Source organism: Gracilinanus agilis, chromosome 1 (assembly GCF_016433145.1).
Source record: "Gracilinanus agilis isolate LMUSP501 chromosome 1, AgileGrace, whole genome shotgun sequence".
NCBI classification, from domain to species: Eukaryota; Metazoa; Chordata; class Mammalia; order Didelphimorphia; family Didelphidae; genus Gracilinanus; species Gracilinanus agilis.
This window is the reverse complement of record NC_058130.1, coordinates 479,097,922-479,170,010: the sequence shown is the minus strand read 5'-3', so window position 1 is coordinate 479,170,010 and position 72,089 is coordinate 479,097,922. Positions and strand designations below refer to the sequence as shown.

The following is a 72,089-nucleotide window of genomic DNA, read 5'->3' as shown; positions in this document are numbered from 1 at the left end:
ATGTCAGTTGTTACAAAAATAGTTAATTTAATAGCTGCTTGCCCCCTTTATAAGTGAGAATTTTCTGCAGTTGATTCCACCCATAGTGGACTGCTGATGTACAATAATGTAAGATGGTTGAGCTGAGTTAAAGTTCTTGAGCGCTTTGTGGAGTGCTTTGAAGAAATTAAGGTATTTCTTGAAGATAAGGATCTGGGAAACTTTCCTCAGCTCAGTGATGATAAGTGGGTTAACACCCTGATGTTTTTTACAGATCTCTCGGTTCATATTAATTAACTGAATTTAAAGTTACAAGGTTTTGGCAAAAGTACTGATGTTATGTTTTGATACTTAAAAACCTTTGAAAATAAACTTAAAATTTTCAAGCAAGATGTAGAAACTAAAACTTATAAGTATTTTCCTTGAGTAACAAAGTATTTTGAGAAGGCCAGCACAACTGTACAAAATGAAATGGAACCCTTACATATAAAGTACCAGCATGTTTTAGACTCATTACTTGACCAGTTCAGTAATAGATTAATCAACTTAGAAGCCTAGAACAGACCATGAAAATAATTAAATATCCTACATTAGTTTGGAATTAAATGGTTTCCAATGGATGTAAATTGATGATTTGGAGATGCAACTTGCAGAATTTCAAGACAGCATCTGGGCTCAGGTATTTGTTTGACTTGAGGTCAAAGTTTGAGAATCTGGAAAGGTGCCAATTGGAGAATCAAGAGGACTGCCATTATGAACAGGAAATTTGGAGTGCCTAGAACAGATTACCAGACCAGATTACCAGACCCTTTTAGTACCCTGAAAAATATAGCAATGGCTTTACTCACAATTTTTCCCTCTATGTACTTTTGTGAGACCTTATTCTCAGCATTAAATCATATCAAAACAAAAAAAGAAACAGATTAACAGATGAAGTTAGTAGTGCTTGCTTGGGCTTGAAGTGTACAAAATACCTTTGTTTAATTGAAGATTAATTGAATTTAAATTTGAATTTTAACCTTTAATTGAAGATAAAGTAGCTAAATGAATTTTCATTAGCCAATGAAACTCAGCAACAAAAAAAGTCACTAATTGGCAGGTTAGTTAAAGAATTACCCCTCCCCCTCATTTATCTTAGTTCATAGCACCTAACACAATTTAAATAATATCAAGACCAACAAAAGAAACTGAGTGACAGATAAACGAAGAAGTCACTAAGCAGGTAAGTTAAATAATTAGTTTTTGGTTTATTAAATATAGTTATATATTACAATTATACATTTTTGTTATTTAAACTATAAATATCACAAAATTATGTGTTTTTTTTTCTTGAAGTGACACACCACCTGAGTTATGCTCAGTTTTTTGGTGAATTTTGGCACAGCAAATTCAAAAGGTTGCCCATCACTGCACTAGGTATTTAATATGTATATCCATGTATGTATGTATGCTGCATACAGTATATATATATATGCATATATATATATGCTTACTTACATTCATAAAACATAGATGGAACTTGTAGTACCAGAATAAAAAACAGTAAAAAAGTTCTTTCCATATATTATAGGAAAAGTCATAGCCAAAAAAGTGAAATATCTCATTTCTCACCTGGCTGGACTAGTTTGAGATTTCTCTAACTTTTCCATCATGCCACCACATTTGCTATCTCCTCCTCCACTCATTCACTTTTATGTTTTGTCCTTCCCTATTCAACTGAAAGCTCCTCATAAGCCAAGACTGTCTCTTTTCCCCCATTTGTATCCCCAGTGTTTAGCGCAGTGCCTGATAGATAGGCATTTAATAAATAAATTATATACTCATTATGAAATGAATTATGATAGTTATAACTTGTATGCATGACATACTTCCTTTCACTTCCTTTCACCTAGTATTCATGGTAATATACTATACAATTCTAAGCACCAAATAAAAACTGTAATAAATTAATTTTAAAAAATAAAATTATGGATCTCATTTTTTAAAAGCTTATTTTCTATATCAATCTCCAAGGATGATAGGTTCATATTGTAGGAAATAAGTTCAAAAAAGTGGTGAGAAGTATTTTTACAAGTTCTAGGTTACAACTATGAAGCTAATTCAGTCCAAGAGAATGTTCTCCTGCTGGGCCAAGTATTAGCAACATATGGATTAAAGACAAAGTATTCAATATCCAAAGGAGGAAATAACAAATATTCAAACAACGAAAAAGAACATTCAATAGAAACAAGTTATTTTATTTATATCAACCACAAATTTGTTTATCAAGTCTTTCTTCTGACCTAAATTGAAAAATCTCTGCTACATCTGAAAAGGCTTAGATTACCTCTATCTGGAATGTCATCACAACTTTCAGGGGTGTTAATGAAACTTATGTAAGTGTATGAGAAGAAAATAGACACTGAATTATTTATAAAGGTGAATAGTGAAGAAGTGTAAAGAAACAGGATGAATTGGAAGATGGTGCTGAAATATGGAGCTCTTGTCTAGGATTCCTAATCAGCCAGTTGATTAATAAGTCACCATAATCATCCAATGATGTCTGTTCCCTCACCAGGATGGATACATAATTTGGAGGTCTGCATGCCTAATTTGTTTTACCGTGTATGGAAATAGCTTTATTTGTCACATTTATGACTTTCTTAAGAAATAAGCATGCATGGAAAATTGAAGCAGATATATGTTATAAATCATCATGGTAGGAAAGAACAAATATATGTCCTAAAAAGAACCAAGCTTTATGTCATCTCTAAGCTATTGAATGCTTAAACAGAATTTCACAACTCATCCTTATAAACAAGGTGATGTGACAGAAGAAAAGGAGCCACAGGTTGGGGATCCTCAGGCAACTTAGATCCGTGCATATGGTACATCATTACCAGCCTGATTTTAATGGAGTTTTAGAGCCTTAAATTTCACATCACAGTTGGTGCAGATATGCATTTTACTGTTATTGCCTTGCCTTTGCCAAGTAAAGATAATTGATGGTCTTAGTGGATTTACAGACTTTAGAGCAATATCTATTTTTAACACCGTCTCCTATTTTTGTGAATTGTCCCACATACCTTTTGCCATAAACTTTGTTATCTCCTGCAGCATCTATGATTTGTCAAGCATTTACATTGAAATAATAAGAGAATCCATTCTTTACATTTAAAATCAAAGTGGTGTTTAATTTATAATTGCTTTTAAGGTTGGACTGGCCAATCTGTCATGTATTAGTGAAACTCCTTCAAATAATGCATGATTTCAGCAATGTACAAAATGACACTGTGCAGAGAGTGCTGAGTTTGGAGTCAGAGGACATGGATTTAAATACTAACAGTAGGATTAAACCACTTTTGACCTCAATTTCTTCATATGTAAAAATAAGGGGTTATATTAGATAACCTAGGCTTCCTTCCAGTTCTAAGTTAGTATATATATATATATATATGTGTGTGTGTGTGTGTGTGTGTGTGTGTGTGTGTGTGTGTGTGTGAGAGAGAGAGAGAGAGAGAGAGAGAGAGAGAGAGATACAGTACTGTTGACCACACATTCACATGAGCTTTTGTGATAAAAAATATTAATCATTCACTGGCCAGCTCTCAGGTGATGTCTCTAAATTTAGCTGAGCTGCTGTTTGAATAACAGATAATATTTTGTGAGGCTTGTATCCAAAACCTTTCCAGCTTGGCTGAGAGCTCTTTATAAATTTGAATTATTTTTATTATCTCACTGTCACCTGTATAGAAGTTCATCACACTTGAGGACAGCTTTAATTGTTAACAAGTTTTTTTTTTCATTTACTGAGTCAAAAGCTGCTGCCCTTTAACTTTGAAACACCCATCTCTCTTAATTTTACTTCCTGGAGACCAAGAAGAGGAAGTCTGCTTCATAATATAGCCCCTGATAAGTGTATTCTTTAACATTTCAAATCAGCTCAAATTTAATGAACACAAAATAACTACCTTCAAGGGCAGAGAGGTAAGGTTTCCATGGTTTAGATGGCACAGACCTAGTCGAGTTTATAACATAAAGAATTGGTTTCAGTGCCAAGAAGATCTGTATCAAATCTCACATCTAATACTTACAGTCTGTATGACCCTGGAAAAGTCACTTAACCCTCTTGGTGTTCTAGGTCAGTGGTGTCAAACACAAATAGCAGAAAGCCCATTGACTTAGAAAACCACAAATTATATACTTGAATTATATTTTTATTTTTAAATATTTCTCAGTGAAATTTCAGCTAATTTGGGTAGTATCAAGAATGTTTCGCATCCCTTCCTGACCACCTATGTTCTAGGTGTTTTTCTAAGACTATTAGAGAGAACATAGCAACTTGCATTAGTTGAGGTAGTGTCCTTACCCAAATATTCCCTACACCAGTGAAATTTGAGTCCTAATTCCTTTCCCCTAGGACCAGTCACAGCCTCTAGAATTCAAATGCTAATATTCAAGATGTTTACATATTGTCTTTTTCATTACTAGTACATATTTATCAATAGATACTCAGATGTATGCAGACATAGTTTGTTAAATTTCCTCTTATGTGATTTCAGAACAAATTTGCCTTCATAAGTCTTTTTCAGTTTGTTTTAATAATCATAAGAAAATGTGATTCCTATTTTCTTAACATGAGAGCCTCAAGAGTTCTTCAGAGAATTCCTTTCTCTCTTGACTTCTAAACCTAAGAATTTTTTGCCTATAGCGTGAGCAGTAATGAGGAAGAACAAAAGATTCATTCCCACCAAAAATATTTTTTCACCCAAAATTGTAATATGTCTAAATTATTCCTATGGCACTTAGTATAATGTTGAGTATATAGAAGAACAGAGAGGAATGTGTGTTGTGAACTGATTCATTCACTCTGGAGAGCAATTTGGACCTATTTCCAAAAAGCTATAAATCGGTCCTTACCCTTAGACTCAGCAATACCATTGTTAAGCTTGTATCCTTAAAAGATAAAAAAGAAAAAGAAGGACCTATATGTATAAAAAATATTTAAAGCAGCTCCTTTTGTAGAGGCAAAGAATTTGAAAGTGAGAAGAAACCCATCAATTGGGAAATGGCTGAGTAATTTATAGGACATAATTTTAATGGAACACTATTATGCTCTAAGAAATGATGAGCAGAAGAAGCTCAGAAAAATATGGAAAGACTCACATAAACTGAAAGCAAGCAAAATAAGCAGAACCAGAAAAACACTGTGTACAGAGTCAAGAATACCCTACAATGAACAATGGTGAATAATTTATTTGTTCTCAGCAATACAGTGAACATAATCCCAAAGGAGTCATGATTTTAAAAACTGCCATCTGCTTCCAGAGAAAGAACTGATGGAGCCTGAATTCAGAACAACACAAACTTATTTCACTTTCACTCTTTATTTTGTTTTGTTCTAGTTTTCTTGTACAAAAAGATTAACATGGAAAAATGTTTTACATTGTTTTACATGTCAAATCTATATGAGATTACTTATGATCTCAGCAATGTAGTGGTGCGGGGTTGGGGTAGAAGGAGAGAATTTGAGTCAAAAATTATTTGAAAAATGTTGAAAACTGTTTTTACATGTATTTGGGGGGATTAAATAAAATAAGACTATCTTTCACTATTTCCTCCATGAATTTTTCTCTAGTGTTAGCAATTGATGTGTTGTTTCACAGTGTGACAAACATGAAAATATACATTATATGATAATATATGAGCAACCTGTATCATATTTACTGCCTTCCTAGGCAGCTGGAGGGGCAAAAGGGATGGAAAGAATATGGTTTGCAAATATCAAAAAATGAATAATAAAATTGTATCAACATGTAATCTGGAAAAAAATTGAAAAGAAAATGGCATATATAGTAGTTTCTCTAAGCCCACACAATCCTATGGGAATCACATAACACTGAAGTGTGCAATATAAAAATGCTTGACTGAAATACTCATATGCAAGAGTTCATGATGAAAAAAATACTAAAGAGACAAGCAAAATGGAAAAGGAGGCATGTTTCTGACAGATTTCAGCAAGTTTATACACATGTACATTTGAAGGAGGGGTGTAGTGCAGATTTAAATGAATTATTAGATACACCAAAAGACTCAACTGAGAACCAGCCAAGTAATAAATAAAATGCTGTCATGCATGGATGGGCATAGGAAGCAATAAAAGTTTAGTAGGTCTAGCATGCCAAGGATCAATAGCAATATAATTTTTATCAGTCAATGTGAGAAATAAGATCAAGTATTAAAAGACTTAGTAAGCCAATAGGTTAATATAACCAATCGTACATTTTTATGCATATAGACCAAGTTCTCAAATGTACATTTTAAGCATTAGAATCTCAAATAATGGGATTTTTACCATTTTTCATTCTCTCCAAATGCATGCTAGAAATAAAACTTGAACTTAAACTTTTGTGGTATTTAAGGCTTCCTTCTTCTATGTACCTACTCTTCAGGAAAGCATCCCAAATTCTAGGAATTTTGTAAGACAAAATGCTCTTTAAATTATAAGCTAAAACTTCTACTGCTATATTATTTTTATTAGTCAAAAAGAAAACAATTTAAATTAAAGACATTTAGTTAAATGTCACAGTGAAAAAACAACAATAGAACATTCCTCTCACAAACCTTGAGCTATCTCTTCCACAAGAACTTATGTCTTTAAGGAGAGAAGTAGAAACTCATAGGAATCACATAGGAGATTACACATAGAGAAAGCAGATGAGCTCAGAGAATTAACATGGGTCATTACATGCATAGGAAATACATATGGCAAGAGTGCAAATGTAGAAGGGTTATTCACACTTCTAGTGCAGCAATACAATTTGTTATATTCTTGAGATATCACTATGTATTAATCTTTTGGGTCTCTAATGGTTGCTTTCCAATACTTCTCCCAAAGTTCCTCAATTCATTTGGTCCCTGCCCAGTATCATATCATTTCTCCTCAGTTGATTTTCACTTCTACTATCTTAATTAACTAATGACCTGTATGTCATTCACCAGATGTTAGGCTTCTCCTGTAGAAGAGGGCTACAACATGTCATCTTTTTCAATGACCTCCACCATCTACTCAGATTTGTTATAGATAATATTCCTCTCCTCTAAAGATAAGAATTATTAGTTATTTCAGTCTCTCATGGTGACTCAGCTAATGTGCTCTATTCAGGGACTTCAACTATCCTCCTTCACTTAGATTCCTATAATTCCAATCTCCTTTGCATTTTCAAATATTGGCTATGAATTATTTCCCCTTGAATAACTACCATAGACAAAGTAGCAAACTAACACCCAAACTACAATGATCTTTCTCCTTTGAATTCTTCTTTTGAATTATTCTTCCATTTGCTGGAACTTTACTGACTCTTGGTTCAATTTTCATATGACTTTTCACTAGAAATTTATTTTAGTTATAAGTTCTTACCCATACCAGCTCTACTTCTAGAAGTAGAAGCCCAGCTTCCAATTATTGCTTCATTCTGACAGTGGTAATTTTATTTTTTCTTTCCTTTTTTAAATCAAATTAACTAATTATCTATTTTATTTGGTATTTCCCCATTAAACCAACTACTAATCAACGGTTTTCTTACATTTGATTTTATTAATTTCTCCTGTGAGTTTCAGAATTTCCAATTTGATCTTTAATTTGGGATTTCAAATTTATTCTTTTTCTGTTTTTTTTTTAATTTCATGCCCAATTCAATGATCTGTTTTCCCTCTATTTTATTGGTGTAAGCATTAGCAATATAAATTTTACCTAAATACGGCTTTGGCTGCATCCTAAAGATTTTTATATGTTGTCTCATTGTTGTCATTCTTTTTAATGAAGTTGATTGTTTCTATGATTTCTTCTTTGATTCACTCCTTTTTAGAATTAGATTAGTTTTCAATTAATTTTTAATTTGTCTTTATTTGGTCCTTACTGATTGTAATTTTTATTATAATATGATCTTAGAAGGATACATTTATTATTTCTGCTTTTCTGCATTTGATTGTGATGCTTTATACATAAATAAACATGATTTGCTTGTGTGTACATGCTATTCAATGCCAAGGAAAAAAAGGTATATTCCTTTCTATTCCCATTTTATTTTTTCCAGAGATCTATTAAATCTAACTTTTCTAAAATTCCATTCACCACCTTAACTTCTTTCTTTTTTATTTTTCATTTAAATTTATCTAGTTCTGAGAAGGGAAAGTTTAGGTCCCCCACTAGTATAGTTTTGCTGTCTATTTCATCCTATATCTAATTTAATTTCTCCTTTAAAAATTTGGAGGCTATATCATTTAGTGCATACATGTTTAGTATTGATATTTCTTCATCATTTATACTACCTCTTATTAAGATGCAATTTGTTTCCTTATCTCTTTTAATTAGATCCATTTTTGCTTTATCTTTATCTGAGATTGATTGCTACATCTGCTTTTATTCCTCTTCAACTGAAATATAGCAAAATCTATTCCAACCCTGTATCATTACTCTGTGTGTCTCCCTGCTTGAAATGTGTTTCTTATAAACAATATAGCATAGCTTTCTTGTTTTTAATCCATTCTGCTATCTATTTCCATTTTATAGGTGAAGTTTTATAAGTTCACATCCATAATTATGGTTACCAACTGTATATTCCTTCCATCTTATTTTCTCCTTTTAATCCTATTCTTTTTTTCACCTTTTAATCTCTCCCTCCTCACAGCTATTTTGCTTTGTTACTACTGCTTCCCCCACTTCAAACTCCTTTTCTATTAATGTCTCCCCCTTTATTCTTCCCCTCCTACTTCTCTATAGGATAAGAAAATATGGTTGTTATTCTTTCTATTACTCAATCCTAGTCTAAACTTTAATTCTTTAGACACTCTGCTGTATTCCAAGATTTGTATCTATATCATGCTACTGGAAAAATTTTACTTTTAAAAAATTAGGCACTTATTTGAGGATAAGGTAGAGACATTTATGGGAGCAACAGACAATAAAAAGGCCAGATTCTAAGAAAGCTGAATGAAGACAAGAATAAATTTTTCTCAACCAGTCTTACTGGGAGAAAACCAGACTTTTAACAACCTTAAATAACACTATTGGCAATCAGTCAATAAGCATTTATTAAGCTCTTATTATGCACCAGGCAATATGGCAAGAGCAAGGAATAAAACAAATGCAAATAACATTTTCCTTGTCTTCAAGCATTTGCATTCTAAGGGGGAAATCAAAACACAAACACACACACATATATATATACACATATATATATGTATATATAATATAAATGGAAGATAATCTCAGAGAGAAGACAGTAGCAGTAAAGAGAACTAGAAAAAGATTTCTCCTGAAGGTATGATAAAAACTGAGTCTTAAAGGAAACCCTGAAATCTATGAGGGGGACATGAGGAAGGAAGATATGCCACATATTTGGGACAGCCACTAAAAAGTAGAATTGAGAGAGGAGGGATTGTGAAAGCTTGACCTGATATTCCAATTATGTGTGTCTGAACTGACCTTTCAGGAAAAGTCCAAAGAACTAACACCACCTACTCTATCATCACTCTCCCTTAATCCACATTTCTGTTCAGTGATTGATAACCAAATCAATATTACTGTTGCTATTCTAAAATGCATAAAAGACTATTATCTCTGATGAATTATAGTAGTAAGCATTTTAGCTCTTTGATATTACTTCATGTAGCTTTTACTTTTTGAAGTATTGTTCTACTTATAATTTTGATTCTTTCATTATTATTGATTTGTCATATATTACCTTCTTTTGAGGTTCTTAGTTTGTTGAAATTCTACTATAAAAAAACAGTCTGAAGCAGTAGATTGAGAGCTAGGCCTAGAGATAGGAGTTTCTGAGTACAAATCTGGCCTCAGATATTTCCTAGCTTTGTGACCCTGGGTAAGTCTCTTAATTCTAAGTGCCTAGCCCTTCCCAGTCCCCTCTCTTGGAATCATATTCAGTATCAATTCTAAAGCAGAGGGTAATGTTTTCAAGTATGTATGTATACACACATATATACATACATATGTACAGATATACATTTATATGTATATATAAGTCAAAATCTTAACAGTCTTGTGTTTTCCAGACAAAATATTTTGGGATGAGTGATGGAATGATTATTTAATTGATTACAAACATGTCTAAGAACTCAAGATCATGTCATATAATGATCAATTTAAACAAATTAGTTCATTTATTATGTTTTATAGGGCTCTTTGTGTAGAGATGATAGCAGTCTTCAAGTGTTTACAGGGATATCAAATAGAAAATGAATTGCTTTGTTCTTCATATCCCCAGAGGGAAGAATTAGAAATAGTGATTAGAGAAGTTGGAAAGAAAGAGGTTACAGTTTGGTGTTGGGAAAATTTTCTGAAAAAATATAACTAGGTCAAAATGGAAGAGGCCATTATTGAATGTAGTGTATTCCATCTCATTAAAAGTCTTTAATTAATGACTTGGTAACTATTTGTTCCAGGCTTCCTCTGGATTTGAGGGTTTAATTCAATTTAATTTAACAAATTTTATTAATTACCTACTGTGTAAAATAGAATTTGATAAGTTTTGAAGATAAAAAACTTAATGAGAAACAATTGTTCCCTTCAATGAACAATTAATGTAATAGAAGGAACACAAATCATTACATATATATGTTATAAAATAGTTTATTCTCAAGTGTCAAATATAATGTTATAAAGATATTTTAAACAGTTCATAAATTGCTGAGTGAATGGTCATGTTTAAGGTGATCACCTCAAAATAGTAACAAATGTGCCAATCGAAACAAAAAATTGTGGGAACAGAAAGGAAAAGATCTTCATAGAGAAAAATGTAAATTGTAAAATATAAAATTTTAAAAAATTGAATACATATAAAGAGATCCTATTACAATGAAGAAATGTGATGACAATGAAAAGAAAAGATGAAAAATGTACAGATTGACTACATTATATATACACATATATATTCATAGACACATTATTATGCTACAGATATGCAAATATATACATTTATGTGTATATATGCATGTATATATCTACATATATACACAAGACATGTATATAACAGAAATATACATATATATAAAACTGAGAAAAAGAATTCCTAGGAAAAAAAGACTTACCAATGTTGTTATTAAAAGCAAAAAATTTCAACAAATGATATTAAAAAGATCAGGAATCTATCAAAATTGATATATGTTCATTGAAAAACACAAAAGCATATTCATACAATTATATATTCTAATATGTAGTAGAAATTGTTATTATAATAATGGATTCTCAGAAGACTAGAATCACCTACCTGTAGAACAAAAATGGAAATAAATTAATACTAATAACAAAAACAAACCAAGGAGGGCAGCTGGGTAGCTCAGTGGATTGAGAGTCAGGCCTAGAGACAGGAGGTCTTAGGTTCAAATCTGACCTCAAACACTTCCCAGCTGCGTGACCCTGGGCAAGTCACTTGACCCCCATTGCCTACCCTTACCACTCTTTTGCCTTGGAGCCAATACACAGTATTGACTCCAAGACAGAAGGTAAGGGTTTAAAAACAAAAAAACAAAAAAACCACAATTGGAAAATTCATTAAAGACTCTACAAATCAAAGCTATGAAATTACATGATCGGGCCTGATGAGACAAACTAAGAGTTCTTGATTTCTCATAAAAATAATAATAAGCAAAGATCCTAAATATCATATTCAAATAAATCCTCTAAGATATGTGATTGTAAGTGTTAAAAAGTGTTAAAAATGAAGAACTCTTCTAGTACTATAGTTACCAAATTGTAGTAAAGCAAAATTCTTAGATGGTTCTGAGTTGCTGAGACTCCAAATTAAAGAAACTCTGGAAAACTTTCCCCAAATCATAGACTTTTAAGGATTTCCTAGAGCAACAGAAACTTCTTGGCATAGGCAATTTGCTAGCAACCAAGAGAATTCTGTTTATTTTTAAAGACCCAGAAATTAAAGAAGGAATATTCCTCTGATGTTGCTACCATCTTGGTTCAGATCTTCACCTCCTTATGCCTTGACTATTTCAATAGTCTGCTAATCTGGTTGCATCCAGTTTCTCTCTACTTTAATCCATCCTCTACTCAGTCACCCCAGTGCACAGGTTCAACCATACCAACCCCCTTTAATAAAATAAAATCTAATGATTTCTTATTGACTTTAGGTTCAAATATAAAATCATCTATTTGTCATTCAAAACCCTTTATAACCTACTCTCACCTACTACATACACGTACAAATTTCTAATTCTTTATGCCTTAAATTCCTCCACCTACACTTTGATCCTTTGACAATCACCTCCTTACTCTTCAAGATATTCAATCTCCCAACTCCAGACATTTTCACTACCTGTCACTTAAGCCTGGAATGTTCTTTTTCCTCATCTCTGTTTTGTGGCATCCACGGTTTTCTTCATGTCTCCATGAACTTTTCTCTACTGTAAGTGATGTGTATTCTTTCACAAAATGAAAAACATGGGAATATGTATTGTATATAACACACATACCACATTTATCATATTACTTGTCATCCTGGGGAATTGGTGGAGGAGTAGAAGAGAGAGAAGATAGATAACAAAATGTTAGAAAGTAGTTGTTGAAAACTACATAAACATGTAATCTAGAAAAAATAAAGTTAAAAAATAAATTTTAATTAAAAAAATTTTCACAATTTCTTTTCATTGTAGTGCCTTCCTTCAACTGATTATTCTCTACTTTTTCTGTATATAACTTATTTGTACATAGTTGTTTGTGTGTTGTCTCCTCTATTATATTGTGACTTTCTTGAAAGTAGGGACTGTTTTTTCCAGTGCTTTGAATTCCCATCACTTCACATCAACTCTCCATCACCCCAGCACAGTATTTTACGTATAGTAGTTTACTGATAAATTAACTGATCAATAAACCCATATTTAAGGACTTCAGATACAGGAGGATGAGAGAAAGAACAAAATATATGCTGAGGATATCACATACTGGGGAGCAAGAAGAAACTCTGAAAGTGATATTTTATAGAGTCTTGATGGTGAATCTATGACATGCATGCCACAGGCAGCATGCAGAGGCCCCTCTGTGGGCATGCCTATAGTCACCACAGCACAGAGTTCACCAGTGTTCATTACTAGAGGGACAAAAGGCCCAATTGCTCCCTTCCCCCTCTGCATGAGCCTGAGGACATTCCTCATTTTCCCTGCCCTTCTGCTGAGCAGCCCAATGGGAATAGTTCCTCTCTCCTCTGCCTGGGTTAAGGGAATGGCACTTGGTTTGGGCACTGAGTCTCCAAAAGGTTCACCATCACTGTTATAGAGCTTAAATGAGGCTACACAGGCAGTTGTGATAATTACTCAAGACAACAAACATTTATTGTGCTTATTTACTGTGTGTGGCCAGCTCTGTTCTAAGCACCAGAGATAAGGAAAAAGGCAAAAGCAATCCTTGCCCTTAATTTGCTCACTTTCAAGTTAGGGAAAGATTATGTAAATAACTAGATACAGATAAGATATATACTAGATAAATTGGAAGTAATCTTAGAAGGAAGGACCTAGCAGTAAGTGGGGGTAGGGAAAGTTTCTTGCATAAGTTAAGAGTTTTAGATGCGATAAGAAATGACAAATTGGTGAAAGTAAAGTCAACAGGTCTTTTATCCACTCTCCCTCCACTCTTATGAAAGTTAAAACTCATAAATTCTGTCTTCATAACACCTCCCTCTCCTCAGATTTGGAGGGAGGCCAATCATAAGTGATTTCTATATGGCTTAATATTAATACTAAATTACATAACCATTAATAATCAATTTTGTCTAGGCATATAAATTCGTTGTTTGAGATAGAACAAGAGCTAACTCATGAAAGAAGAAAATTCCCCATTGTTACTCTTGGTGAAGGAATAAGACAATTAAAGAAAGTTACTAAAATTGCATTATTCTTCTAAGGGTCTTCCAGAATATGCCCATAAGGGGCTTCATTTTCTTCCATCTTCTCTACCAGATTGCCCCTCTCTTATCCCTACTCTCATTTATCTTCATTTTCCCCAGTCAATGGGCTATTTCAGTATTATATCTAAAAAACATGATCATATCTCCTATATATTAAAAAAAAAAAAGAAACATTTCATCCAGCCATCACAACTAGCTAGTTTTCTATACCTTGTCAGTTTTCTTACACTTTAATAGTCCTCCATGTACTCTGATCTAGTGACACTAACCTCCTTGCTGTTTCTTGAACAAAAATACTCCATCACTCAGCTCTGGACATTTTCTCTGACTGTCCCACATGCCTAGGATGTGCTGCTTCCTCATCTCTACCTCCTAGCTTCTCTGGATACCTTCAAGTACCAGCTAAAATTCTATCTTGAATAGAAGCATTTCTGAATCTCCATTCTATTGCATATCCTCCAGTTATTTCCTATTTATCTTGTATATACTTTGATTATATAAAACTATTTACATATTGTCTCTCCAAATAGACCAAACTTCTTGAGATCTGGGACCCTCTTTTGCCTGTTTTTGTATCCCCAGTGTTTAGCATAGTCCCTGGAACACATTGGGTGCTTAATAAATGTTTACTGATAGTAAAAAAAAAAAGAAGAGGTATAGAAAACTAGAAGGGCTTTGAACACTAAAAGGAGGATTTTATATTTCATCCTAGAGGTGGATGGAAGCCACTGGAGTTTATTGAGCAAGAATGTGACATGGCTGGACTTAATTTTTTAAAAAATCATTTTGACAACTGAATAGGATGAACTGAAGTGGGGAAGGAACTAGTGACACAAAGACCAAACAGCATGCTATTGCAATAGTGCTGATATGGGGCAATGAGGGGCTCTACTAGGGTGGTGGCAATCTGAATGGCAACAAGGGGACGGACAGATGAGAGAGATATATTCGGTATAGATTGGCAAGGACAAGAACTGGACAAATCATTAATCTCAAAGAACTGGGCTAAAGGAGAAAAAAAGACGAATCAAATACATTTCAAGTCTTCTGGACTAGAATAGTGGTGATTTAACAGAAATCAGTTAAGTGGAGAGATAATGGAATAAAGAAGTTACTTGAGTTTTGACAGAAGTTAAGTCCACAGAACTACTATCTATAATAAAAATATGGTTGCCAAAACAGTATATGGGACTTCGAGATAAAGTTCAATCCACAGGAAATCATGGTATCTTTATCTTGAATACAATTTCCAAAGAGGAGTTCCAGAAATGTTATGAACAATGGAATAATCATTGGAATAGTTATATATCTCCCAAGATGACTACTTTGAAGGGATATATTCAATCGAGGAATTCTGGAACAATTCAAAGGCCTCCACAATCTATCTCTAGCCTACCTTTAGAGGTTTATTTTATATTACTTTCCCCAAGCATTCTATATTCTATCCAGTCCATATTCCATGCATTCACACCAATTGTCCCTGATGCTTGGAATGTATTCTTGTCTAGATTTTTGCCTCACAAAATTTTTATCTTCCTTCAAGCCAGTGCCTGTGGTAAAAAGTCCTTATTTTCCCAGGAATATATACTATCTTTTTTCCGCAAAATCTTCACATATCTCTGCGTGTGTGTGTGTGTGTATGTGTGTGTGTGTGTGTGTGTATTTACTGTAACATCCATAATCCTGAAAGGGGTCAAAGCTGCCTCACAGAATCATGGATGCTACTATATATCCTCTTCAGACACCAAATGGAAATTACTTGAAAACAAAAATTGTTTTACTTTTCTACCTAGACCTCGATCACACAGTTTTGCCATAATGGGTACTTGAAAAATGTTTTACTCGAAGCAAATTGATATTTTTTAATAAATTAATAAATTTAATAAATATCAAATAAATTTGTTTTAATAAAATAAATTAATAAATTAATAAAAATAAATTAAAAATATAATAAAATAAATTTAATTTAATAAAATAATAAATTAATAAATTAAAATACCCTTCCTCATAAGGGTACCCTGATAAATGCATAAGAACATAAATAATTATCATATGTCATTATTTTAAAAAAATATTGACTTTATACATAGGCAGTCTATATGAAGTAATTTCAAGAATGCTAGGAACATTTAGATGTTTGAACTAAAAGAGAGAAAAGACCAAAAGACAGAGTTAGGCTGAAGGAGAGGGTTCCACCCCAAAGTGGGTTCTACCCACATCCAAGAAGCAGGCTGAAATGTGAAAGTGCTCTGATGACATAAAGGGAAATTCTTTTTTAAATTGCATCATACAAGGATGAGTGAAGGGCCAGGCAGCAATAAGCTGAGCAGGTAAAACTGAAGTTAACAACCTAGCTCTAAGAGACCTAGAGCTTTCAAAAAGAACTCTAAAAACTGACATATTAAACTTATGTCATGTTTTTCCTGAAATTAATTGAGAAATTGACTTAAGAATGATTACCTATATAGGTATGAGTTCCAAAGAAATCACAAAGATGCTGTCAAATATATTTCAGTAGGCAGCAAATGAACCTTACTTGCAACCATAAATCATTAATCTTTAATCACCAGCCAATTCCTCAATAAGTTCACTGGCATGGAAACTGTAAGATACTCAAAGGATAGTTCTAGCAAATCTGGCATGCATGGTTGGCTTGTGTGTTTAATTACTGTTTATGCTTCGGCAGGATCCAGGCATTTGTATGTAATAAATAGAACACTGTCATGGTGTCCAGATGGTTTCAGACTCACGGCCTAGGGAGTATGTTTGAAGATTACAGGACTGATTTACTCACAGTTCACACTAGCTCGATTGCCGAAAATCATGCTAACAGCATATGTTCCCAGGGCCATGTCGTTGCAAAAATAAACATTCTACTATTAAGAACAAATGAATTTCAACAATACTTGATTTTCTTTAGATTCCTATTAGAAAAAAATTTTACGGATATTTTGGGTTTCAAGCAACAAATATGCCTAATATATGTTTCTTGTTTTGTTTTCATATTTTCAATTAAGAATATACAGGATTTATAAGGTATTTTAATGTTTGCAAAATGCTCCATGTGCACACATTCATACATATATTCATGCATTCTCACCTGTGTGAGGGGGGTGATTTTCCCTTTATGTAAGGGGAAAGCTCTGCAAATCTCTATATAAAGTGAATCATACAAAATACAAATGAGGTGAATTTAGGATTCCAGTTAGAGGATTAAGATCAAGGTTAGGGCTAGAGTCATTTAAGATTAGGGTTAGAGGAAGAGACAGAGACAAATTCAGGATTAAAATTAGATTTTTGTCCCTACTCACCCACTTCACTTAGCCTATATCACAAAGGCATACACAAAATAATATCCTTATGCAAGTCATAAAATGTACTAAGAATGTAGATCTATAAGTACTGTACCATGATAATAAGCAGAATTTTAAGTGGAAACGTTAATGATAAAGTATACACAGTAGTGTACAGTAATATTGACATAGGTGCACAGGATTGCCACTTCCCCACCCACTGCACCTAGCCTTTTACTAGTCATTAGCTGAAATTTTTTTCAAAATTCTGTACCTGAAGTTGAATTGTTTAATAAAAAATGAGAACTGCCAATATGAAAATGTGTGAATATATACATGTACATATGTAGATGCATACATATTTTTATGTATGCATTCATCACCTAATTAGGGGTTCACAGCAAACCAATAAGTTAGAAGTTTTAGGTTCTTTAAATATTATCCCTCCTTTACAAATTATTGCTGATGGTTTCAAAGCTAATAACTGGTGGAATTGGGATTCCTAGCAGAGGGGTCCCTGTCAAGTCTCACATTATATTCATCCTGCCAATTTCCTTCCCTTAGAGAATGTGAAAGAGTGAGAAATTATACCCAAAATTCAAATAATTATTTTGTTGATATTCATGGAATTCCTTAGAAAAATAATTTAATGCATAGAATTAAATAGATGAGATCACCCAACACAGATATCACTTGCAATGTTTAGATTATAAATCTAATAAATGACAATAAAAAGTTATCATTGGTGTTATCATTTTACCAATCATAAGGATGTTTTTAAAATTAAAAATAATATACTTTAACAGCACAAATAACTGACTCAGTGGTAGAGTGCTGGGAGTAGAATCAGGAAGGCATCTTCTTGAGTTCAAATCTGGTCTCAAATACTTACTAGCTAAGAGACCTTAGACAAGTCACTTAACCATGTACCTCAGTTTCTGCAATTGTAAATAAGCTGGGAAAGGAAATGACAACATCCAGTACCCTTGCCATGAAAACTACAAATGGAGTCAAGAAGAGTCAGACAGGACTGAAAAAAGAACTCAATAACAACAGCAAAGTATGAAAAGAAATAAAAAAAGCCCTAACTCTGCTTTTCTCTCAGTTATCTTGATCACTCAGATCAGAAATTCCAAGTTATACAATGATAAATCCTCAAATTGTATATTATTAAAGCCCATGGGAGATGTTGCAACTATTGCCCTCCAAGAGCAGCAGAACTATTTCTGTCCAAGATACTGGAAAGTGTTATAAGGAATTTGTTTTATTTTGCACTGTCTCCTTGGGAGCAGAATTTCTAGGTTAGAAGTTAAATAATATCACTCTGTCTCTTTAAGAACAGAAGTCTTTTCAATCTCATGCTGTTTCTTTAAGAGGCAATAGTAGACAGATTTTTGACCTCCATCTCTTTAAGAGAAAACTAGAAAACAGGGATTGTCAGTAAAGCAGCTTTCCATTTTCTCTGTTTTTAGAGGAGGGAGGGTGTTTGGAGGTTTCTGAGTGAGTGTGCTCTCTGTCACAAATATCTGGCAGTTGGCTGTTGAGAGTTGGAATTTATATATGAAGTTAAGAAAGAAGTCTATCTCTGAGGGGTTTTTTTATTCTCAGCACCAAGAGGGAGAAGGGCCTGACCCTAAAGGCTCTTCTCTTCAGAACTGGAAGATTGTCTGTGCTTCCACCACTGACCATTTGAATTTCAGATATTTAGTTAAGAAGGTCAAAGAAGAATTTATTAATTAGCATAGTTTAGTTAGATAGAGAACTATTATTTTAGATTAGTGAGAGTAAGTTTAAGGAGGTCTGCTCTGTCAGACAAGAAGAAACTGCAAAGAAAGCGGTTAGATTTGAGGGGTTGTTATTTAAATAATTTTAGTAAAGGATTAGAATTTTAGGCATAAAATAAGAAGTTTAAAATATACTCTCCTATTTTCCTACCTCCTACTCCTAATCAAACTTATCCTCTGCTGCTGGTTTACCAGAAAGATATGCCCAGTTTTTATCAACTTCCTATCAATATCTAATAACCCCTGACAACTTTATCAATCTCCTATACAATGTTGTTGACCCATAACAGCTTGACTATAAATTCTTATTAGCCATAACAACTATTTATTAGCTATAAAAGATAAACATGACCATTTTTAGGTGGTTTGTTGGAAAGAACATTCTAGGTATTCTGCTTGTTTGAAAGGATTCTGAAAATCTTGTATAAACAATAACCCAGGTGAGTTAACTAGTTTGCATATAGAATAACATTAACAGCCCAAAGAAACATCTGTGAATATCCTTGATTATATTAAGATAGGAGCTGAGACCAAGATGCATTAGACCATATCTATAAGCCTTTCTGCCTGTCTCTCTTTTTCCACATGCTAACTGCTTTCTCATAAAAGGATATGAGGGAAAAGAAATCTGCTAATATTCTAGATTGCATCCCTTTTCTGTTCTTCTCTACCTTTTCTTCTTTTCTTTCCCTTCCCCTAGTACTCCAAATGACTTAGACAGAGTTCAAAATTTTGTCCAGAAAATTATCTATTAATCATTAAGCATAACTTATCTTTATACAGTGAGTAGACCTCATCAAATGAAATGGGTCTTCTTCAATTTTTAAGTTGTCTCATTTTATAGGCTATGGTGGCTGACTAGAGCTTCTTAGAACTTATAGAATGGAGAGATACAGTATGTCTTCATTATCTTATTCTGCTTAGAATTCAGAACTAGATGGTAACTGAGGAGTCTTCAAATCCAATTTTCTCATTTAAAAGATGAATAAACTAAAGTTCAGAAAGTTAACGTGAGTTTACTTCAGTCACAAAGGTAATAAGTAAGTATAGCTAGGCTGAATTCAAGACCTCTGATACCATAGCCAATGGTTTTTTAACAACATAATCTGAAATTATATTATTATATCATAATTTATAAAATATCATTACTTTTTTCTACAGATCATTTGACTATTGTGGGGTATAAATTGTTTCTCCTTTAAGAAGAGAAAACATAAAATCTTTTTCTTCTAAGAAAATTTTTATTTAAATTAACCATTTTATTTTAGAATAACCTTAGTTATGTTGAGCATGTCATAACAAATGTTTCAAATTATTCATTTTTCATAAAATCCATGCAAATTATTACTAAGATGCTTCCAAGAAATAGTAGATCTCGGAGAGGTACTATCTATCTTATGCATGTACAGATTAGTAAGGTTTTGGGGAAGGTGTAATAGAAATTTCTGGAGATCCTGTGGGAGAGTGCCATCAGGGACAAAGAAGTAGAATCAATGAAGCCCACAAAACATTTAAAGAAAGAAAACAAAGCAGTCTTTCTTGAAGCAATTTCTAATAGCCTGGGGTTCCTATGCAAGTGAGTCCCTCAACAGGAGGTTTGAGAAACAGTGGTATATTCAGAATATAATTAACTGCAGTGAAATTCAAAGGAGTTTCTGGTTATGAGATAACTAACTAAATACAAGTCCACAGTGTTTAATTTAATTTTTGCATCTGAATATATTTGGCTCCCCATTAAAGAAATACAAGGGAAAGTAGCCAGGCCTCAAAAGGTTTTATACAATTTAAAAATAAGCATGTTTTCCTACTGAATTGATATGTTACTGGCATAAAGGGGAAAGTACAGATCTTTAAGGTTAGATGATATATGATTTTGAATGTTGTCTATATTTGCTAGATGTGTAATCATGGACTAGCTTCAACATCTCTGAACCTCACTTTTACTCTTCTGTAAAATGGACATAATAATAACTTTCTTAGTTATTTTTAAAAACTTTACTTTCTGTCTTAGTAACAACTCTTAAGACACAAAGGAAAGAGCTAGACAAACAGGGTTAAGTGACTTGCCCCAAAAAGTGTCTTAATAAGTCCAGGTCCTCCTGACTCCATGCCTGGTGCTTTATCCATTTTGCTGCCCCTCCTTTAGTAGTTCTTTCATGATGGGGTTACTGTGAACAACAAATAAGCTAATTTATGAAGAAACAGTTCTAAAACTACAAAACACTGAATTGTTTGTTTTTATTGTTTCAGAGACTTCAAAAATATACCACAAAGATTATACATTGTGACCAAACAGGATTTACACCAGGTATGCAGGGATGTTTTAATATATGGAAAACTCTTAAAATAATTGCTTTCATCACTAACAAAAGTAACAAAAAAAAATCACGATTATATCAATTGATGCAGAAAAGACTTCTGACAAAATACAAAACACGTTCCTATTAAAAACATTGGAAAGTATAATTATAAATTGATTTTTTTTCTTAAAAGAATGAGAAACACCTACCTAAAATAATCAGCAACCTTTATTTGTAAGGGGGATAAGCTAGAATCCTTACCAATAGGATCAGAAGTGAAACAAGGATGCCCTTTAACATCAGTATTATTCAATATTGTGTTAGAAAATGAGTTAGAAAATAGCAATAAGAGATGAAAAAGAAATTGAAGAAATCAGACTGGATAAAGAGCTAATAAAACTTTCATATATGTAGGAAATTACAGTTGTTTATTATTGTTACTATTAATTATTATTATTATGACTACTACTATATATGATCTCATTTTAAAAATATCTTTTGTTGGGATTCAGGTCCAAAGATAAGACATTATTCAACTAGTATTATTTTTAATTTAAAATTTGGCATATTATTGTACAGATTGATAAAATGAATGGTATAAGTAAATGGAATGATAGTATTGAGATCTATGCTTATATCCTATATAATAACAAAGGTATATTTGTTTCAACTCTAGTAGTAGAGAAGATGATAGAGATGGCATGGACTTCAACCTGTTCTAACATGGTTTTGATTTCATCTGCTAGATATTTTATTTTTTTAAAACCTTTTCATTCCATGTAGTCTGATGATTATAAGTAATCAGTAGGGCAGAATCTAATTTAAAACATTATTTTTATTCTTTTACTGATCAGCGGGTTTTATTATTTAATCATTATTATTATTATTTCCATTTAGATCTACATACATAGTATATAATCAAAATTGTTCGTAGTGCAGTATCAAACAAAATAAACTACCTTCATGGGACTCGTTTCCCATGAAGATGAAATAGGTGATTAAATAAAGAAAGCTTGGAACCCATTCATTCAATAAATCTTAGGGGAACTAAGGAGATATTATTTGGACCAGGAAAATTAATAGACTGCACTGATCAAAAGAGGTTGCAGCACTCTGGGAGGTTATAATCTTGCATTCTGTTCTGATAGGTAATCCAAACTCTTCTTTGTTCTTCTAATTTGCTTATGATATCTCCCTTTATGTTATGTATCCATTTTAGTCTTATCTTGGTTAGTAATGTAAAATATTTATCTATATCTAGTTACTGCCAGATAGCTTTCTGGTTATACCAATAATTTTTACTCATTATTTATACCAATAAATTTTATTCAATAAATTTTATTCTTATCCCCAAAACTTGGATCTTTACTTTTGTCTAACACAAGGTTGCTATAATCTTTTAAAACTGTTTGTTGAGTTTCTGCTCCAATCCATTGGTGTACTTTTCTATTTCTTACTCAGTACCAGATAGTTTTGATAATTACTGCTTTATAATAGAGTTCAAAATTTGATATTTCTAAACTTTCTTCCTTTACATTTTGTTAATTACTCTAATATTAATGACATTTTGTTTTTACAAATAGATGAACTTCAAATGTTTAATGAAATTCATTTATAAATTTATCTTGTCCTGATACTTTTTTTCTTGAGAATTTATGGCCTGATCAATTTTTTAAAAAATAGATTTATTTAAATATTGTTTCTTGCTCTGTTAATATAAGCAATACATATTTATGTAAGAATTCTTCCATTTCCCTTAAATCATTAAATTTGTTAGCATGAAATTTGACAAAATAATTCCTAATTATTGTTTTGATTTCATCTTCATTGGTTGTAAATTCAATCTTTTCATCTTTAATGCTAGTGATTTGTTTTTTTCTCTCTTTTTATAAATAAAGTTAACCAAAGGTTTATCTATTTTGTTTGTTTTTCATAAAACCAACTCTTAGTTTTATTTATTAATTCAATAGGTTTTTTACATTCAATTATGTTAATCCCACCTTTAATTTTTAGGGTTTCCAATTTGGCATTTAATTTTCAATTTTTAATTTTTTTTTGTTTTTAAAATATATAATCAATTCATTGATCTGTTAGTTCTCTTTTTGTGTCAATATCTGGAGAGTTTTATAGGTACATATATAGATGATATAAATTTATAAATATATAACATCCTATAATTCTGTTTTCACTATATACCATAGATTTTAGTATGTTGTCTCATTATCATGTTCTTTAATAAAAATATTTATTGTTTCTATGACATTATTTAACCCATTCATTCTTTAAGATTATTACTTAGTCTCCAATTAATTTTATTCTGTCCTTCCATGGTCCCTTATCAATTTATTAAATATAATGTTTGCATTATGATCTAAACAAAATATATTTAATATTTCTGCCTTTCCAAGTTTAACTCTAAAGTTTTTTGTGTCCTATTAGATGGTTGAGTTTTGTAAAGGTACCATGTTCCACTGAGAAAAACATACATTCCTTTCTATTCCCATTCAGTACTCTCCAGATATTTATCATATCTACCTTATCTAAGATTCTATTTATTTCTTCAACTTATTTCTTTTTTTGTCATTTTTGTTAGATTTATCTAATTCTGAGAAGGGAAAGTTAAAATCCCTCACTATTATAGTTTTATTGTATTTCCTGCTTTAACACTTTTAGCTTTCATTTAAAAATCTAGATATTAAAATATTTTGTGCACATAATTTTAATACTGATAATGCTTCATTATGTATGTTATCTTTTAACATAATCTAGTTTCCCTATTTATTTCTTTTTCCCATTGGCTTTTAGAAAAGCATATTTTAAGGGTGATATAGTAAATATAATTAGGACAAAACATTTTCTAAAAATATTCTGGAATAAACTATGCCCCAATAACTATATAATTATAAGTTAAACACAAGTTAAACAGAGTGAAGGGAAAGAAAGAAAACTGGTTGTGAAACACACATAGAGGGAATATCAGCCAAAGTATAAAATCACAATTCCTTATTATAGGAAGTTATTTCTTAAGTCTTTAGTCAATGTTTATTTATGATTCAATATAGTTGATATTCCATGACAACACTTCTTTCCATGGAAGTTATCATATATATTATCAGAGGGATAAACAGCTATTTCTAAATTTATGTGTATTTTTTCCATCATGGATCTCTTTCTGCTCCAAATTAGAAATGTTATTTCCTATTGGGTCTTTCTCTCTAATTATTTTGTCAATGGGAAAATAAAGGTTGAAGAGAAAGGGGGGATAAATTAACTCCTGGCCCTTAGAATGATTTCCTCTTAAAGGCTTACTCAAACTGAAATCTTTCACTGCTGTGTTGGACCACTCTAGGCTGAATTCACCAAGAGACTGACTGATATTTTATGCATAAGCTTAATATGCATGGCTGGTCTTCACAGTCAATTACAAAGGTTTCTTTTTCTGTCCAATAAAATAGGTTCACACCTCATAAAGAAATCATAAACAGCTGTAAAGCATATTGTCTAGACATTTAAAACTTCATCCTATTGATTGACTGATTGAGGTGGAAAAAGAATACACACATATACGTAATATTAGCTTTCTCTTCATAGATCATTTATAGGATTATGGGGTAGAAATGTTTCTCTTTTATTAATAATTAAAGAGGCAGAAGAGAATCTTGGCAGAAAGTTGGAATGTATAAGGTTGTTACAGAATGGTCTAAATACCACCAAATCCCCTTTTGGTATTAAAAAACATACACAGGTATAAGACAATTTAAAAAAAACCTTACCTTCCATCAGAGAATCAATACTATGTATTGGTTCTAAGAGTGGTAAAGGCTAGGAAATGAGGATAAAGTGACATGCCCAGGGTCATACAGCTATGAAGTGTCTGAGTCCAGATTAAACCTAGAACGTTCTGTCTCTAGGCCTTGCTCTCAATCCACTGAGCCACCTTGCTGCCACTGTAAGACTGTTTCTTAAAGAGGTAAGGATCTGAATATTATGGGGGAAAATAATTAATTTTCCTCTAAGGAATAAAGGCATGCATCTTTAGGAATAGCCTAGATGAAGATCATCCAATGGGAATCAGAAAAAATGAAGTAGTAATTGTTGATTTCCTCTTGTTTTATAGCAAAGTGACAATATAACAAAGTATTATTCTATCTTCCTAGGGTATACATTTAGGATTTATTTAACATTTTTTATACCTTTAAACCTGAGGAATTCACAGTAAAACAAAATTTGCTTTTTGGAAACTTTTATCCATTGACCCTTGTTTTGCCTTCTGGCCAAGCAGAATATGTCTGATGTTTCTTCAAGATGACAGATCTTTAGGGAGTGCAGAAGTCAAATTCTGGCTTTTACATATGCTACTCAATCTCGTTTTATCATTTTTCATGCTATTGCCCCCGAACTCTAAAACCTAGGTACAATTTATTGGGACTATCTTCAGCCCTAGGTACTTCTACACCATAGGATTTCTGAGTAAAGCAAATAAGCATTTCAGGATCATAAATCTATAGCTGGAAAGGAGCTCAGAGCCTCTCTGCTCCCACTCCAACAATTTACAGATGAAGAAAGTGAGATACATACAAAATAATGGCTTGTCCAAAGGCCATAGGTATAGTAAGAAAAAAAGATAATGACAACATAATCTATTTAGGAAGTTTGAATTTGTAATTGATATGAAACTAATTGAAGATTTTTTAAAAGGAAGGAATGTGTAATAAACTTTAGAGCAGAACCTCAAAATGATACTATAATAATTAACTTTAATGTTTTCTCAATCTTGAAATCTATTCTTTTTTACAAAAAATAAAAACCAAAGAAACTCTTAATTTAGGCTTCTCTAAGAATTACTCATATTTCAAACTGGCATAAGAGGATCTTTCCACTACTTATTAAATTTTATAAAAAGTATATATACATAAAAATAAATTTTATAAATAACATTTTTGTATATGTGGAGTCAGAGAGGTAAATTAACCAATTCACAAAACAAGTTGTCTTTAAAAGCTTTGCTACTATAGACAAAAATCAAAAAATTATCTGAAATTTCTGAGATCACCTATAAGAAAAAAATCTGGTCCAAATATTATCTTGTTGTAGAAACCACAGACCAATCATTATCCTTTAAAAATATCACTACTTTCCCTTAAGAATTAGAAAACACATGTGTAATTGTGATCCTGAATGTGGAGTCTTTTGGTAAAGGTGAATGAAAAATATCTTATTTCCATTTTTTTACAGAATTTACATATGGTCTGCAGGCTATGCTTCAGGAAAGAAAGAAAGGTAGCCAATGTATAGTAATATATATTTAAGAGAGGTGGAAAAGAAACATTTGATTTTAAATAAAATGAGAACCTCAAAAAGGACATGTAGATTTTGAATGTCTCCAGTGAGTGCTGTCAAAATTAGATTGACCTAAGTAATGCCTGTTTCGGCTGACCTAGTTCCTTCTAAATAGTTTGAAGTTGTGATCATGGGTGGTGATGGTGGTTTTGGTGGTAGGAATAAAATACTTTCTTGTATTAATTTTTCATATGCAAAATATGCTATATAATTCACATTAAATCAGAATTAACAAAGACCCCTTTTCCTTAGCAATTCCTTGACAGTTTGGATATTTGCATATGCTCAGAAATAATTAGGCTGCACTTCTGTGAAAACACACTGTCAATTTGTAACTGATAGAGTCATGCTTTATCCCAAATTAATATGGATGAGTAAGATTTTCTTTCTTTTTTTCTTTTCTTTTTTTTTTAGTTTAATATTCTTCTAATTAAATTTGATCAGGTCCAAATCAGGAAGAAAACCTTAGGCTGTCCTCCACACCCACATACCCTGCAATCCAGTAACAATGGCCTTCTTTCTGTCCATCAAACCAGATGCTCAATCTCCTCATTTGAGGTATTTTTATTGGCCATCTGCCATGCCTAGAATGCTCTGTATCCTGGCTTCCTTCAAGTCTCTGCTAAAATGTCATCATCATTTTTTAAAATTAATTAATTTATTTAGAATATTTTTCCATGGTTACATAATTCATGATTTTTCCCACCCCTCTTCCCTCCCCCCTCACAGAGCTGACAAGCAGTTCCACTGGCTTATACATGTATCATTGTTCAAAACCTATTTCCATGTTATTCATATTTGTAGTAGAGCAATCTTTTAACATTAAAACTCCAAACATATCCCCATAGAACCATGTGATCAATCATGTGTTTTTCTTCTGAATTTCTGCTCCTACAGTTCTTTCTCTGGATGTGTTCTTTTTTATAAGTTCCTCTGGATTGTCCTATTGCATTGCTGCTAGTACAGAAGTCCATTACATTCGTTTTACCACAGTGTATCAGTCTCTGTGTACAATGTTCTCCTGGTTCTGCTCCTTTCACTCTGCATCAATTTCTGGAGATCATTCCAGTTCACATGGAATTCCTCCAGTTCTTCATTCCTTTCAGCACAATAGTAGCCTATCATCATCAGATACCACAATTTGTTCAGCCATTCCCCAATCACGGGATAACCCTTCATTTTCTGATTTTTTGTCATCATTATAAATACAGCTATAAATATTTTTGTACAAGTATTTTTCCTTCTTATCTCTTTGGAGTACAAACCAGCAGTGGTATGGCTGGATCAAAGGGCAGGCATTCTTTTCAAGTCCTTTGCACTTAATTCCAAATTGCCCTCTAGAATTGTTGGATAAATTCACAATTCCACCAACAGCTTATTAGTGCCCCAATTTTGCCATATCCCTCCAACACTTATCACTTTTCCTTGCTGCCATATTGTAAAATGCCTCCATCTTCAGGAAATCTTTCCTGATCCCTTTTAATTATAATTCTTTCCATTAGTTATTTTCAATTTATCCAGCATAAAGCTGTTTTGTACATAGTTGTTTTCGTGTTTTCTCCCTTTGAGAACAGAACATATCCTTTACCTTTTCTCTGTATCCCCGGTGCTTAGCACAAATACTGCCATATAGTAGGCAATTAACAAATGTCTATTGACTGAACAACCAGAAAGATCATTTCTAAAATCTTTCTCAGTTATCTGTTTGAATAAAAGCATAGTAAAACAGATAGCCCCTGAAGCAGGAAGACATGGATTCATTCAAATGCTGCCTCTAACACTTATTGTGTGACCAATATCCAGTATTATAAAATTTTTAAGTTAGAAATAAGTGGCTAATTTTCATTGACAGAGCAAGTTTTCATACTAATGAAATCACTGATGGAAATCAAAACAACCAAAGCAACATTTGTTTAAAGTTGTGATTCTCTAGACAATATAAAAATATTTCATATAACCTGTCACATTTTGCTATATATTTTAAAAGATACAATCCATTTATTAATAAGTTTTTATTTTCAGTCATTTTATGTGAGCACCAAGTTCCTAGCAATTGCTTTTACCCTGATAGTGAAATGTATTTACTTGGAATATCTGTTGAGAGGCTGTCATTTTTTACATTATGTTATCTTACCCTCTGATAAGGTGTATCAAAAGTCTAATGTATTTCTATTTCCTAGTGGCACTATGCTTTTATATTCGAGAAAAGCAGTAAAGATAGTTGCATAAGTACTGTCAAAAATTCACAGAAAAATCTCTCTTACTGATTTACTATAGGTGTAAGAAATAGTCATAGTTGGAAAAATAAAGATGTAAAATGTTTTTAACAATAAATGTCTATCAAAATCTCATATTGAAAAGGTAAACATATTATAATTGTTCAATTCTTTCAATTTGTGTTTTTTGGTGTAGGAGAACTCCCATTCCCAAAACCCCCTTCACTAATTCACATAGTCAATTCTTAGGCCAATTAGGACCAAAGGACTTTCCTTTGTGCACTCAGAATTTTAGTGATATTTTAGTGAATTTTAGTATAGGGCCAAACAACTGGAATTTGTCAGAAACAGGATTTGAACATAGTTCTTCCTGACTCCAAAGAAGGTCCTTTACTTACTCCACCAAGCTGCCTTTCATATTGATACAAAGGAAAAAGCATTGGAGTCAAAGGATCTGGGTTCAGATTTCAACCCTGGCACTTACTAGGTTTGTGGCCTTTGATGGGAACTCAACCTACCTTTGCCTTGGTTTTGTCATCTATAAAATAAAGGAGTTGAACTTGATGGCCTCTGATGTCTGTTCTGGTTTTAACACTATAATCATATTTTTAGCCAGTGACTTATTTATCTGGACTTTTCACTGGATTGACATTGAAAAGTTAGTTCAATATTCATTTTGATGAATATAACTTTATTTTAACAATATTGTTTTATTTAAACAACTTTATTTAACAATTTTATTTAACAAAATTAAAGAGATTTATTTTAACAATGTTACTAGCCATTTTCTCGAAATACTAACATTTTGTATAATTACTAAATTGCATATATTTGGGTTCAGAATTTTTTCCTATTTCATTAAACAATGAAAAATAAGTTAATTTTTAAAAATCATTATGCATTCCAGTGATGAATTGTGTGTGAGATAATATATAATATAACAAGTCACAAGGTGGAAATGTGGAATAAAAGCTGAAAAGCCAGTGTGATCAATTGATGGCAGCTCAATTTAAGATAAAAGCAAATAAATCTCCAGGAATATTAGGTGGTGCTAATTTTATGGGAAAACATTGATAGGATAGCATCAATGGGCTATCACAACATTATAGAAAAATAAAAACTGATGTTATCACAGACACATATGCAACAATAAAGAGAGCCTTTAACCAATGTTTGATAGAGAGGAGATAGAGAGTCTATGTAGTGAGTCTTTCTTCCAGCTCTTCCCTGGGGCCAAATATACACTGAGAGACTTTAAGGGGATGTCACCCCAAAATTGGGTGACCTGGATGGTCATGCCACCCCACAGGAGTTGGGGGCAAGGCTTCCCTATAAGATGAGGTATGTGGTACCCCAATCTGATTCTGAATAAGGAGAGGGTTCAAACAAACTTCCCCCCTATCAGTTAATTTCACAGATGGAGGTCTGGCTTCAAGATGGAGGCAGCCAGACCAAGCTGTGCTTCCCTTCTCCCTTGTTGTCTGTCAGGCATTCTGGAACACTATCTGACTGATGAATGGCTTTTATTATTCACAGTTCAGGGATTGGGGAAAGGGGTGAAGGGCAGAGGGATTTTGGGGTTCTCTCTTTCTCTATTTCTATGGGGTCTATCACTAGGATGGGAAGCTTTGGGGTTCCCACTCCTAAGCTTCTTCCCCCACCCCTTCTCCTATTTCTATTTTTCTGTTTCTATCCTTTTCTATAATTGTAAGTTTTGACTGAAAGGGGGTTTCTCAGCAAGGTTGGGTAATGAGAGAAAGAGACTAAGAAATTGTTCCCAAAATGGAGTGCAAAAACTTAGCTCACTCGATGGTTGAAGTCTTGATGGGTGAGATGCAATGGGATGGCTTTGACCAGGGAATCAGGGTTTCAATTTCCAGTAGATGATCCTCAGGAAGCCCTCAGGACTGGATCTGAGCTAGGATGTCTTCCTCCTCTCACCTCCCAGTCCTCTGCCCAAAGACCTCCCTTCTCTTCCTCCTCCAAAAAATTCCCAGAATTCTCTCTGGTCTTAAATGTCAGTAACTGTCACCAACTGCCTTCTTCTGGCTCCTTTTGTCCCATCCCCCTTGCACAAACCCCATCCTTACACATATGAGCACCTGAGTATCTATGTGTTTGTATTTACTAGTACTAGTACTACTACTATTACTATTACTTCTACTACTACTACTAAAGTAGTATATATTGTTTCTTTAAGATATGGCAGGGTACTTTATAAATATTTTCTCACTTGATTTTCAAAACAACTAACTCTGGTAAATAAGTGCTATTGTCATCATAATTTTTACAGTTGAAGAAACTATTGTAGGTAGAGGTTAACTGACTTATCCAGGTCCACACAAAAAGCAAGTGTCTGATGAAGGATATGAACTCAGATTTGAAAGTCTGGCACTATCCCCTAACTGTATTGTGTACTTTTGCTCATATTTTTAAATATACATGTGTGTACACATTTACACACATATGTATTATCATAGATTTAGAGCTGAAAAGAAATGTAGATGTCATCTAATCTAGTCCGCTAATTAGGCAGAGAACTAGAAAGATTAGGTGACATGTCTAAAGTCCCATAGGAGGTAAGTGACTGAGCTGGGATTCAATCCTTCTAACTCCAAACACATCACTTCTTCCATAACAGGAAAACACATAGTAATCACTTAAGAAATCCTTGTTGATTGATGATTAAGACTGATGACACTATTCTGCTCAGGGAGCTTTGGGCTCTGGAAATGCAGTCAGAGTTTTTTGTTTGTTGTTTTATTTAGGAGACATAAAGCTCCTCACTTTGGTCAGCCATGTTAGCCTGTCAGAAAAAAAGAAAAACAAAACTTATGTATTTATCACACCTTTATCTAAATAGGATGATGTTAAATGGAGATAATAGCAGAAAAACTATCTACCACAAGCCACAATAACAAAGCTAATAGACTAATTCTAAAGTATCATTTTGAAACACTTATTAAAACCACACCACCTGACTGAAAATTTGGTCAGCCTTTAGAGAAGACAAATCTTGGAACTAAATTTCCACAGAGATTCATTTACATGAATACAGTTCGTTGAAAGTTTTTTTTTTAGTGAAACAAATAATATGTGTGTATGTACAGCTTTTTATATGATACTTTAATTTTTAGAAATTCACTTAACAACATATCAGTTCAGCCAGGTCCTGCCGGAATTACATGTTCTCAGGTTATCATTTTTTTAAACATTTACTATGCATCCAGCACTGTGCTAAGGGCTATGGGAGAAACTAAAGAATTAACAGATATGTTTCCTGCCAACAACCAGTTAGCAAGTAGAGAAAGAAAAGTTGAAAAACTAACTATCAAACAATTAAAAGGTAATTGTTTATTATGCTATATCTCTACAAAAGGAGTTCAGGAAAGGAAGAGATTAGAGTGTTATTGAAAAGCCAAAGAAAGCTAATCAAAGGAGGAAGAACTTGAGTTGAATCTTGAAGTCTGGATAGGATTTTGGTCAACTAATTAATAATGAATGAGAAAAAAAAGATTTGTTAAGTGTTCACTATTTATTCCTATTATGAGCACCAAGAATTGTGGCGTAGATTATGAAGACACAAACTGAAAAGTGAAAGAGTCTCTGCCTTCAGGAAGCTTACATTTTAATATACAGAACTAATATAGGGGAATAGTGGCAAGAGAAAAGAGTTTTGGTATAAGCAGTCATAGGAATTGCACATAAATCTGTATGTGGAAATGGCACACCCTTTCAAAAAACAATTATTAGTTGTTTCTGGAACAAGGGAACTTATAACTTTGTTTATTGTAACTTTGAATTATTGTCTTCTGAAGCAAGATAGAGGTAAAGAAGAAGAATATATGTGCATTGAAGCATAGCACATGGAATGATGTATAGAATAGTTGGATATGAGGCATGGTTTATAATTATGGAATTCTGGGAAATCTTTATTTCTTTTCACAATACATATTTCAGTATAAAAAGATGAAATTCTGATGAGATATTCCTATTAATCAACATGTATTAAGTTATATATGAATTATTATGCCAAACATTGACAACTACATAGAGAGATATGGATATTAATAATTCACCAATAATTTAAGCACACAATCACAAAATTTGGGGGTTGGAAGGGACATCTTTGGCCATCAAAGCAAATATATACATGAGAGAATTTTTACTATGTTATAGTATATACTTGAAAATGGCCATCCAGCCTATACTCAAATATCTCTAGAGAAAGGGAATCCACTACCCTTTAAGGTAGCCCATTATGTTTTTTGGCAGTTTTAATTAGGAGGGTTGTTTTTTTCCTGAAATCAAGTCTAAATTTGTGTCTTTGCCCCTTCTACCTATTATTCTGCATTGTGTCCTAGGGTTAAACAGAATTAATTTAATCCAACTTCCCCATGACAGCCCTTCAAATGCTTGATTCAGTTTCTCCTCTCCTGGCTAAATGTTCCCAATCCTATAGTACATCTTCATATGAAATGGCATCAAAGTTCTTTACCATCGTGGTCGTCCTCCTCTGAACACACCCCAATTTATCAAAGCCAGTACCAACTGTAATGCCTAGAAATTAAAATTATATTCTTAATTAGGTCTGACCAAAACAGAGAGCATGATTATTACATCTCCAGAACTGGAAACTATGCCTCTTGATGTAGCACAAAGTGTTTTGTGGCTGCCATATCCCATGGCTTGTTCAGTTTACAGTATAATGATAGCCTATACAAAGTTCTAAGTACTAAGGAGAAAAACAAATGCAAGTATAATTGAATTTATTTCTCATTCTCATAGAACTTAAAGTATAATTAGATTGAATATGATAAGGATAAATCAGATGATTTTTCTTACTGCTGGGCTTGTCCATACTGTAATATATGCATAGAGATTGCATGTATCCTGACCCCTTGCTAAATGTATGAATGACCAGAGATTCTTGGTTGGTCCCTATGTGTGACCGGGAGAGATAGAACTGCATCAAAGAAGATTGGTCATTGAGAAAGGAAGAGCAGTCCACCCAGTATCAATAGACCCTAAAAGAAAGGTGTGCTCTCTCTTCCTCTCTCCCTCTCTCCAACTTCTCCTCTCTTCTCTCTCTCTCTCTCTCTCTCTCTCTCTCTCTCTCTCTCTCTCTCTCTCTTTCTCTCTCTCTCTCTCATCTTTCCATCAGACCTCTATAAAAGGGGAAGACAAAGCTCTCCTTCCTGCCCTAGAAATAATGGCAACTATATGTCCACGGTGCCTAGAACTTGTGTTTTCTTAGATAAGCCTTAGATATTAAACCTCTGGCTGTCTTTCTTTTTTAACTTTCTCCTTTGAGCACAGCTAAGTGAACATTGATCCTGAAATGGATACTTCTAACTTTAGCAGCTGTGTCATGAGCCTAAAGTTTTCAGTAACCCATGGTTTCAGGTACGTAAGATATTTCTTGGAACTACTAACACTATGATGAGACATGTATGCCTAGCTAACCAGAAGATACAGATCTTGAGTGAGTTGCTCAGGCAATGCAGGTTTGAAACAAGAATTACATGGATTTTAAATATCTCCAGAGGTCATCTGGGAATTTTGCATCATAGGAGAGCATAATAGTAGTGATATCCCACTATTTCATATTTTAGATATTTGTCAGTTCAAGTTTATGTCTTTGGGCTTTAAACATTTCTTTTTGGTAGGAAAAGAATTATCATAAATTTGACCATTATAAAAGTAACTTTCTAGAACCATGATGGCAAACCTATGGCATGCATGCCAAAAAAGGCACATAGAGTCCTTTCTATGGGCACATCTGCCGTCACTAGCCAGAATTAATTACTAGAAACCCAGAGGGACTCAAAGTGGAGCTATTCCCCTTCCCCTCTCCAAGTGCTGAGCAGCCCAATGGGAGCAGTTCCTCTTTCCCCTGTCTGAGATAAGGTACTGGCAGAGGGGCTTACATGCTGCATGAGGGTGCACTGCAAACATCAGCCTGTTGAGTCTGCAGTAAAGGTGATTCCCATGGTGGGGTTGTAGAGGAGCTGAGTTTGAGGGGGCAGACCTCACAATGTGGCACGTAGTTGGAGGGGAGCAGATTGCTGGGGCCACTCTCCTCCCCTTCTCATCACCTGCCCCTCTGCCCAGCAGCTCAATGGGAGTGCTTCCTCACTCCCCTGTCTGGGGTGGGGAAGGGGAACAAGGGGGGCTGCAGGGGTGGTGGGGCATGGCACTTGGTCTCTGGGGGTCAAGGTTGGGCACTTAGTCTGGGGAGGTTGAGGTGGGACCCAGCACTCTATCTCTAAAAGGTTTGCCATCCCTGTTCTATAAGATGCCCTCTTAATCCCTTTTTGGAGAAACCTTACACTTATCTACCAGTTTTTGAAAAGAGATTTTCCCCAGTGCTCTGGGGTAGAGACATAATAAGCCAGGGAGTTGTAGGAAAACCCTGATGCTTATTTTGGGGGATCAAATTTCTTCAGGACTGAATCTATACTTTGTGGGATCCCAGAGTCAGAGCCCTTGGGGAAGATATTTCACCCTTGGGCCATGGCTGCCATATGCAAGAAGATATTTTATATCTTATCTCTCTCTCTCTCTAGATATATATATATATATACATGTATATGTATATATATGCATACACATATATATATGCGACTATATACAGAAAAGACTTTCACATGATAAAATATTACTTCAGAAAAAGTTCATTTGCACCTGAAAAAATTAACATATGTTTCATGTAAGAAAACATAGGATGTGAGCTGGATGTTGAGAAATGAGTAGCATGTCAAAGGTTTAGATAAGAGTTAAGATAAGAACCGAGTCCTCCTATATGTAGAACATTATTAAACACTGAGGAAAATAAACACTTGGGCACACACAAGGGAAGCAAGTGGTCCAGTTTGGTTGCAGTGTAACATATGTGAAAAGGAATATTATTTGATTCAAGGATTAGGAAAAAAACAAAACAAGCTTCCACATGATGGAGGGCTTTGAGTGCCAGGCTAAGGAGTCAAAATATTGTTTATTTAATGATAAGAAGCCAAGAAATAGTTATGAGCACAGGAGAAACATGATTAGATCTAACAAAAGGAATATTGATTTGACAAAGAACAGATTAGTGGGCTGAGAGAATGGAGGTAGGAAAACTAACTGGAGACTGCTATAATAGAACACATTACAGAGACAGGGGTATGGAGTCTAAGACACTAAATTCAGTTCAATCCAAATCTGCACTAAATAGCTACTGTGATCAAGAAATTATGCTAATGTGAGATGGCACAAGTTTAAGTGAAAAAGAATGGGATGAAATTGGGTTAAGTATAATGTGTTTCCATCTCCAGTGGACCTGTGTTCCATTTGCACTTTCTGATCTTGTGTGATTCTTGTTTACATAATTCTACAAGTTCTCCACAGGGCTTCCAGCCAATCTATCAATTTCTTGATATGATCTCATTACCAATGGAGTATATCTCCATCTCTATATCTCAATCTATTTACATCAGTGTCTATATATGTATGTCTATAGCTTTCTTGATGAAATAAAATGCTGGGATACACTACATAAAAATAACTCTGTGTGTGCATGCTCTAATACATGTGTTATGTTACTATTTATGTTTGGCAAGTTTGGGAAGCCTCAGTGCAAAGAGACCAGATGCTTCACGTCAAGCTCAGTCAACAGCAATGCTATTAGCATCATAATGAAGGACACAATGACTATAATAGATGTCAGAAAGTGTGTTTTATGTTATTCCTTTCACTAAATTAGAGAAATTGCCAAACATCTATAATTAAGTGTCACTGCTAACTTTGCTCATTGCCGCTTCAGCTCAGAATTGCCCCATCTGCCATTTTGCTAAAATTCTAAATATGCCTGTTCTTTAAATGCTGGGCATTTGTACAAGTTTTAAATACTGTCATCAAATGCTTAAAGAAATCTAAAATATTTTATGCATTGCAATTTGAATTAGGCTTTACATAAATGGTCTTACGTGTGGTCTTAAGAATTCAGAAAATCTAAAGGCTTTCCAAGTATTACAAATAGTAAAGAAGTATTTAAGCCAAACAGGCTTATTGCAACAGAAGTAAGATATTCATTCTTCTAAGGCTGACTGTTTCCTAATGTGATAATTATTTTGATCAGTAGAGGGAAATAAAGAAACTTTAGTTTAACATCCCTCATTTTATGTCTATATTTGTTTTCTCAATATTAGTTCTTTGAAGAAAAATATAATATTTTGTATTTCTTGTCCATTCTCAGAACAAGGTATATACCAGTTGTTCAATAAATTCATATTACCTTTCATTAAATAATTTCAAGAACTGAAAAAAGCACTCTAAAACCTCATATAATTCAAACCTTTCTTGATTTCTTTATTCCTTCTCCCTCTATTCTTTGGTAGAAGTGGTTGTACCTTGTACATAGCAGGCACTTAATAAATACTTTTTGACTCTTTAAGTCCAAGATTAAACTAAAACTGAAGTAAAACTCCAAGGTCAGCACTACTCAATAAAAGAAAGTAACTTGTAGAAGTAAAAGGAAAAATTGGAATGGTAAAAATAAAAGCACAGAATAGAGAGGAAAAGAAACAAAATAAAGATTAAAAATAAGATAGAACTAGAAATGGAGGAAACAGATACTGGCATAGTTTAAAATAGTGACTAGTTCTCCCAACCACCTTCACATTTTACCAATTAGTCTTCAGTGAGCATTTATTAAGTTCCCACTATATGCGTGGCATTGTATTTGCTAAATATTTGAAATACAAAGAAAGGCAAAAATATGCCCTCCTCTCAAGGAGCTCACGGCCTTATGGGGTAGCCATCGTGAAAACAACTATGTATAAATGAGATTTCTACAAGAGTATTGGAGACAAAAGGCCTTACATAGGTGATATCTTAGCTGATTGTTGAAGGAAGCCTCTGGGAGTCAGGAGATGTGTAGTAGAAGAGAAACAGCAAGGAGGACAGTTTAATTGGATCACAACTCATATGTCTGCAGAGGAAAGGGGGAGTCAGGTATAAGGAGACTAACATAGAAGGAAAGTGTCAAGAGTTGATGAGAGCATCTACCTCCTGATAAAGAATAGCCCAATTGTTGATGATATAATATTGCTCTTAATGTGTACACCATACTCTTGGTTCTGCTCACTTCCCTCCAGATTCAGTTCATGTAGGTCTTTCCAGGTTTATCTGAAATTATCCCCCTTATCATTTCTTAATACAATCATAAACTTGTTCAAACATTCCTCAATTTATTCACATATTTCCATCAACTGTTTATTTTGACAAAATCTTGAGTTCAATTAAATTAATAAAAATACCGTCAAAAACAAATAAAAAACATGTGAGCACCAAGTAACTATAGGCATGTTATAGCTAATATTTCCCCATCTTAATTTCATACATCTGCCTGAAAAGTTGTAAAAATTCAGTGATTAATATAAACAATTGTAGAAAATAATCATAAAACTATTGTTCCGTGTGAAATATGAACAAGTTAATCAAAAAGAAACTTGGAAAGACATATGAAGTGATACAAAGTGAAAGGAGCAGAACCAAGAGAAGACTGCACACAATAACAACAATAATGTATAATGACCAACTATGAATGACAACTATTAGCAATGCAAGGATCCAGGATAACTCCAAAGAACTCATGAAAAAAAAAAAAAAGGCTATCCACCACCAAAGGAGGAACTGACAGTCGGAAAGGAGATTGAAGTATACCTTTCTTCATTCTATTTCCTACTTGAACTTTTCTCTACAGTGAGTGATGTGTCTTCTTTCACAATATGACAAACATGGAAATATGTAATATATTATAACACAGGTACAACCTATGTCATATTGCCTGCCTTCTTAGGAAGGGATGTGGAGTGGGAGGGAGGGAGAGAACATAGATCTCAAAATGTAAAAAAAAAAATTTAAATCATATCAACATGCAATCTGAAAAAAAATAAAAAGTTATATATTAAAGAAAACCACAAAAGTCAAAATGACACTAATTAAGATAGAAAATTTCTGCAATTTGCAACTTGCCCTTCCCATATTATTGTTCATCTAATGAGGTAAACACATTATTCCATTATTTACAGTGAATTATATCCTTACCACTTTATAAGTGAAATATATATTACTTAGCCAATTCTGAGGCACTTATGAGAAAGAGCTCTATCCACATACAGAGAAAGAACTGTGGGAGTAGAAACACAGAAGAAAAACATTAGCTTGATCACATGGTACAATGGGGATATGATTGGGGATGTAGACTCTCTAAGCAATCACCCTAATGCAAACATTAATAATATGGAAATAGGTCTTGATACATATAAAACCCAGGGGAATTGCTCATTGGCTATGGGAGGTGGAAGGGAGGAGGAAGGAAGGGAGGAAAAGAACATGAATCATAACCATGGAAAAATATTCTTAATTAATTAATTAATTACGTTAATTAAATTTAAAAACATAGTTACCTTTTTTGTCTGTTTTGGAATATCATGCATCTAATCTATTTCATCAATCAACTATCCTATTTCTTATTCAGTACCAAACTGTTTTGATAATTATTCATTATAGGTCTGATACTGCAAGGCCACCTTCTTTGACAATTTTTTTTTCATTGATTCTCTGGATATTCTTGGCTTTTTGTTCTTCCAAGGGAATTTTGTTAAATTTTTCTAGCTCTGTATAATACTTGGTAATTTGATTATTATGGCACTAAAAAGTGAATTAATTCAGGTAGTATTGTCATTTTTATAATACTGCCTTGATCTATTCATAAGCAACTAATATTTCTTGAGTTATTTAGATCTTTCTTTATAGAAGTGAAGAGCATTCTGTAATTGTGTTCCTACAGTTCCAGTGTGTATCTTGGCAGGTAGTCACCTCTGTATTAAATTCTCTGCAGTTCTTTTAAATGGAATTTCTCTTCCTTTCTTTTTGGTATAATTGGGTAATATATAGACATGCTGATAATTTATTGGGTTTGTTTTCTATTTGCAACTGCGCTAAAATGGATATATAAAAATTCTTTTAAAAATACAAATAACCTTTAATAAAAGAAGGCAGCTGGCAGAGTGATTTTATAGCTAATCTCAGATTCAGGAAGTTCAACATTAAAATTCTACCTCTGGATTGTATGACCCTAGGTAAGTTATTTAACCTCTGAGTTCCCAGGCAACTGTCTAAGATTAAGAATTGCAGAAAAAGTAAACTATTTTCTGCTTTTTTGGATATTACAATCTAATTGAAGAGATAAGACAGATATATGTCACCTGAACTCATAAATTATTATAAATTTATCCATGATACACCTTAGGTTCAATATAATATTGCCTGGAGATTTTAAAGGACAGAGCATTTCGTTCATTCCTCATCAATTATAAATGCACTTGAGAAATAATTTCAAAACACATTTATTTTACAATCATAAGAAAACTGAAAACTAAAAATGACCATGTGTATAAAGTAAAAATTGAAATTACCTCAAATTATTCCTTTTATTAGACTCGGTACTATAGTACTATACTATTATAGACTTGGTACTATAAATACTTCAAGAAAAACAAAAGTACATTTTCCCATTTCAACATCCTTTTTGTAGCATTTAGATTAAGATTGTTTGCTTCTGTGTGGTTAGAACATATTTTCTATAGCTCAATGCAGACTATTGTTTCTTTGTAAAATGAACCTTCTCCATACTTCTATTTATATCAAGCTGTCACTGTACTTTGACCTTTTAATTTGTTTTTCACAGATTTACTTTGAGCATATTTTGCCATTTTGCCTGGTTTTGCAGGCTTGCAATACAATTGTGCTGCTACTTGTCATTTGACAAAAAGAATTCACATCCATGAAAAAGACTTCTACATAAGATCATTTCAATAGGTTACCACTAACAAAAATAGAAACAATGTTAGCCTGAAAACATAACAAACTAGTGAAGTATAGTTTCTTTAAACAGCAATAGACAAAGAAAAGTAGGCTGGGTGATACTCCCATATATCTTGAATACTGTCAGAATCATGATGGTAAAAGCAAATACTGCTTCCAAGAATCCTAATGTGAAGGAGATGTTGAAAGGAGTAGAGAAGTAGATGTATTTAAAGGATATAGAATTTGATTTTTTTAAAAAACAGCTTTGTGCATGATTTCTGAAATTTAATTGCTTAATACTTTATTCCTGAATACAATATAGTAAAAACATAAAAATAGAAGACAAACATTTTCCATTCTAAGATGATGCCATGAAATTTGGTGGATGAACCAGGTTCATTAAAATGTTGAGAGGTTTTTGTTGTTTTTTATTTTCTATTTTTTTATTCCATTTTTAAATCTCTAGCTTTACAGAATTAGCTTCTAAAAGAATGACCCTATAATGTATATAATAAGGTTTTTTTTAACTTTTTACTTGAATTTTCCTGTTTTGAAGAAAGTGTTGGACTAAAAATGAGTTTGGAATTATAAAATTCCTAAATATCATATGTTACTGAAATTTCTTGGATTAACAATGTTTCAGGTTTGTTTTTATTTTTTAAATCAGCATATAAGGTTGCATTTATTCCTTTCTTATTAAAATGAATAAGGTAATTATGGCATAAAGAGAATTATTTTATATGTATCTATTAAGTGATCACTGGACATTCTTTAAGAAACTAGAATGAAATTTCATCTTACCTGGGGATTAGGTTCATTATTCATGAAAATTATCCTTGAAAATCCTTTTTCTGACAATTCACTTAGTTATAACTAAAAAGTGGCTAGGTCTTTTAAAATAATCAGTCTGCATCAGAAAATAGACGGCTCTGAGATAGAGAGGGAGGGGAGAATGTAATTTTAATGGAATCAAATAACTATCATTGGCTATTTTTGAAAAAAATCCTCTTGTAGTCTTTATGTATACTTATATACATACATATTTGATTCTTAGAAATTTGACCCTAAATACAATGCAGAATATTTTCTTTAACAACAGGAAATCAATTAATGATAAATTTCATTAAAAAATAATTCCTAGCCATGAGGAATCAGAAAATTGTGGCCAAGGAGTCAAATTTGGCCTACCATCTGTTTTTATACTTAGCTCAGGAGCTAAGAATGTTTTTCCATTTATTTTATCTTAAAATGTAAAAGAAATTCTTAATTTACGTATTGTTCAGAAATGGACAGTAGGCCAGACGTAGACCTTGGATCGTAATTTGCCATTGCATTGAGCTATTGATCAGGAAAGAAGATGAGAAGCAGTATTTCTCCTCAAATAAAGGAGAACAAAAATAGATTTAAAAATACTTGGCTGATGGTAAAACTAAAAATTATGGAAAATACTCACAAAGGAGGTTAATATTTGAGTGGGTCAACCTCAATTTCAACTATTCCAATAAATATTTTTTTCAATTTGTCATTGAAAATAAATAACTATGATATGAAAAACAGGTCAAAGAGAAATAACTTAAAAATCATTGAACTGTCCAAAAACCATGATTAATAAAATGAAGGCAGATGTTAAATTTAATAAATTTAGTAACAAATTAATAAATTAAGTAATTGAATACTGTCAAGATCTACTAGAACCAGAAGGCAAAGTAAATATAGAATGAATCCATTATTTACCATCAAAGAAATCCAAAAGGAAAAATCCAAGGAATATCATATCAAAACTCTCCAGAGTTCCTACAATTAAAGAAAAAATACAAAAATACACAGAAGGAATAATTTCAAGTTACCAAGAAACTAGAGTTAGTATCATACAGCGGCTGGCAGCTTCTACCAAAATTTGTAGGAGATTTAGGAATACAGTATTCCAAAAGTTTAAAGTAGTGGCTTACAACCAAGAATAACATACCATTAAAAATGACTATAATCTGACACAAAGGGAGGGAGCGGAGAATGTACTTAAGTGGAATCAAAGATTTTCAAATATTCCTGTGCAGAGCTAAGTAGAAATTCTGAAATATAAAAAAGGAGCACAGAGAAATCTAGAAAAATAACTATATTGTAGTCAACCGGAAAGAATGATATGATGATAAAGTACTAACATTCTAATAAGAGGAAAATTAACAAGTATCTCTTCAGAATCTTAATGCTCTCAAAAGATGATGAGTCAAATAAGACAAAGGTTTATTGAGTGAATGGGCTCTCATGATTTTATGAAGGTAAGAAAAAAAGTATGAAAAGAGGAATATACTAGAGTAGAAAAGATCAAGATGGGAGTGGAACTTGCTGTTTCTCATAATCAAAGTAGGTAAGAAGAATATGCAAGCATTAGGCAAGCATCAGCAAGTCTCATTCTTTCATGAAATGGAGAGAATTGCATATACTCAAACTGTATAGAGTAAAAATACAACAAAATCAATAATGAAAAAAGCTTGGATTTGGGGCATCTTTTAAGAGGAAGGATAATAGCAGGGAAGGTATACTCACAAGCAAAATGAATTTCAAGTTCTTGAAGAGACGATTCATGGTAGGGGGGAAAATAGCACTAAAATCTGAAGGAATTGCCTTCAATCCCCTGAGAGACAATTTGGGAATGGCTGATAATTTTTGTAGTATACAAATATAAGAATATTATTTAACTGTAAAGAATTAAAGAAAGTTTCAGAGAATCCTAGGGAATATGAATAGACAAAGTAAAAAGTAAGCAGAACTAGGAAAACAATGTATAAAAAGAATATAATTTTTGAGTCTTTGAAAAACCTAAAGATGCTAATTAAAGCAATGAAGCAATGACCATTTATGTCTTTCCTCTTTCCATGTGTTATCATCTAGCCTACTATATCTAGCCAGTTTCAGTAATATATCAAATTCTACCCTATTCTTTGTTGTGCTTTGCTTTTGTATACCCTCTAGACTACAAAAGTTCCAGAGAGCATCCCCTGGTGGAATTAACTCCTTTCACCTCTTACATGACAAGGCAGCCAAATATAATTCTCATGGGGAATTTGTCCAATCTTAGTAGTAACTTTGTAAATTCAAGATATACAGAGAGTCTGTATTTGATCAAGTAGGAGCTAATAGCCAGAGGAGAGAATTCTCCTGCAACTCTCACTGCATTCATGAAGGGGATCACCATTAACAAGGGGGGATAGTAAGTATGATAGTAAGTTAATTACCTAAATAAAGACAGTGGGTTCAGTTCAGGACATGGTAAGTTTGGCACACATAATTCATTATTGTGAAGCTATACAGGATCTTTCCAATGACCTCAGATTTTAAAAAAATTAAATATTAAAAATTATTTCAGTGGGAACATGCAAATAAGGGATAATATCAATTAATATTCACATGGAATTTTAAGGTTTTCAAAATTATATGTATGTTTGTGCATGTCTATGTATGTGTGTGTGTGTAATTTCATTTGATCCTTACAATAATCCTGTGAGGTAGCTGCTAATATTACAGTTCATTCAGATTGAAGGAATAACTGCTTCTGAGGGAGGTTAAATAAACCTTAAGTGAGAATTACAAGTTAATAAGTGTCTGAGATAGAATTTCAACTTAGGTCTTCATTCTAAGCATGGTACACTATTTACCAAGCAACACTCCTTCTTTAGAAATTGCAGTTATATGGGAATAGTGTGAGGGAATATTAAACCAAATATAAGCTGCCTTTTAAATCACATTTAGATCAAGAAAAAATTATTTCAAAGTGTTTTTTGAAATCATGGTGTAAAATTACCAGATAAGAGTGAGGAAGTAGTATAGCTCAAAATATATTTTACTACCATCAGAAATTGAGGATTATCTTTAAAAAAATTAAAAAGCATATTTGAGATAATTCAAAAAGCCATAGAACCATAGTGTTTAATTTTTCATAATAATTTCATTTTTCTAAATATATGTAATAACAATTTTCAACATTCATTTTCTAAAATTCTGAGCTCTAAATTCTCTCTCACCTTCCTTTCCACGACCACTCCTTCCCCAAGACAGTAAGCAATTTCATCTAGGTTTTACTTGTATGATCATTCAAAATGTATTTCCATTTAAGTCAAATTTTTGCCCATTTTCTCCCATTACTTCACCAGAGTCTATCAAAAGTTCTGGTGTCAACCTGCCCTTTACTTTATCCAATTAGAATAGCAATATGCTCATATGGTATTTCCATTATTCTAGCCATAGGGTTAGTTTACCTTCTTATTTATATATTTATTTTGCTACATTTTGTACACTTAAAATTTGTTTATTCTGAATGTGTTTCAGCCTACACACACACACACACACACACACACACACACACACACACACACACACACATACCATGTAACTAGCCATCTTTTAATTCTTTCAAAACTGGAAGAAATGTTACTGATATTAAAAAGATAGGTCTTTTTTCAGTTAAGAATTTGACATCCTTAAAAGAACTTTGTAATTCCTAAAAGGCAATCCAGCTCACTCACATCCAAGATGAAGAAACAGTAATGTAAACATATGAATCCAGAAATTTAAGCAAATATATTTCTATATCATGTATATATTAGATATTAGATATGTAAATGGACTGATAAATGATCTCTGTTGATTGTCTATTTCACTTCTTATCATGGTCTAGGATAATTAGTTTCATCATTTTTTTTCCAATATGGTTAGTTATGATGAAGTTTCTGAGCAACTAAATGTCTCATGTATACTGCTTTGCAGTTTTCCAAGTCTTGAAAAAATGAGCACAATTTAATTTAAATTAATTTAAATTTAGTCATTTAAAAACAGGAGTGTATGAAGAACCTTACCACATAGAAGGAATCTCTTTTTATCTTGGGCTTAGCACAGTATTTCTGCCATAAAGTAGACAAACACCTCTAGTAAACATTCATCTCCCTGTTTTATGCTTTAGCTAAAATTAAGACCACGGTTTGTAAAATATCTTGTAATATAATTCAAGGAATTTTGTAAAGTTTTGTGATATATATGAGAAAGTACTTATGGGTAAAGAATCTTTAAGGAGGCATTTCATTTTACTGAACTAAATACTCTTTATTTTTTTAGTCAACAGACAATAAGTATGGTGAAAATTTGTATTCCCTATATCATTCAGTCAAAAATGCTATGGTGAAGAGGGCCTCTCTTTAAGATCCTCATTAAGAATGCTTTCAATGTAAATATAGATTTATTCTCATAAATTATATATATACATAAGCATATAGATCAGTAATTGATGTGCTCTTTTAAAAATATTTTCATAAATTTATTTAGTTACTTAGCAATAAACCAAACTGTTCAAGTAAAATAAACATAGCAGTGATAAAAATTTAATAATTTTACAAAGATAACTACATAAAATAATTGGTTCTGAATAACACAGTCTACATACTCTCCTTTGGAGAGCTCTATAAATACACTGAACACACATTACATATATTCTTTATTTGGTGAGAAAAAGAAAGGATGTTTCAAGGCTTCATTGAGAATAATTCTTGTGGATGGATCATGCTCCAACATTTCTGGATGAGGTCAAAGAGAAACTCATGGTCAGCATCTTAAGAATGCATAAATTCCGATAGTGGCTTACAACTCCATGAAATATTTCTACCAGAAGAACATTGTTCCTCTCAATCTAATTGGTAATGATGGAAATATTTTTGGATCCTGGTTTTCTAAATCATAGGTTTCAGTAAAGGTCCTAAAATCCTTTCCATCATTGCCCGATGTTCCTTAATGTCATGTGTAGGAAATATTGTGAATCCCATGTAGTACTCAATGAGAATGCATTCTATACTCCAAGCATCACATGGCTGAGACCATTCTAGAACTAAAATAACTTTAGGTGATCTTTAATGTTTTGTAGAAGCCAATATGCATATGTTATACTTCCAAAGTCTATAACTTAAATATCTGGATTTTTTTACTGTATGATCATATCTCATTTTGTGATTGTACTCTTCTATGTAGCCTGAACTGACTGAACAAATAAAATATTTTCAGCCATCAGGTCCATAGGAATTAGTTTATTGTTGTGCAAAAAATTTACATATTTGCAGAACTGATATGCGATTTTCCTGATGTGATCCATTCCAAAGGCGGAAGGCTGCTTTCTTTAATATAGTCATAAGTGCTAAGTCCCAGAAGTTCAAACACAATGCAAATGTAACCAATGTGCTGAGACTAAGCAAAATGTGCTATTAGGACCAAATGAATTTATGTGTTCAAAAACTTGTATTTCTGAATGAGCTACATCAGAATATTTATACACATTTTCATTATTTTTACATTTATTTATACACTTTTTATACATTTATACACATTTTCATTATTTTCCTCCTACTTTATGATCAATGTATTCCATGACTTTTCCAGAAGACCCTTCACCTAAAGAATTGATAATTTCATGTCTTGCTTTATGTTTCCTCTCTGACAGATCAGATGACCCTCCACCCCATCCCCTACACAAAGTCTTTTTCTTTGGTAATGCTTTACATGTGAATTATAACATGCAATACTACAGTGACTCTTGTGTTTTCTTTTATAGTGACTTCTTTTACTTCTACTAGAGGACTTGCTACTATGATTCTAAGAACTACTTTCCTGCTTTCTATGGTGATATCAACTTTCTTGTCTTTGACAGTAGTCATTTCTATATTTATCACTGAACTGTCAATTACAATAATCTCTCTCTTTTATACATCTGGCTTTGAAATATTAGCATTCATAAAATTTCAAGTGATTAGGTTTGGGGATTGCTATGTGATCTCTCCTTTGCTTATGACCACTGATGCTGCCATCCCATTTTCCATGATCCCAACTTTCCTTTTCAAAACAATCAGGACAATTCGTTTTCTTTGAATGTCACATGGATTTGGCCAAAGAAATGAACTACAATGTAGTGAAACTAGCCTTCCAAGTGGGTGGAGCTCCAAAGCAACTCTACCGACTGTGATAGATTCTGACACCCAGGATGGCCATTTGATATATTCTTTTTTGCTTTTTTTAAAAGCAATGGCAAATTCCTTCGAACACTTATTTAGCACCTACTCAGTGCAATACTGGACTAAGTGATTGGAATGCAAAGAAAAAATAACCCCTTTCCTCAAGAATTCTATATATTATCCAGCATTTTACAAAATTATTTATGCTATGATTATGTTAAAAAGATGGAGAAATATGGGATGGATTACTATTGCAACAAAAAAGTATTGGTCAATGGACTAAAATTCATAGATCAGATGGAATACTACTGTGGTCAAAGAAATAATAAACTGGAGGAATTCCATGTGAACTGGAAAGACCTCCAGGAACTGATGCAGAGTGAAAGGAGCAGAGCCAGAAGAACATTGTACACAGAGACCAATACACTGTGGTAAAATCAAATGTAATGGACTTCTGTACTAGCAGCAATGCAATGACCCAGGACAATTCTGAGGGATTTATGGAAAAGAAAGCTACCTACATTCAGAGGAAGAACTACAGGAGTGGAAACAGAAGAAAAACAACTGCTTGAAGACATGGGTTGAGGCAGACATGATTGGGGATGTAGACTTGAAACTACCACACCAATGCAACTATCAGCAATTTGGAAATAGGTCTTGATCAATGACACATGTTAAAACTGTTGGAAATGCGCATCACCCATGGGTGGGGGGAACTCGGGGGGTGAAGGGGAAAGTAAGAGCATGAATTATGTAACCATGTTAAATTTTCTAAAAAATAAATATTAATAAATGTTCAAAAAATTCATAGATCAGAGATTGAATTAATTAGTTAAATTGAATAAAGCATTTATTTTGTACTTTCCACACACAAAAAACCATGCTAAGCACTGGAGATACAAACAGGAAAGTACTACGATCTCTATTCTCTGGGAGCAAGTATTCAAATGGTAAAGACAATACATATCATATGGAAAGTTTCAGCTGTAAGTCAGGTGGGAAGGTTCCAAGGTTCTGATAATGAGCCTTGTTTAATATCATTTCAACTGATCAAATCCCATTATTTTTCTGATGTTGAACCATTTGAGAATCAAGCATTTTGGTGAAAAAGAACTTTCTATTCTGGTTCTTCAGTACTTGTGGCTATAACATCCATCAGGAACAGTTTTTAGACTGTATCTCTATAGGGTTTTTTCCCTAGATTTATGGCTATAGGCATGGGGCTAGAAATACTGTAATTCCCAGGTTGCAGAGTTCTGGGCTGTCTCCATCAAGATCTAGGGGGAAATAGGAGTCAAGGTTATAGTAGTGTTTTGACTTGCCTAGAAAATACTGCCTCCTGTCTCTTCTTTTGGGTGCCTTCCTGTTTTAGTTATAGCAGTGTGCTTGCCCAGTCAATGGCATTTAGTTTACAGGTGGTGGGAATGAGTGGAAAGGACTTTAGAGGCCAGTAAATCCAAACTGTCCATATCACAGATGAGGAAACTAAGGTACAGAGAGATTCATGATCCTTACCACTAAACTTTGTTGCCTGATTCTGATTAAAGATCACTGATGGCATTTATTATCAATGATTTGGACAAAAACATTGAAATCCTGACTATGAAATTTATAGTTGAGATAAGTCTGAAAGGGATATAGTACTATAATGGAGGAAACAATCAGATTTTCATAAAATTTCAAGAGACTGGAACACAGGGGGCTGAAACGAATAAGACTGAATATTTTATCCAAATATGCAATAGATACAGAGCATTAAATATAAAAACACAATAGCAGGATAGTGACTTATCCATATACAATTTTTTATTTGAACTCCATTAAAGATACAAGAATGATATGAATAATAAAAATAATAACAAATTCCTCAAAGCTCACCCATGTCATGAAGGGAAAGATAACTGTAAATAAGGAATTGACAGTCAGTATAATTATATATGATAGAGACTTTGTTTACCTTGTGATCTTTCAGAAGCCAGAAATACCAGTTAGAAAGCCTAAAATAGCATCAAATTAGTATCTGGATATACTACTTATTAAGTAGGCACTCAACCATTATCAATGAGTGTTCCTATGAATCTAAGAAATAGATGTGTAGTCTGAGCAATCTAGCAAGATAGCCCTGCATCCTAGGATGAGCAGCATCCTACAGAGGACAGCAGAACAAGTAGTATTCTTCATGTTCTAGTACTGATGCTGGCAAATCGAGAGCATGCATGAATATACGAACATTTTCATTATTCACCAAAACTACATCAAAATAAAATTTAAGCATCTATAATGTGCCATGCACTATGCAAAATCCTGGATTAAAGGAGGAATTAGTCCTAAGAAAAATAAATTCTAGCTTAGGTTATACAAAAATATTTATACTTGTTTTTGAAGTAGAAAATAATGAGAATCAGGGGTGGTACCCATCAACTGGGGAATGGATGAATAAGTTATGATATATGAACATGATGGTATATCATATTGTAATGTAAGAAATGATGAAGGGAATGGTTGAAGAGAAACCTGAAATCTGTATAAACTGACACAGAGTGAAAAGAACAGAATGAGGAGAAAAATTTATACATTGAAGAAAATTTGGTAAAGACAAGCAATTGTAAAAGGATTAAAAATGCTGATCTAAATACTAACCCTAACCCCAGTGAGCAACCATGATTCTAGAGGACTAATGAATTATTCTAATCACCTTGTGATAAGAGTGGTGAAATTCTCAGAATATATAATGAGACTTTTTTTTAAATGACAATGTGGTAGTTTGTCTGTCATAAGGGTTTTGTTTTTCTTTCATTCTGTATTGAAGTGAAACAGTTAAAAGGAGGGAGAGAAGGTAGATTTTTGATAACTTAAAAACATATTTTTAAGTAAAAATAAAGAAAGTGACAAGTCCAGTGGAGAATGGTAAATGGCTCTCACCAGGGAAGCCAAGAAAAGTCAGGTAAATATGAAAGTCAGCAGAAGCGGGAAAAGGAGTCATACCAGGGAAGCTAACACAAGCTTTCATAAATAAACTTTAAGCTAACCTATAGTATAAATGAGTTAGAGTCAAAAAAACTGTGAGTTCTAGTAATTGGGAAACTGAAGTTAAATTTCAGTCTTGACTTGAAAGAACAAATTAGTATGATCAGTAGCATCCCTACAACAGAAGAAACAAGAACAGAAAAGTCCTTCCCAGATTCCTAGAGATACTGGCCTGGGCAAAAAAATCCAATCCAAGAATTGAAGTTTAATATATGAGTGAGTGGAAGAAAATACAATGAAGAAATGCCTTGAGTAACAAAAAGTTCCCAAAGAAGTAATCCCAAAAGAAGCAAGTAACTCCAAAACATTTATAAGCAGAGCTTCAAAGGGGGAAAATGGTTTGGACTAAAGGTCTAAAAAAGTGGCTAGAAGAAATGAAGCAAAAAATTGGGAAAGGAATTACAAATGAAATAAGAATTCAGAAAGAAAAAATAGCTTAGACTAAAAGTGATAGTCTCCTTGAAAATTAGAATGGAGTAAATAGAGCTCATTGGCTCCAGGAAATATGAGAAATATTAGCACAAAGTCAAAATATTTAAAAACAAATAGAATATGCTATCCACTGTCAATAGCAACTAATCTGAAAAGGTCACAGAGAGAATTTTTAAGAATAATTGAAATCCCTGATTCATAACCAAATAAAAAGCATGGACCCCAAATTTCAAAAATAATGAAACTCAGCTCTCTTGGAACTAAAGAGCAGAGTGAAATAGAATTCACCAATTACTTTCTGAAGGAAAAATCAAAATGAAACTATACAGGAATGCCATAGCCAAAATTTGATACTGAGTCAGAAAAAATTAACATGTCTACCACCAGAAAGGGTTAAAGTACCAAGGACATACAGTCAGTATCATACAAGTCTGAGGATCCACTTCTTGCTAGACCCTCACCAACAGCCCACCGAGTAGCCAAAACCAAAAACTGACTTGTGTTATACAGGGTGGTATGGTGCTTCTGTAAGATGGGCCTGACAAGCTGGCCCATATCCCTAGAAGGTAAATGGATCTAGGCTTAGTGAGGATATAGATGCATGAGTGGCCACCAAGGTGTACTGATAACCACCAGGGCTTATGGATATTCAGCTCAGCTAAGCACTTAACCCCACAAACAGTGCCCAAGCCAAAGTTATAAAGTGAGAAGCTGTATATTGCTCACACAGCTACTCTGGTTACTTGGCTTGGGGTTAGTTTAGACTTAGAGGATAAAGGTTTGTAGTAAGGATAGTTATTGGTATTGAGTTGGATAATGCCGAATGACTCTGATTTTGGTAAAATCCCCTTTCTCCTTTGGCAGTAATTATTCACTTGCTTTTGGAATGAAATCAGTCTTCACTTGAACTATGTTTCAAAGGGTTTAATGCTATAATTCAAAGGGGTAGGGTTTAGGATAAGGAAAGTGGTGTTGGGGATGGCTATGCTAAAACTATGGGAGTTAGATTAGGCTAATCAATAAGTAACAAGTTGGCAGCCATCTGTAGAGGCTTCTCTCTCTCCCAGCCCCTAGTCAGACCTGGCCATGGTCTAGACCAGTGATTCCCAAAGTGGGCGCTACCACCCCCCGGTGGGTGCTACAGCAATCCAGGAGAGCGGTGATGGTCACAGGTGCATTTATCTTTCCTATTAATTACTATTAAAATTTAAAAAAAATAATTTCCAGGGGGCTAAGTAATATTTTTTTCTGGAAAGGGGGCAGTAGACCAAAAAATTTTGGGAACCACTGGTCTAGACCAAGTGGAAGGAAGGGAGTGTGATATTCTTCTGGATAGTAGGTGCTGATGTTTATGTCTCAGCCTTGTTCAGTAATAGGTTAATGGATATTATGAGAAAATCAGGTACAGGTGCTGGATATGCAGGTCTATAGGCCTACCAAACCTTCACCACTCAAGAGCCTTTCTCAAAAATGAGACCCTGAAGTCTTCTGCCCCTGGGCTTTGATAGTGGTGGTAGCAACTGTCTTTTGCTCTTGGCTCATGCCATCTGAGTAAATGCTAAGTTCTATAACCAATGATCTATCACTCAAGCTGGTCTCCATCTTCTTCCCAGAGATTATTTATTATACTTGGTTAGCTACATTTACAGTTAGGAATGAAATATTTACAAACTTTATCTAGTCCAGGTATGCAATCAACAAAATTTACTAATTACAGTGTACATGTAGTTGATAAAAGAGGAAGGAGGATTTCTTAGTATAGAGCAGCTGCTGATTAACTTCCACTCATGTCCCCCTCTCTCTCAGTACTGTTAATCTTCCAGGCAACAACACTCACATAAGGTTAGAGACCCAAGAGATCAACAGTGTCTATTGGATTATACATCCCTATACATGGTGCCTGTAGGATTATAGGGTGAAGAAGTCACATACTTACATATCTATGAATAAATTGCCTCATTCATGATCCCTTTGAGTGCTTGTGTTCCTTCTCACCTACAAAACCCTCATAATTCTTTCTAAGATTTAGTAACACTTTCCAAAAAGGAGAGAAAAGTGTAGACTATTACATTCCAAATGTCAAAAAATAAGACTTATATCCAAAAGTAACTATTGTAAGGATGGGGTTTATGCACGGAGGATGGGACAAAAAGAGCCAGAAGAAGGCAGTTGGTGACAGTTACTGACAGTTGAGACCAGAGAGAATGCTGGAAGATTCTCCAGAGGAAGGAGGAGACAGGCAAGGTTTTCAGGCAGAGGACTGGGAGGAGAGAGGAGAAGGGCATCCCAGCTCAGATCCAGTCCTGAGGGCTTCCTGAGGATCTTTCTTTGGAAACTGAAACCCTGATTCCCTGGTCAAAGCCATTCCATTGCTTCTTACCCATCAAGACTTCAACCATAAAGTGAGCTAAGTTTTTGGACTCCATTTTGGGAGCAATCTCTTACTCTCCTTCTCCCATTTCCCAACCTTGCTGAGAGACCTCCTTTCAGTCAAAACTTACAATTATAGAAAAGGATAGAAACGGAAGGAGAAGGGGTGAGGGAAGAAACTTAGGAGTGGAAACCTCTAAGGTTCCCACTGAAGTGACGGACCCCATAGAAATAGCAAAGAGGGTGCCCCAAAATCCCTTTGCCCTTTACCCCTTTCTCTAATCCCTGAATTGTGAATAATAAAAGCCTTTCAACAGTAAGATAGCATTCCAGTGTGCCTGAGAGAATACGAGGGAGAGGGGAACAACAGCTTGGTCTGGCTGCCTCCATCTTGAAGCCAGACCCTCCCACTGTGAAATTAACTGCTTGGGGGAGGTTTGTGTGAACCTCATCCTTATTCAAAATCGGATTGGGGTACCACAAACCTCGTCTCATAGGGAAGCCTCGCCCCCAACTTCTATGGCAGGGGTCAGCAAAGTATGGCTCTCAAGCCATATCTGGCTCTTTTGAGGGCCAGATATGGCTCTTTCTGCAGGAACCATAAAGTCAATTTTTTTTCAGGTGCTGTTACAGGAGCGCGCACTGTGAGCACTGTACGGCTCTCATAAAATTACTTTAAAAAATGTGGCGTTTATGGCTCTCACGGCCAAAAAGGTTGCCTACCCCTATTCTATGGGATGGTACAATCATCCAGGTCACCCAGTTTCAGGATGACACCCCCTTAAAGTCTCCTAGTATATATTTGGCCACAGGGGAGGTCTGGAAGAGAGACTCACCACATAGACTTTCTCTATCTCCCTTCTATCAAACATTGGCTACTGGCTCTTTTTATTGTTACACTAACCATGAAAAACTAGTTATACTTAATTCTATAATGGAAAATGGACTTTTTTCTTATGGTAGTTTTATTTTTATTTTCATGCAAAACACACTTCCATATTGGTCATTCTTATAAGAACACACTCATACAAAACTAAAACCCAAAATAAGACTGAAAATACACTGATATAAAAGACAATATGCTTTGATCCATATCCATCCAACTTCCACACTTCTTTCTCCAGAAGTGGATAGCATTCCCCATCATATATCTCCCAGGATTGTCCCTTTGCATTGCTGAGAGTAGCCAAGTTTTCACAGTTGGTCATTGTACAACATTGTTACTGTGTGCAATGTTCTCCCAGTTCTGCTTCTTTTTCTCTGTGTTACTTCATACAGATCTTTCTAGTTTTTTATGAAATCATCTTGCTTCGCATTTCTTATAGGACAGTAGTATTCTATCACCAACAGGTACCACAATTTGTTGAGTCATTCCTTAATTAATGGGCATTTCCATAATTTCCAATTCTTTTGCCACTACAAAGAGAGCTACTATAAATATTTTTGTGCAAATAGATCCTTTCACCTTTTTTATTATCTCTTTGGGATACAGATACAGTAGTAGTATTATAATATCAAAGGGTTGATATATATATATATATATATATACATATATATATATATATATATATATAAAACACTTATCTTCCATCTTGGAATCAACACTATGTATTGGTTCCAAGGCAGAAGAGTGGTAAGGGCTAGATGATAGGGGTCAAGTGACTTGCCCAGGGTCACACAGGTGGGAAGTGTCTGAGGCCAGATTTGAACCTAGGACCTCCTGTCTCTAGGCCTGGATCTTAATCCACTGAGCCACCCAGCTGTCCCCAACCCTTTGATATTATAATACTACTACTGTATCTGTATCCCAAATATATATATATAAAATATATATATATATAAAACACTTATCTTCCATCTTGGATATGGATATATATATATATATATATATATATATATACTTTGATCCATATCCATCCAACTTCCACAGTTCTTTCTCCAGAGGTGAATAGCATTCCCCATCATATATGGGAATGATATACATACATATGTATATCAAAGGGTACCCACAATTTTTCCCTCTAGAATGGGTGGATTAGTTCACAACTCCACCAACAATGCATTAGTGTTTCAATTTTACCACATCCCATCCTACATTTATCATTTTTCTTTAATGTGATATTGGCTAATCTGAGAAGTGTGAGATGGTACCTCAGTGTTGTTTTAATTTGCATTTCTCTAATCAGGATTGATTTACAACATTTTTTCATAAGGTTATTGATAGTTTTGATTTCTTCATCTTAAAATTGCTTATTCATATTCTTTTACCATTTATCAACTAGAGAATGACTTGTATTCTTATAAATTTGACTTAGTTCTCTACAGATCTGAAAAATTAGACCTTGGTCAGAGAAATTTGTTATAAAAATTTTTCCCAGCTTGTTGTTTCCCTTCTAATCTTGGTAACATTAGTTTTATTTGTACAAAAGCCTTTAAATTTAATATAATAAAAATTATTTATTTTACATAGCATAATCCTCTCTCTCTTATTTGGTCATAAATTCTTCCCTTCTCCAAAGATCTGCCAGGTAACCTATTCTGTATTTCCCTAATTTAGTTATAGTAACATTCTTTATATCTAAATCATATATGCATTTGACCTTATCTTGGTAAAGAGTGTGAGATGTTGTTTCCATACCTAGCTTCTGCCATAGTGTTTTCAGATTTCCCTAGTAGTTAAACATTGAGTTCCTATTCCAAAATCTGGAGTGTTTAGGTTTATAAAACATTAAGTTACTAACGTCATTTACCCCTGTATATTGTATAGCTAATCTAGTCCATCAATCTACCACTCTTTTTCTCAGCCAGTGCCAGACTATTTTGATCATTACTGCTTTATAGTACAGTTTGAGATCTGGCCACTTTCCTTCAGATTATTTTCATTAATTCCCTTCATATTCTTGACATGTTGTTCTTCCAGATGAATTTTGTTATTATTTTTTCTTGTTCTATAAAATAACTCTTTTGTAGTTTGATTGGTATGACACTGAATAAGTAAATTAATTTAGCTATAATTTTCATTTTTATTATATTACCTCATCCTACCCATGAGCAATTAATATATTTAGATCATACTTTATTCGTGTGAAAAGTATTTTTAATTGATCATATAATTCCTGGGATTGCTTGGCAAGTCAATTCCAAGGTGTTTTATATTGTCTAGACCAGTGATGAGCAAACTTTTTAAAGAGAGGGCCAAAGGAAAGGAAATGCTCATCTGTCAGTCTGTTTCTAAGGTAACTCTTTCGAAGTTTCATTGCATTGTATCCTACTCATTGTATCTCTAAGATTAGGAATAATGTCTCGCAGTCAATAGAACATTTCAGGGGGCTGCATCTGGCCCACAGGCCGAAGTTTGCTCATCACTGGCTAGAGTTATTTTAAAAGGAATTTCTCTTTCCATCTATTGCTGCTGAACTTTTTTGTATTATGTAAAAATGCTGATGAGTTAGGCGGATTTATTTTGTATCCTATAATTTTACTAAAGTAATTATTATTGCAATTAGTTTATTAGTTGATTCTCTAGGTTCTCTAAGTATACCATCTTATTATCTGCAAAGAGTATTAGGTTAGTTTCCTCATTGCCTACTTTAATTACTTCAATTTCTCTTTCTTTTCTTATAGCTAAGGTTAGCTTTTCTAATTCAATATTAAATATTAGTGGTGATAATGGGTATCCTTGTTTCATTACTTATCTTATTAGGAAGGCTTCTAAATTATCCCCATTTACTGATAATACTTGCTGATAGTTTTAGATACATACTACTTATCATTTTTAGGAATGATCCATTTATTCCTTGGCCTTCTAGTGTTTATAATAAGAATGAGAGTTATATTTTGTCAAAGTCTTTTTCTGTATCTATTGAGATAATCATGTGATTTCTGTTAGTTTGGCTATTGATATGGTCAATTATGCTGATTGTTTTACTAATACTAAATCAGCCTTGCATTTCTGATATAAATCTCACCTAGTCATACTGAGTAATAAATGTGATATATTACTTTAGTTTCCTTGCTAATAAATTATTTGTAATTTTGTCTCCATATTCATCAATTAAATTGGTCTATAATTTTCTTTCCCTATTTTTGATCTTCTTAGCCTGGGTAACAGTACCATATCTGAGTCATAAAAAGAATTTGATAGGATACCTTCTTTGCCTGTTTTCCCAAATAGTTAATATAGTCAATTGAAATTAATCATTCTTTAGTTATTTGATAGAATATACTTATGAATCCATCTGGCCCTGGAGATTTTTACTTAGGTAGTTCATTGGTGGTTTGTTCAATTTCTTTTTCTAAGATGGGATTATAAGTATTCAATAGGAATAAGTTAGGGATAGTCTGGTTTTCTAGGGTTAGTTGAAAGAAGGGAATTTTGAGATAAGTCCTGGGAAAGGATTCTGGGTAAGAAAGGATTTGTGGGTCTACAACTGAAAATAACTGAACATCACTTCCTTCTTGGATTTGATCTGAGCTGGGATTGGGTTTTGTCTTTCTGCCTGCAATTCCCGTCAAGCTGAAGGAGGGTTTTCTTCTGAGAGATTCTCCCTAGAGGGTCAGGATATTTGTGGAGAAGTCCTTGGCATCCAGGTAGAGGATTTCCTTAGAGGAAACCAATTTCACTGAGTCCAGTTTTCATCTGCCAATGGTCCAGCTGCCAGAATTCCTATTGTTTAAGATAATCCAAAGTTTTCCATTATATAACTTTGATTACTTAATACAACAGCCAAACCCAGGGTTTTTCCTTTTCTTTCTTATTAATTATTGGTAGTAAGTTTAGATTAAGTCAGATAGCATTGGGGGTGGGAGGTTCTTAGAAAGAACAGGGAGGTATAAATAGGGCCCAGAAAAGAAACCGAAGGCTATCCTTAAGCAGGAGACTTAGAAGTTGAGTGGAGTTAGTTTGAATAGTGCTAGGGTCCTATGTACCAGTTTCTTTTATTCCCTTTTTATAATAAACTTTATTTACATAAGCCAAGGATTTTGTGGTTCACTGATCCTGGGGAGTTCCTAGGAGGGTTGTAACATCTAACAACCCTCTAGGACTCTTCCACATTACAATTCTATTTCTTCTTTAGTTTATCTGGGCAAATATATTTTTGTAAATATTTATCCATTTTACTTATACCTATGCTCTCTCTGTTTTATTTGATTTTTCATAAAATCAACTCCTAGTCTTTATTTTATTAGTTCACTATTTTTTTTATTTTCAATTTTATTGATTTCTCATTTAATTTTTAGGATTTTCAATTGAGCCTTTAATTAATTGCATGCCCAATTTATGGATCTACTTTTTTCTATATTTTATTGATATAAACATTTAGAGATATAAATTTCCCCCTAAGTACTGTTTTGGCTATATCCCATTAATTTTGATAGTTATCTTCTCATTGTCATTCTCATAAATGAAGTTAATGATTGTTTCTATTTTTTTCTTTGACATACCCCTCTTTTAGTATTAGATCCTTTAGTTTCCAATTAATTTTGTAAGAGTCTTCTCATGGAACTTTATTGATTATAATTTATTGTTTTATAATCTGAAAAGGATACATTTATTATTTTGGCTTTTCTTCATTTAATTATGAAATTTTGTGACCTAATATATGGTCAGTTTTTCTGTAGGTGTCCAATACTACAAAAAAGAAAGTATATTTCTTTCTATTCCCATTCAATTTTTTCCAAAGATCTATTAGTTCTAACTTTTCTAAGATTTCATTCACTTCCTTTTCTTCTTTCTTCTTTATTATTTTTGCTTGATTTATCTAGATTCTGGAAGGGAGAAATTGAGGCCGCCACTAGTATTATTTTACTATCTGTTTCCTCCTGAAGGTCATTTAATTTCTCCTTTAAAAAAATTTGAGTCTATATCATTTGGTGCATATATATATTTAGTATTGGTAGTACTTCATTGTTTATACTACCTTTTAGCAAGATGTAATTTCCTTCCTTATCTCTTTTAATCAGATCTAATTTTGCTTTAGCTTTATCTGAGATCATGATTGCTACTCTTGCTTTTTTTTTTTTACTTCAGATGATGCACAATAAATTCTCCTTCAGCCCCCCACCTTTACTCTATTTGTGTTTCCCTGACCTAAATATGTTTCCTGTAAACAACATATAGTAGGTTTTGGGTTTTTAAGCCATTCTGCTATCTACTTCCATTTTATGGGTGAGATCATCTCATTCACATTCTTCCAGAGCCTGAGACAAATTCATAATTTTCTTTGAAGCTTCATGTGTGTTTTCTTTGCTTCCACTGTTCCCCTCTGTGTTGTGCCTCTCTTCTTTATCTCCCAAAAATTTGCTATAGTTAGGTTTTTTTTGTTTGCTCATTTTCCCAGCCTTTTTTCTTGACTTTCACTCTAATCTTAAAAGTGGGCTCTGTTCTCAAGGTAATGAGGGTATTCTCTTAAACTTCAGTTTTTCCTTGTTGCTACCTTAGCTCTATTTCTGGATTTCTGCAAGTTTCTGTTCTTCCAAGGTGGTATGATGGTCTATGGGCTGGAAGCTTTCTACCTCCCATTGCTGATTTAATCACTCCTGAGACTGCTAACTGCTTGGAGATCTCAGAACACTGTGAGCTACCCTATTCTGGGGTTAAAGACTAGCCTCAGGCTTGGGCAGGAGCATTTGGTCTCACTTTAGGTTTGATCAGGTCAGGGACATTGTGGATTGCCTTGCTATGGGACTTGTTATTTTGCCTTGAGTTTCAGTAGGTCTATCTCTGGGTCTAGGTCTGGGCTTTATACTGATCAGGGAGCTGCCCACTGGCTTGCTCCTCATCATGGGCTTTCATAGACCAGGCTTACTGCCGATTGCCTTGCTCTGGGATTCTGGACCTTATTACAGGCTTAGGTTGAACTTTATCAGGTGTGTGGGGGCTTGCACTTCTGCTGGTTTAGGCAGGGTTTCAAGATCTGGAAATTAGCTTGGGCCCAGATTTAGAACCTGAAACACTAGATGTGAGGTGGGAGGGTTTACTGTTGACTTGCTCCTGTACTCCTTGGTGTGTTCCCTACTCACTCTAAAGAACCAGATGCTCTCTGCCTACCTTTCAAATTGTTCTCTGCATGAAAATAGCTTCACTCAGCCTCCTCATTGGTTCTTTCACCCAAGAATTCATTTTGAAGTGTCATTTTAAGATTGGTTAGAGAGGATCTCATAGCAGTTCCAGCTTTCCCTGACATCTTGTCTCCCCCCACTCCATTTCACAGAAAAGAGGTGATTCAAGAATTCTTTATGAAAAGGTCAGACCTGAGGAGAAACTTTGAAATGCAAACACTGAAGTCAAAAGAAATCCTGGGAAAAATACTATTGAACATTAAAAAGGATCAAATAATAAGGAAATGTTTACATTCTGATGGGGAAGGGGATTTGGTAAAAGATAAGTGTTACAACAGTATTCCAAGATCTTCAAAAGTCACAAAAGATGTTAATACATGTAAATACAGGAATATACATGACAACATCATGCTAAAACATAAAAACCTCATCATCAAATGAAGAAAAGCATAGTAATCACTGACTATATCCAATATAAAGTAAAATAAATAAATGTCTTTGCAGAAAGGAGTAAATGTTATGTGGAAACTAAGTAATTTTATCCCAAAAATTAGTAGTCTGAAAAATAAACCATTAAAGCAATATAGAATATCATAAAGGCAAACTACAAACTATAGAACAAAATACTTTGGAGTACTAAGATATTCTCTTATCTCTTAGCACTTTTATAAGCAAAAGATAAAATTATGTGTGCAAATATTTCTATCTAAAATACAGTGGAAAAGATGAGATAGAGATATGATGATGAATTAATTGATAAACATTTATTAACCACCTTAATTAAATTAAAGGCTTTGATATGAAAGGCTTTGATTACCAAACAGGATTTTGTAACTGATCTTGAAGGTGAGCCACTGGATTTGACTAAGTAAAGGAATAATATGGTCAGGCCCATGCTCTAAGTAAATCACTTTGGTTGCTGAAGAGAGTCTTGAGGGAAAGGAGGCAAGCAGACCCACCGGAATGATGGTGATGATGATGATGGTGGTGAAAAATTTAATTCATCCTAAGTATTCCCATTTAAATAAAAATTACTTGACATTAGTCTTGAAGCAAAGTGGTACTTTATTTTGTTTTTTGTTTTTTGTTTTTAAACCCTTAACTTCTGTGTATTGGCTCCTAGGTGGAAGAGTGGTATGGGTGGACATTGGGGGTCAAGTGACTTGCCCAGGGCCACACAGCTGGATAGTGTATGAGACCAGATTCGAACCTAGGACCTCCCATCTCTAGGCCTGACTCTCAATCCACTGAGCTACCCAGCTGCCCTCAAAGTGGTACTTAAAAAAAAATCAATTATAGTCAATAGTGGAGGATCTGTGAAGAGCTCTCTTTTGTACATCCTCCACTATTTCCATTTAAAGGAAGGGAAGAGCCCTAGGGGCAGCAGCTTTTTTTATAGTTTCTTATCTCTGAGCCAATTTCCCATTTACTCTCATCACACAGTCAGCATTCCAGTCAAACTGACTTGCTTTAAATTCCCTATACAAAACATTCTATCTCTTATTCACTCTGTCATTGTAAAGGTGTTGGGTTTTCACAGTCTGTCTAACATGGATAGAGTGCTCTCCTTCCTTTCCTATTCTTCTAAGAAAATCTGACCTTCATGTATACACAGAATCATACTACCTAGTGAAATAATAGGAATACAACATATGTACACCATTACTAAATCCTACATGAGGTCTTTCCTGATCCTCTTACTTTGTATTTACTCTGTATCTTTTTTTTTTTTTGACTTGTGACAACACACGTTGTTTCTCTTTACCAATAAAACATAAGGTCCTTCAAGGCAAGAATTAATTAATTTTTGTTTTGGTGGCCCCCAACTCTCATAATTTCATTTGGCACACAGAAAACACTTTATAAATGGTTGTTCAATTGAATTGAATTGTATTAAATTGAATTCCAATATAATAATGGTCCCCAAGATTCTAGGATTTTTTAAATTGGGTTTTCAAATATATAAATATTTGATGAAACCAGAAATTATATTGAACAGAAGGTAAAATAACAGTCTAGAATGTCTGCTAAGACTGTTCTACTCACCTTTGTATTTGTATTGCCAGATTCTAGCAACTGACTACCTCCTGTTTAAAAATAATTTTTTCATTTATTCTTAGTCATCACAGGACTTAGTGCTAACAAAGCTTTTAGAAATAATTTAGTCAAGCTCATTTTAGAGGTGAGTAAGCTAAGATTCAGCAAGGTTAAAAAATCCATCTGAGGTCATAATGTTATTTATGTTTTTAACCCTTTTTGATGCTTCAAATTTGTCACCTATAAAATATATATTTACATTTTTTCCAGATTACATGTAGATATAATTTTAATAATCATTTTCAGACAATTTGGGATACATGTTCTCTTTCTCCCTCTCATCTCTTCCTCTTCCTTGAGATGGCAGATAATATGATATAGAGTATACATATGCTATTATGCAATGCATATTTCCATATTCATCATGTTGTGAAAGAAGACACATGTTGCTTATACTAGAGAAAAATTCATGAAATAAATAAAATGAAGAATAGTATGTTTCTATCTGCACCTAAGCTCCATTAGTTTCTTCTATAGTGAATAGCCCTTTTCATCATGAGTCCCTTGGAGTTGTCTTGGATACTTTAAAAAAGAGATTGTTTTTAGTATATTCATTACAAGGTGGCTATTTGGAAAGCACTATGTAAATTTAAAACTGTTATGGAAATTCTAACTTGCTATTTTTACACTCAAAGTAGCACAATGACTAGTGAGCAATAATTGAAACAAATACATTTACAAGTTTATGAGAAAAAATACAAGTAGGTATCTTGGTTTTTGTTTATTAATTTTAAAGCCTTATAGACTATTTTCCTATATTTAATTTAAGTACAAGAAGTCTTATGAAAATTCAATGAGAGAAATTAATTCAGAATGTGATAAATTATATTTTATTTTCCTATTAATTGAAGTGCAATAGCAGGAATTGCATTAGAAAATAAAGCATTTCTCCAACTAGTAAAATGATCTGAAATGCATATAAGCAGTCCTTAAATTTTAGTCATTTAGTTGCAGAAAACATGGATTTTATGATGACAGCAGAAATACATTAATATATTCCCTAGCATCAGAATGTTGCTACAGTAATAGAAATGGTGCATCAAATTTTGATAAAAAAAAAGATGAGAATATTTAGTATATTTTTGTCCAAGTTTAAGTATCATTTTACTGTGCTTTTGAAATTCCAAGTCAGTGGTTAGTATGCATGTTATATCTAATAGCAATCAAACTGTCTACGACCAATAACAGTAATTCATTACATGTACTGAACAAGGAGCAATGAAATGAAGCTGATCCATAGGAAAATCCTAGCATCATTTTCTAATGTACATTATATGTTTGTTTAAGAAAGGACACTGGTACTTATATGAGTGATATGTTCATATCATTCAGTGATACTTAATGATTACCATGTTATATTTAATCATAAGTAGTAATAATGCTGAAGTAATGTCTTCTTCAAAGGAAGACCCACAAAAGATATATATATATATATATAAAATGTATGTAATAAAATATAAAATATATAAAATATATATACACATATATATGAGGGGGAAAAGGAGGGTATTGAACATGGGATCCTTATATTAAGCTAGATTTATTTCCAGGAAATAGAGTTCTTGACATTTTTACTTGGGCAGGCAAAATTTAAATCATTGAATTGTTAAGAGACATGATACAAAAGTCCATTATAAATTAAACATATCTGACTGATAGCCAGGATTTTCTTAATTCCCATTAGATATGCTTCTTCTAATACATATGCTTTTATCTAAACCTTTCTTGACCCTATTTGTGATTTTAGGCTGATTAGTTCTGTTAAACAATTTAATTAAACAAATATGTATTGATTGCCTATTGCACAATGTCTACATTTGCAATATTGCAATTCAGAGATACCAGAGGACACTAAAAAAGTTCCTTTTTTGTTTTAGAACTGTCCTTAGCCCTGGAGATAATAAATTTAATCAAATGTATCTGTGATATTATCAACTAGGAATTTCTTTAGTGATACAAATCTTAGCTTATCCATGCCTGCTTATCACTTTTTTTTTTTTCTGTAGATGATTCTGGATGTTTACCTGTTTCATTTCTTGATTTGTTCTGCCATGTAACAATCCCCTCTTCTCTTTATGTCATTGAATTCCTTGATTGTCATTTTCTTCTTTTCCTCAGAGATCCTCATTGACTGCATGTAATAGCCTACTTGTACTCACCATTAGCCTCTCCACTACCATATGTGATGGTTACCATTAGTTCTTTGGAAGCAGAGTTATTCCATGTCTTAGTCTCTTATGACAACATTAGCAAAACTTCTGTCATAAAAGATGATTCTTTGTTTTTACATGAGGTTTGAGAATGGTAAAAAACCTGTTTCATTTTCCTCAACCCAATAAAAGACTACCCTCCTCCTCACAGTTATCATCACTTTCTCTCAATTCTCATGGCCACCATTTTGTATGAGGTATTCATCTCCTATTGGACTACTGAAATAACATCCTAATATGGTTCTCTACTTCTAGCCTTTACCTCTGCTACCCATTAAGCAGAGAGCTGCCAAATTCTTTATCATTATACATCTATCTAATCCTTTCATTACTGTGCTCAAAAAAAAGTTCAATGATTCTTTATTGACTTTAGAACAATATACAAATTCCTCAAGCTGGTATTTAAAGTTCTCTACAATCTGATGACCTCGCATGCTGAAATCTATATATGTAAAACCAGAACCAAATAAAAGATTCACATTAAAAGGATATTTTTCATGCTTGATATGCTTTTGGACTAGGCAGGAGTCATGCTTCACCTGGGGACCATTTACCATTTCAGAGAGAGTCTCTTCCATAAGCAGTTTAATTTTAGAAGTCTTTTCCTGGTACAAATGATTAGAAACTTGCCAACTGGACATATACTGTTGCCCAGACATTCATATCATTTGTGATATATCCAATATCTCTTCTTACTGACTTAATGTTTTTTCTTTGCTTCCAATCTGTCCTAGATTCTCTTCACTATCTGTTTAACTTATTTATTCCAGATAAATTCACTTTTATTCCAAATAAACTCATTTTAAGTTCTATGTGAATGCTTATTACAGATTGAGCTATTTCATTCTCTTTTGATCTAGGTTTTCTACCTTTTTATGACAGATTTTCTCTAGGCCAAATTCCTATACTCATGACAGCCCTAATCTCCTCTGTGCCTCTCTATTCTTATCAGGTCCCAACAAAATCCTAAAGCTGTCTTAAACTTGTATTGCCGTTTCTGCCACCTGGCTTGCTGTGCCTATCTCTTGTCAGCTTCTATTGAAAGCCCTTGCGGTCCCCTTCCTATTGCTGGCTCAGAAGTAAAGACCTTGTCTGAGTTTAGACATTACTGAGGACTTGGAACTAATGTTTGTATATGTCTATAAGTATACCAGTTCCAAATTGGACTCCCTTTCTGTAGACTTTGCTTTTATTGCTCCCACATCCCTCAGTAACTCAGAAATCTTTTTAATCTCCTCCAACAACTCATCCCAAAAGGTATTATTCAAATCTTTCCTTCATTCCAGGCTGGTCATTCAGTGCAGGACAGCAAGCCTCCCTTCATTCTGAGACATCAGCGTTTATGAACGTTTCATCATTTTCCCCTCAACTTCCAGATAATGTTTCATGCATTCATATTTTTAGTTTGGTTGGTCATGTTTTGTGATTTCATTGATAAAGGAAATATGAGATAATGTCTTCTGTCAATAAATATTGGCATCCATTCTGAAATTTACAGTCTTTGACAGTCACCCAGCATTTGAAGAGTAAATTAATTTGTGCAAAGTTAAATAGCCAGTATACGAAGATACGTGTTCTCTAATGTAAAGTTTCTATCAACTTTCCTATATTGAGCAGGGAAGAAATTTTGTTCTCTAAAAACATCAGGGGGCCCTCCTGATTATCTCTCCTTTGTAGTATGATTAATAAAGATATATTGCATGCTAACACATCTTTGATGTATATTATATTACCTTTTGTCTTGGGGTAGGGGAGAAGTGGTAAAGAGGAAGAAAACATGAATTGCAAAATGTCAGAAAAATTATTATTAAAATTTGTGTCATGTAAAAAAAATTAAAGAAAGTTATCCTTCTGTGGAATATTTTTATGAGTCTCTGTCCATGTTTTTGGGCATTATGTCAACACAACTTTTTCTAATTACCCATAGAGGTTCTACTTTTCTAAAACTATGCTCTAGAAAAACAACAGTATCTAAAAATACATAAATCCTGGATATTTCCATCAGGTTGATCCCATCTAAAGTTGGATACCATTCCTATTTGCCATCCAATGTGTAGTAGTATTGCTATTCTGCAGACTCAACTGGTCACTAATTGCTTTAGCCACTTTATAGGGCCTCCTAGTAGTCTCGTGAGAGGAAGTTCAATTAGCCTAAGCTGAATAGAGTCCATTATTAACAAGAGAGATGATGAACAAACCCATAGACTGAGAAAAAACTCAGACCAAAGAGTTTAGACCAACCCAAAATGCATTGCTATTTTTGCATATGTTAAATTCCTTGCAAGAATCATGATAAAGGGAGTGAATGTGGTATGCTTTTATTTCAAATTCATTTTCACAAGGTAGGATATCACTGGATAAAAATTCCATGCTGGTTCTCTTTTTTTTAAAAGATGTAATTTCTATTAATTGGCTCTTGTTATTGATTGATTTATCTCAGTAATTATAGTTAATATTTATTTGATACACCTTAAAATTCTTTACATATACTATCACATTTGACCCTGAGAACAACCTCTATGATGCTGGTACTATTATCCCTGTTTTACAGTTGAGGAAGCTGAGCCTAGAAAATTTGTTACTTTTCCAGGATCACATGGCTAATAAGTATCTAAATGAACATTTGAATTCAATTCTTTGATTCCAAGGATAGCCCTCCATACAGAAGATTTTAGCAAGAGAGGAACACCTAAGAGGTACATGGTCTGTACTTTCAGGGTGTTCTATAAGCTTGCCACTAATTAAAGCTGATCCATGGATATCTTTTATCAGTCTTGAATGAACATCAACAATTAAGCCTCTGCATTTTTGTTTTCTTTTTAATTAATTGATTTTTTCAGGAAACACCGGAAAATTGATGACAGAGTTAATCAGTGATTCAATTCTTTCTTGCCTCATATTTGAGATAATGTTATTAAATGTACTTAGTATGGTAAAAAACATAACCTTAATAATGTCAAGATTTCTTACATCATCAGTAACATCATCCTTATAGAATTAAAAGTAGAAAGGACATTAAAGATCATCTAGTACAACTTTCTTGTATAGATTGGGAAACTGAAGTCAAATAAGGATAACAAAGCAGCATTGGGATTGGTCCAAGAGAAGCAATAATCTTCTATAATCATCCAACCTGGAAGACAAAAATCCAACTGAGGGAAAAGGAAGGAAAAACTTTAAAATTATAAACTACAAGAATATTCCTGATATCTTAAGTGAAAAATTCACACAAGCACAGAAACCTAGGGAAAGAATGCTTGTGAAAAGCAGCAAAATACTGTGGAATGAGGACTGAGCTTGAAGCCAATGGGCCCAAGTTTGATAAAACTCAGCAATTACCAATTTGCCCTTGGACAGGTGACTCATACACTCTGGATCTCTTTCCTCCTCTATAAACTGAAGGAGGCTGAACTAGATGACATGTGAACTACCTTTCTGATTTAAATCAATGACTCATTGCTTTTTGATACTCTGATACTTTTGTGCTAAATATAAAAGGAATTTCAAAAGACAAATCCATAAGTTATCCACAATAAAATTTCTCTACATATCACTAGTATAGGTGATTTTTCTGAGTGATCCCTCTCAGTCCAAGACTTTGATTATACAATTTTAGAATGATGTATTTTCCCCTCTTTTATTAAAGAAAAATAAGGAGACTTTCAGGATTTTACTTCAAAATACTTATATCCTTACAACAACCTATCAAATAAGTGATATATAGTATTTCTTTAGCTCTTACATTGTTTTGTTGTTGTTGTTGTTGTTGTTGTTGTTTAAGTCTTACTGGGGAAGCTAGGTGATAAAGGGAATAGAGAGCCAGGCCTGGAGTCAGGAGAACCTAGATTCAAATATGGTCTCAGATATTTCCTGTGTGTCCCTGGGCAAGTCACTTAACTCTAATTGCCTTATTGCTCTTCTGCCTTAGAAGGTAAAGGTTTAAAATTTTTTAAAAATCTTGTCCTATACAGGGCAGCTGGGTAGCTCAGTGGAGTGAGAGTCAGGCCTAGAGACGGGAGATCCTAGGTTTAAACCCGGCCTCAGCCACTTCCCAGCTGTGTGACCCTGGGCAAGTCACTTGACCCCCATTGCCCACCCTTACCACTCTTCCACCTATGAGACAATGCACCAAAATTAAGGGTAAAAAAAAGGAAAAAAAAATCTTGTCCTATAGGTATGAGAGAATTGATTTAATTGATAAGAATTTTTGTTACATATTATATATTTCTATTTTATCAATAATATAAGAAGTAACATATTATATACATGCAGTTATTAATAATTATATATATTTATTTACCTTCCTTGTGTTTTTCTTATTTGCTAATTTTAAGTCAAGAGTTCTGATCATCTTTTTTTTTTTCAGGTGAAAAGAAGATGATTTCATCCCCTTTATATACTAGTACCATTGAATCACATTGGTGGGGGAGGAGAACAAGAATCTTATAAAGGGTCTCATTTGAGGAGAGGGAGGGTGAAAATATCAATAAAGGACTATGAAAACTTTAAAGTCCATTCTAAATGTAAGATTATATTATATGTCTATCATATTTATCCGTGCAGACTGGCAATTCTGTCACTTAGTGTTAGTTTTTTGGGGGCACTAAAATATTAAGTTAATTGCTCATTGCCACATAACTTGTATGTATCACAGGTAGGGCTTCTACCTGGTCTTCCATGTGCTAGATTTAAATCCTTGAATTTTTTTTAATGTTTACTATCAAAGGTCCATCTTTTCTCATTATTATTAGGTTCAGTCTCATGTTCTAATTTCATTTGAGGATTAGCTATAAGTTTGGGCTATTTCTTTTGACTTTATAACTACAGATATTTATTTTAAATGATTTATTTTAAATAAATTTCCTAAATATTTTATTTTGGTTTAAAATGTAACTACCATATAACAAGAGATTTCTCTCTCTTATTATTCTATTAATACAATCTATCAGAATTTTGCCATTTATTTTCAAAACCTACCTGTAATTTTCCTGTATGTGCTAGTCAGACTTTTCTAAATCAATCTTTTCTGAAAATCCCATGACTCTTAAATTATCTCTACTAAATTGACTTCACAGTCAATAACTTTCAATTGAATAGAATTCTTGTGTTTTTAGAAACACTCTTTTGCCTTTATTTTGCCAATGTTCTTCAATTTCTGTATTTTTAAGTTTAAAATTTTTCAATTGTATTTCTTTTTTTATTTTTTTAAAATATATTTATTCATTTAGAATATTTTTCTATATTTACATGATTCATGTTCTTTCCCTCCTCTCTTGCCTCCCCCCTCTCAGAGCTGATGAGCGATTCCACTATGTTATATATGTATCTTTGTTCAAAATCTATTTCCATATTATTCATATTTGCAATGGAGTGATCTTAAGCCAACATGAACTACATGATAAATCATATGATTTTCTTTTGAGTTTCTACTCTCACAATTCTTTCTTTGGATATGGATAGCATTCTTTCTCATAAGTCCCCCAGGATTGTCCTGGATCATTGCATGTCTGTTACATTTGATTAATACTTAGCACAGTGACTGGTATACAGTAGGTACTTAATAAATTCACATTGGCTCACTGAAAGTAACCATATCATTTAATCCAAGAGTTTTAATTATACTCTCTATGAAGATGACTACTAGATCTATGATTCTAGCCCTGAATTAATCAGTCTCTTTCTAAATTATCTTCCCATATCACCAACTGCATTTTGAACATTTCAAACTGGATGCTTTATAGACATCTCAAATTCAACACATTTGAAATAGAACTTATTATCTTTTCCCACGATTCTTTTCAACTTTTTTTTATTATTATTAGAGTAACCAGCATCCTCCCTGTCATTCAGACATACAATCTCACAGTCAGCACTTTTATTAATTTTTTTAACTTTTGTTAATTCTTGTTTTCTTGTCTTGTCTTGCCACTTCCTGCTTCATATCTTTTCTCACACAGTAACCATTCTGGGTCAAGCCATTATCAACTTGTATCTGGATAACTATAAAAACCTTCTAATTGGGCTACACTGGCTCAGACTGAGGGAATTTAAACTTTATTTCCATTGGTTGGGAGCATTAGCCACCGGGGGATCAGGATAAGCTTTGTAAAGGAAGTGATTCTTTGGCAAAGTCTTGAAGGAAGCTAGAGATTATAAAAGACAAAGTTGCTGTAGGTAGAACCAATGGTGGAGTAGGGGCAGGAACTCCCAAATGTCTCTGACAACCTCTTCCAAAACACCTTAAAATAATGAATATTATAGTAGCAGAACTAATAAAAGAATGGCATGAGGTGATTTTTCTGCAGAAGACAACTTGGAAGGTAGGGAGGGAAGGTCTCTTTTACTAGGGTGAGAGGAGAGTACAACCCACAGCAAGGCCACACCAACAGCACAGGCCAACAATGAACCACTTCTCCCAGATTGCTCAAGGTTTTAAACCTGGACCAGGGCATCAGTGAGACCCTCGACCATGCCCAAGGCACTAGCAGAATACCCAATGACTATCTCCTTGAAGTTGCAAGACCCAGAGCAGCCCTCTAATGTACCTGGCCAGCTGTGGTGAGGACCTAAACCCTGACATTGTGCCTGGTCTTCCAAACGAACAGTTGGCCCTGAGGGAGACTGAATCAGCAGTAGGAAATTGTTTCCTGAGTTCTCAGCCCATAGGCTATCATACCATGTTGGAACAACTGAAACTTGCAGACACCTAGAACTAGTTTTCAAGATATACTGAAGTTCAAAAGAGTGCTTACTCTACCAAAGAAACAGACCCACAATAAAGATAAATTAAAAATAAAGAGACTGAGAAAATGAGCAAACATTATTTAAAAAAAAACTTAACCATAGAAAATTACTTTGGAGACAAAGTAGAGCAAGGTACAAATTTAGAAGGGGACTATGAGATCAAAGCGGATGCATGTAAACCTTCAAAGAAACATGGGAATTGCTCAGTAAGAGCTCAAAAATGATTTCAAAATGGGGAAAAGAAATGAAAGCAAGGAAAGAAGAAAATGACACCTTAAAAGCAGAACTGACAAAATAGTAAAGGAGATACAAAAATCCACTAAACAATTCTTTGAAAAGCAAAATTGACCAAATAGAAAAAAAGAGGTACAAAAAAAATCCAAAGGGAAAAAAATAACTCCTTAAAAAATAGTACTGACCAAATAGAAAAGGAGTTTCAAAAGTTGACTGAAGAAAATAATTTCTTAAAAATCAGAATTAGGAAATGGA

The 72,089-nt window shown here is 33.5% G+C and overlaps 1 pseudogene; it reads right to left on the bottom strand.

The window, feature by feature from the left end:
* Positions 1-46,144: 46,144 nt before the first annotated feature.
* LOC123253146 lies at positions 46,145-46,994 on the bottom strand (annotated as a pseudogene).
* Between the last annotated feature and the right edge of the window lie 25,095 nt (positions 46,995-72,089).